At 52.3% G+C, this 72,089-nt stretch overlaps 1 protein-coding gene across 1 annotated transcript; it reads right to left on the reverse strand.

Annotated features, from left to right (window-relative positions):
• Positions 1 to 5,756: 5,756 nt before the first annotated feature.
• On the reverse strand, positions 5,757 to 55,674 carry LOC129706866 (ankyrin repeat and fibronectin type-III domain-containing protein 1-like). The gene is made up of 19 exons (XM_055651454.1): positions 55,541 to 55,674; positions 42,963 to 43,164; positions 39,649 to 39,859; positions 38,072 to 38,266; positions 36,658 to 36,771; positions 36,453 to 36,550; positions 35,641 to 35,731; positions 34,164 to 34,271; positions 33,873 to 33,972; positions 32,795 to 32,927; positions 31,821 to 31,940; positions 25,287 to 25,502; positions 23,427 to 23,593; positions 22,073 to 22,223; positions 21,426 to 21,591; positions 16,502 to 16,668; positions 12,253 to 12,469; positions 10,632 to 11,248; positions 5,757 to 9,887 (listed from the first exon to the last, which is right to left on the reverse strand). The coding sequence occupies exons 2-19, from the start codon at positions 43,146 to 43,148 to the stop codon at positions 9,600 to 9,602; spliced, it is 3,345 nt and encodes a 1,114-aa protein (XP_055507429.1). The 5' UTR covers positions 43,149 to 43,164; positions 55,541 to 55,674; the 3' UTR covers positions 5,757 to 9,599.
• Between the last annotated feature and the right edge of the window lie 16,415 nt (positions 55,675 to 72,089).

The following is a 72,089-nucleotide window of genomic DNA, read 5'->3' on the forward strand; positions in this document are numbered from 1 at the left end:
ACGACTAAACCTACGAGTAAAAAATGTATCGATTTTTCCATGGCGACCAAGTACTCGCGGGCATTTTTTAACATATTGAAAAATACGCCGCAAACTAGTTGAGGCCTCGAGTACACGGGGCCAACTTTCGAGCATGAAGGAGAGTTACAAAGACCTCCTACGACCTTGTGTCGATCATGCTGCGAGTATGAGTCTGGGGTGACCCGAACTGCACACAATACTCCAAATGTTATACAGCTGCATCATGACATCGACCAAATGCCTCGACCAAATACTGTACCCCTTATTTACCACCCCATCTACCTGTGTTACCATTCAGGGAGTTCTGGACATCAATGTTGTTAAGGGCCATACCGTTAACTGTATATTTTCCCTACATTTGCCCTCCCAAAGTGCTCCTTCACCTCACACTTGCTTGCAGTAAACCTCCTGCTGATGAACAAGGTCCCGCTGATACCGAGCTTGGGTTCCCTGCTGATCCCTTCCTGGTGCTGAACCCATGGGTGAGCGTTTGATCTGAGCCAGAGACTCTCTCCCCCTCCCAAACGCCCCCGTGGACAGCCTGGCTGCAGAACGGTGCAAGTGTGAGCATCGATGGGCAGAAGGTACGTTGGGTGCACTGACTCAGACCAGAGACCATTAGGCGGGGGGGGGGGGGGGGGGGGGGAGAGCAGAGGAGAAATGAGTGGAATGAGGAGGTTAAGGAGTGGGAACAGGGAGGGGGGGGGGGGGAGGAAGGGGAGTGACGGAAGGGGAGTCTGGGGAAGGGGTGTGAGGGGAGGGGACTGAAGGGGGTGTGAGGGGTGAGGGGACTGTAAGGGAGGGGAGGGCAGGGTTGAGGTGAAGGTGTGAGGGGAGTGAAGGGGAGGGGAGGGGAGGGGAGTGGAGAGGAGTGGAGGGGAGTGGAGAGGAGTGGAGGGGAGTGGAGAGGAGTGGAGGGGAGTGGAGAGGAGTGGAGAGGAGTGGAGGGGAGAGGAGCGGGGAGGTGGGGAGCGGATAGTTGGGGGGGGGGGGGGGTGGGGAGGGGAAGAGGGGGGAGGGATGAGCCCCCATCATCAGCGGGAGAGTGGCTCGGACACCGTGTGGCCCCTCTCCAGGGCTGGGTTGTGGGGAGGATGTCTCGCTGCCGAGCTCCCCGCTCAGTAACTGACAGCCTCGTGTGCAGATACTGGCAACGCACTCACTCTGACCTCATGAGAATCACAGAGAAGCTCTCAAACAAACCCTCCCGTCTCCAAGTGATGCTGGGATCGGGTAACGCCGCGACTCCACACATTATCCGCTCATTAGATTCAGGTCGAGTCATGCCTGGCACAGTGCGAGGGTGCGCTGACTACAGGGGGGGGGGGGGAGGAGGAGTGAGATGGGGAGGGATGGTGGGGAGCTGGGAAGGGAGGAGGGAATGGGATGGTGGGAAGGGAGGTGAGGGGAGGAGAGGGGAGAGGAGAGAGGAGGGAAGGGGAGAGGCAAGGGGAAGAGGCAAGCGGAGGGGAAGGAATGGGAGAAGAGGGGAAGGGATGGGAGGAGAGGGGAAGGGATGGGAGGAGAGGAGAAGGAGAGGGGAAGGGATGGGAGGAGAGAGGGGAAGGAATGGGAGGAGAGGGGAAGGGATGGGAGGAGGCGGAAGGTGTGGGGAGGAGAGGAAGATGAGTGGAGGGGAGGTGAAGAAGCAGTTTTGATGTTCACTCAAGGTTCTGATCGAAGCCATTTCTTCACCCTTCAACCTCAGCCTCTGACATATCCCAAGTCCCCATCCCCATCATCTCTCCACCCCCTGAAATTCCTGTTTCCCCAACTTTCTTCCTGGCAGCCTTGCCCTGGGACACTTTCTTCAGATGGCTCTTGCCTTTGATTAGCTGCAATGACACAGTTCAGGACAGGCCCCCATTAGCCCACGATGTCCATGGACCATGCCTACATGCAGTGTCTGCCCCTCACGTGTCCGTCTGTCTGTTGCTCTCCTACCTCCCTTGCCCACCACCATTGACAGCGTGTTCCAGGCACCCACACCCTGTGGCCCGCTTGGATGGGCATCTTGGTGGGCATGGATGAGTTGGGCTGAGCTGTGTAACTCCACGACACTAGATGATGACACATACTCACCCTTCACTCTGCATCGCTCAGTGTTACTCCAACTTTGTTTTGCACTACTCGGTTTTGGAGCTTCAGATCTGCACCATTCTGCTGCTTTACAAGGGTTGTTGTATTTATTGTAGTGCTTATCATTACTGTAGGTGTGCTGTTTACTCCGTGAGCTTCATGTGAACAAGAAACTTGTTGCACCTTGGTGTCAACCACAATAAACTGATCCGAATCTTAAAATCTAGCTCTCCAAAATAAATAATGCCACCGGTCAGAGAGCAAAGAAACAGTTTTGGGATGTCCCAGTATATATCCTGATGAAAAATATTACATATTCCTGATGCCCACTGCCAACACAGAACTTGGAGAACATGTATTTCCGAGACCCCACCTGTTTACAGTTCACTGTGCCCATGCACCCACACCCAACCTCACCAGGACCGCAGTCTCATCCATACAGCACAGCGCCTGTCCTCACAACAGATCGCCTGTCCTAATAAAGACCAGGCTCTTTTCACAAACCTGGATATTTAGCAGCCACCCGACTGAGGTGGATGAGGTTAAGGGTGTTTGTTCTGAGGACAGTGAAGTCTCTGGGCTGCTGTGACATGGATTATCTCAGGTGATGAGAATAACTACAAGGGGCAATTGCCTTGCCTCACATGGGGTCTCCAGTCGGCATCCAACCTATTCCAGACTCTGCCTGGGAGTGTGTGATGGGACAGTGTAGAGGGAGACGGGATGGAGCAGAGGGAGCTCCACTCCATTCCTGATTTGAGCTAAGCCTTGGAGCATTATTGAATTGAAGCACCTGTAATTGGAATCCCTCAACTGATCAGTTTAAGGAGTCGTGTGTGAATTGTCTGTCCTTTAGTCAGGTGCCTGTCCTGGGCCTGTTGTGACACATGCTAGAGGCGTGTTGTTACACACGCTAGAGGCATGTTGTTACACATATGCTGGGGGCGTGTTGTGGCACAAGCTGGGGGCATGTTGTGTCACATGCAGTAGGCATGTAGGCATGTTGTGACACATGCTAGGGGCGTGTTGTTACACATGCTGGGGGTGTGTTGTGACACACGCGGGAGGCATGTTGTGACACATGCTAGGGGCATGTTGTTACACACGCGGGAGGCATGTTGTGACACACTGGTGGCGTGTGTGCCTGTCCTGGCGTGTTGTGACAATTACTGAGAACCACACAACCATCAAACATCAAGCCCAGGTCAAACACAGAGCTGCTCTGGGCAGGTTCCTCGCCATCTCTACACGCATGTGTGGGCCTTGCCATGTGCAGTCATAGACATGTACTATCGAGCCGCAGCAGCAAACATGTGGGAGGCAGTACACAGGCTTCGTTCATGCCTGGTATCTGCATTCAGTCGCTGGCAGCTGGATCCTGTTATTCTGCGCTCTGTAACTTCAGTCCAGCTGTTTTATAAACAAGTTATACATGAAGGTGATTAAATGGTGCCCGCAGACAGCGTGAATTAACAAAGACTTTTAATCTGATCATTCTTTAGCACCTCACTGTATTGTAAACAATTTATTTGGTGGGAATGAACAGCGCTGGTTACTGTCAAATGGAGTGGCTCAGCCTCTGGGTTACCTGTTGCCCTGCGATCAGCTGCAGGTTCCAGTGATCCTTGCAGATTCACCGATCTATGTTCATACGTTATAGGACCAGGATTAGGCTGTTCAGCCAATCATGGCTGATTTATCTTTCCCTCTCAACTCCATTCTCCTGCCTTCTCTCCATGATCCCTGACACCTTTACTAATCAAGAATATATCAATCTCCACCATAAAAATATCTATTGACTTGGCCTCCACAGCCTTCTGTGGCAATGAATTCCACAGATTCACCACCTTCTCAATAAAGAAATTCCTCATCATCTCTTCTAAAGGTACATCATTTTATTCTGAGGCTTTGGCCTCTGGTCCTAGACTCTCCCACTAATGGAAACATCCTCTCCACAACTACTCTATCCAGGCCTTTCACTATTTGGTAAGTTCCAATGAGGTCCTTTCTCATCTTTCTAAACTCCAGCGGGTACAGGCCCAGTGCCATCAAATGCACATCATATGTTAACCCAATCATTCCTGGGATCATTCTCGTAAACCTCATCTGGACCCTCTCCAACGCCAGCACATCATTCCTTAGAAAAGGTGCCCAGAACTGGGGTGGAAGATTGCAACCTTCATTTGGTCCGCCCTGTTTCGACGAATGCAATCAACCCAGCATGCACAATCTAATAAGATCAAATAGAACAAGTTGTTCTACAACTTTAGCCGATGCACGCCATACACAAGAAGATGATGAAGTGCCAGAACTGCTCTGAATTCTCCAAATACCGTACAAAGACTCAGCTTTACATCCCTGTTTATGTATTCTAGTCCTCTTGAAATAAATGCTAGCATTGCATTTGCCTTCCTTACTACCAATTCGACTTGCAAATTAACTTTTCGGGAATCCTGCACCAACACTCCAAAGTTCCTTTGCACCTCCGATTTCTGAATTCACTCCTCATTTAGAAAATAGTCTACGCTTTTATTCCTACTACCAAAATACATCTCTACACTTGGCGACACTGTATTCCATCTGCTACTTCTTTGCCCGCTTACACTGGTCACACGAGTTTGACCATCTTCAGCCTAGCACCAGCCTCAGTCGGCCAACACTCACTCACGATCCCTCATCCATGATTCCAATCCTGCAGGAGGTTTGAAAGACTAATGCCTGTGCTCTCATTTCTGGGCATCGAGTACACATGCTCCTTAGCTCCCTGCACCATTCTCCTGCTTGTCCATCTATTCATTACCATCAATATTTGCCCTTCCCTTCCCTCCTGTCCCACCACTGTTCTGGGTCCCATCCCCTCCCCTCCTCACTATTTTGCACCCTCCCAATAGTTCCGGCAAAACTTCCCACCAGGATATGTTCCCCTGCAGTCCGTACCTCTTGTTCAGATCACTGAAGAGGTCCCAGAATGCTGGAAATGTTCAGTAGGTCACTCAGCACCTGTGGAGATTGAGTAGTGTGCAACAGAAACAGGAGCCCGCATGCAACAACAACTCTTCACTGTACCTCGGTACACACGACTATAAACTAAACACAAAGCCCATGCCTCTCTCTGGCACGGTGGCAGCACGGGGCTGCATTGCTGCCCGTACCCTGCAGGCAGCCAGCTGCACTTGTGCAGAGTTCTGACGGCCACAGTAATCAGCAGCAGCTGCAACCTCCCCTAGAGGGAGTAAGAGGAGCAGACACAGACCAGGTGAGCTGTGTGTCTCTGAACCTCTGCCCCAACTCCACAGCCCAGCCCAGCCCAGCCACCCCACCCCCCCCCCCCCCCCCCCGCGGCCAGGCAAATGCAGTCACCGCCCTGCCTTGCTCCCCTCCTGCAACAAACCCACAGCAGTCCGGTTAGCACATGGCAGGAAATCCTTATGGGAACAAGGAAGTGCAGATGCTGATTTACAAAATGAGGCACAAAATGCAGGAGTAACTCCATTGGTCATGCAGCAGCTATGGAGAACTAGGATAGGCGACCTTTCGGGTTTGGACCTTTCTTCAAACTTAACACAAGGAACTGTTTTAACTGTAGCTGTTGGTTTAAGTGCTGGAGTAACTCAGTGGGTCAGGCAGCATCTCTGGAGAGCATGGACAGATGACGTTTCAGGTCGGGACCGTTCTTCAGACTGGGCATTCCCCTGAAATTGCTTTCTCTTTCATTCTTCTTTGAACTTCGAGCTTGCCTCATCAGTGAGGGGTTGCTGTCAATGACAAGAAGACTTTGTGTTGGTGAGCAGAGGTACAAGTGCCCTCAGCTTTAGACACCTTCACCTAGTTCCCCGGAGGTTTCACCACCTCTTTTCGGAGTTGGGGAGTGGAGTCCGGGATGTGGAGTTGGCCGCTACTCTGTCCGATCCCCGTCCTGGTCTTGTTGAGCCGACAAGGCATTGAGGCCAACTTGCTCTCTGCAGCTGAAGCACAAATCCAGGCCTCTGGCTGTCAATCTCTCCAGACATCACTGGGGGATCGTCAATGCTTTAGACAATAGGTGCAGGAGTAGGCCATTCGGCCCTTCGAGCTTTCTGGGAATTCCTAGTTTATTCAAGATAAGGAGGTACTTTGTCTCCTGATCTCCATGCAGCCACGCATTGTCTGATGAAGATGAACACATTTTTGGCTTAGTGAGTGTTATCCAGGCTTACAGCAAGAATAGTCCACAACACAGCCACTGGTCTGGTTGTGGAGGGAGCTTCACTGTGTGTCTGAGCCTGATGGTGTGTAATGGGATAGTGTCGAGGGAGCTTCACTCTGGCATGTCGCTGAGGATGATTTCACTGGATAATAGGACTCCTGCTGTAACACTCAGCTGCTTCACTGTCAAAAGAAACAATGCTGAGAGAAATAGAGAATCACCTGGTCTCACAAAAATAATTTTTAATCAGCTGGAAGATTTGTAGCTTCATCGTCACCACACACAGTACAGTATTTCACACACAGCTCACAATATTGGATTCAGAAATTAATTCACTTGATTACATCAAATCACCCGTCAATGAGAGATCAGCATTAAATCTCAACTGCAGAGAGGAAGTTACAGCCGGAACTTTGCTTCTCATCGTGCAGGGCCCCGGGTGAGACGTAAAACCACGCTTTCTGTCTGGTAAGAACTGGCAACATTCTCAACTTTATAACATAAAACTTCTCAAGGATGGTGCAGCTCACTGGTGCTCTCCCTAAAGTGCACTGTTGCCTTTTCCCCACAGAATGCCTCATTTTGAATCTTCTAACCCTCAGCTGTAAGGTGCTGCCTTGTGCTGGTCCACACCGAGTCCTTGCCCCAAATGTGCACCCACCTGCCTCAACCACCGTTCACATGGTCAGTGGAGCGTACAGGCCCGGCAGAAGTCAATGCTTTGTCCTTTTCACTCAGACTGTTGGCTCTGTCCAGGGTGAGACGGGCACTCAACATTCGCTGCCTCCCAACATTCTTCACGTGATGAGTTTGCCAATTGGTCCCAAAGAGAATCCTCTCACAATACAAAACATCCCATGCAAGTGACAGAGCAAGAGCATGTGCAATGGTGTTAGGACCAGCACCCGGACTCATGCATCCGTATCTCAAAAGTGTGCGAGGGACGCTGTAGAGGGACCTAAACCATGCCCTGGGAATGTGTGATGGCTTGCTGTAGAGGGAGCTTCACTCCGTGTCTGACCCTTGGACTCTGTGTCTAGACTATGCACTGGAAGTGTGTGACAGGTCTGTCGAGGAAGCTTCTTGCTGTGTCTATCCAGTGCTGTCCCTGCCCTGGGAGAGTTTGAATTTGATGCAAGTTATAAGAAGGGATTGACAACTTTGAGCCTGTGGAATGTTGTGCATGGCGTCACACAATGTGTGCCAGGTTTTTCCCAGATTAAGGAGACCTACTGGAAGCAGTGAATGCACCACAACTGAAGAAACACGAGTCAATCATTGCTTCATGTGGAAGGACAGGTGGTGCCTCTCCTACAACGGGTGCCCTGGAATGTAGCAGGGTGTTGATGGATATGGGAGAGTGGTCTGTAGTATCTTGGAAGGAATATTTCTCTGGAATGATGAAACGGGAGGAGAGCGGAAGATATCACATGACGTCTGAAATTGATCACAACCTTTCTGACTGTATGATGTTGGGTGGGTCAGAGGAGGAAACATCATTTGGAATGATGTCATCATTTGGAATGGTGCACAAGTCCCCAACTTCCTGAAAGTAGCAACACAAATAGTGGTGAAGAAGGCGTATAGTAAATGCTTGCTTTCATAGGTTGGGTATGAGAGTCAGGAGTATCAGAGTGTGGAAATCATGATGCTGCTTTATAGGGCTTTGGTTAGGCTGCATTTGGAATTGTGCGTGCAGTCCTGGTTGCCTCAGTACAGGGAAGACGTGGAGGCTTTGGAAAGGGTGCAGAGGAGGTTTACCAGAATGCTGCCTGGATTAGAGGGTTCTAACTTCAGGGAGAGGTTGGACAGACTTGGATTGTTTTCTTTGGAAGTTGCAGGGAGACCTGATAGAGGTTTATAAAATTATGAAATGACAGACTCACAATCCCAGGATGGAAATGTCAAATACTAGAGGGCATAGGGGGGCTTTAAGGTGAGAGGGCCAACATTTAAAGGGGATGTGGGTGGTAAGTTTCTTTAACACATAGGGTGGTGGTTGCCCGGAACGCATTGTCAGGGATGGTGGTGGAGGCCGATACAATAGTGGCATTTAAGAGGATAATGTATAGACACATGGATATGCAAGGAATGGAGGGATATGGAGCATGTGCAGGCAGATAAGAGTTGGTCATGGCATCATGTTCGACACACAGACATTGTGGGCCGAAGGGCGTGTTGTGCTGTGCGGTTTTGTGACTAGCCCCATCACAGGAGGATTTGAGTGTGGCTCTGATAGAGCTCTGGGCTGAGACAAGAGATATCAAGTAACTCCTGTCTTTGTTCAGACTGGGGTGCCCCTGACGTTCACTGACTAAATGAGGAGAGAAGTACTGTGTTAACCCCAGAGCTCACTTTGCTCTGTGTTGCTCCTTCATTCTCCTTAGCTCACCTCCTGAGGGATATATAATGAGCTGCAGGAAGTTAGAGCAGGTGGGCGGCAGGCAGTCAGTCTGCAAGGAGAGAACATCAGTCAGGAGAGCCCCATTATACCACAGATAAATTGAACTAGTCCTCTCTCTGCCTTCTCCCCAACTCTGCTGCTCACAAGACACTGACGCACCAAAACCTGCTGCTCCTTCCTCCTTTCATGGTTCAATGACTGGCAAACATGGTGCCTGCTCCCGGGGCCATACATATACACACACTAATACCCCAGCCGAGATCGGCACCAGAGTGCAGCTGTAGTTTGCTGGAGATGAGCTGTTCTCCACTCTCCTCCTCTGCATGGATGCCCTCTAGGCCACGAGGAGAGAGAGGAAGCTGCAGATGGAGATCACAAGTTACTGCAAGGCCATGATCCCAATGAGTGCCAGTGTAGACAGGTGTGTGCACAGACACCACCACTCCCCAACACGAACAAAAAAACTGCCCCCTTCATATAAAATATAAATAGTATAGGTTAATGCCACTCTGGGCATTCAAAGTCCATTCAAAGAGATGATCATGCTTTCTGCTTTTGGGGTTGGATCATTAGTTGTGTGGGCTCAGTCCGCACAGACCCATGTTGGAGATATTCCACTGAGTGGATTCCTCACTCCAGGTTTGAAAAGGTCCACGGTGTTGATTAAAGTTTGAGGATGTACAGACCGACAACACTCTCCCCCCTTCCAGCTTCACCACAGAAACTCCCGGCACAAACCCCGGAAACAATCCGTGGCCCTCTCTTCACGCTGCAAGTTAGCACAGTCTCGCTCTTTGGTAATATCAGGGGGTTATGTTGCAGACGGGCCCTTAGCGTGTGTGAGCCGTGCTGACGGGGCTTTGGTTGCGGCCAGTGTGGGAGCAGAGTGGTGATGTGGCTCCCTCCGACTCACACAGTGGTTGCCTTCCCCTGCTGAGTGAGCAATGGGGAACAGTCCCTGATGCGGACACACAAACGCCCCTTGGTCCAGGGGTGGTGCAGGGTCAGGGGCACAAAGTCATCCCGCAGCCACTGGTCACAGTTGTCCATGGACAGGACCAGGCCAAAGTCTTGCACCTGGTCCTCTGGGTACAGCTGGGCCTCAGTCCTGCCACTCATTCTCCTCACAGCCTCGTTGGTTTTCCTGATCACCGATGCGACTATCTCTCGTGCACTTGTGCTGTCGCTCACACACAGCTGGAAGAGGAGAGAACACGGTGGTTACTCACGGGAGGGGCGGACGATGGACGAGGGGGGTCTCCGTTTGTTCAGGAAGGTCGGCACCGCTATACAAAGCCCAGGCATCCGAGCCCACCCCTCAACCCACAAACACTGGTGCACTGGCATCCGAGCCCACCCCTCAACCCACAAACACTGGTGCACTGGAATGCCCGGCTCAGACTCAGAGTGGCAAAGGTGACAGGTGAAAGGTTGGGACCAGAGGTACAGAGGTCAGGACCCTAGACACTGTGTCCGTGAGGTTAAAGTCACAGAACAGAGAGTCCACAGGAACTCAGTGCCAGCATTGAGGTAGGGTGTGTGGGTGCTGGGACTGTGAGTGGGTGAGGCAGGAATGGGGGGGGGGGGGGGGGGGGGGGGGGGGGGGGGGGGGGGGGGGGAGTGGGGGTGGACTGGAACTGGCAGGGGGTGACGCAGGGTGTGGGGTGGATTGAGGGAGGAGAGGGATTGAAGGTGTGCAATGGAGGAGATGGACTGAGGGTGGGGCCGCACCAGCTACTGACCACTCCCTGTATCCGGAACCGACAGATTCACCGACACACATCCCTGGACACACTTACTTGCACACTCACCTGCACACACCTGGACACTCATCAGCACACACTCACGTGGACACAGTCACCTGCAAACTCAATTGGACAGACTCACCTGGATGCACTAATCCACAGACTAACCTGCACACTCACAGGAACACACACTCACCTGCACACTCATCTCCTTGGACAGCCCCGTCTGGTACTGGGGATAAACGTTCAACCTGACAGAGTCCAGGCCTTGCTCCCGCGCCTCTTTCTCCAGTGGCGTGTCCGTCTGCCTGCTGGGGTCGGGTGTTTGGGCCGGAGAGCCGGGCGGGGGCGAGGTGCCCAGGCTGTGGGTTGTGTCCAGCCATCGCCTGCCCACTCCCAGGGCACTTGTTGACGGTTCTGCTGGGCACTCATGCAGGGATTCAGGGTGAGGGCAGCACTGTCTCTGGATGTGGAAGGATTGGGGTGGGATGTCGAGGCCACTGGTGCGGACACAGTAGGCCTGCCTCTTCTCTGTGATGTGCAGTAGCTCCAGTTGTCTACTGGGGAGAACAAAGTCGCTGTCGTAGAGCGGCTGGGGGGCAGGCCGCTGGTGCCCACTGCCCTGGCACTGCCCGCGGGCACCGAGAACATCAGGGGGACCCTCCTGCAGCTTGTGGCCGGGTCTCTGGCTGCCGGTACCAGTGGAGGAGGGGATGAGGTCCAACTCCTTGGGGCTCTGAGCTCTGCAATCACGGGCACTTGCCGTGGACACAAGTGCCTCTGACCAACCTTCATCACCGTCCACAGGCGAACCTGGAATGGAAGCAGATCCCTTCAACACTGCCGCGGCGAACAGGACGGGGGGCGGTTTAACTTAATTTCACATTGAGTTTATTATTATCATGTGTACCGATGTAAAGTGAAGAGCTTTCTTGTTTCGTGCTATCCAGTCTAAGAAACAACTATACACGATCACCATTAAGTTGTCCTCAGCGTTCAGATGCAGAATAAACGGTATGGTGGTTATTGTAAGATGATAAAGTCCGATCAAAGATAGTTCAAAGGTCTCCACTAGGGTAGATTGGAGGTCAGGACCGTGCTCCAGCTGGTGATAGGACGGTTTAATTGCAGGTACGGATGTTGTCCCGTCAACAAATGACACTGGAGCTCATGGAGCAGAGAGAGAGATTTTTGTGCTCACTACTCTGATAAAGTCAACTGCTGACTCTACAACTTGGAGAAACCTGGGTCATTCTGTAATGGCACCGATGGAGTTTAGTTTAAGGTAGACACAAAATGCTGGAGTAACTCAGCGGGGCAGGCTGGAGGGAAGGAATGGGTGACGTTTCAGGTCGAGACCCTTCTTCTGACTTTAGTTTAGTTTAGAGATACAGCGTGGAGACAGGCCCTTCGGCCCATCGTGTCTGAGCCAACCAACGATCACCCCGTACACTAGTTCTTTCCCATACACTAGGGACAATCTACAGTAGCCAATTGACTTATAAACCTGCACGTCTTTGGAGTTTGGGAGGAAACCGAACCCCCTGAGAAAACCCACGCTGTCACAGGGAGAACGTACAAACTCCGTACTGACAGCACCTGTAGTCGTAATCAAACCCGTGCCTCTGGCGCTGTGAGGCAGCAGCTCTACCCGCTGCATCACTGGGCCTTCCTCAGTGCAACAATTCCCTTCAGGACAGGGATCAGGGCAGGTTGGGGCGAATCATACCGCAGCAAGTAAACAGAGCTGCTGCTGTCCGCAGTGCTGATACGTAATGAAGGACAGACCCAGTGTCCGGGCTTGTGTTGCATCTTACCTGCCTGTGGACTGAGATGTCGGTGCCTGGTCTCTGGCGAGGGTCTTGGCGAGGGCAGGTAACCGGGGCTGGCCGGAGATCGCGGTTCCTCCTTCCCTCCATCACCGCTAAAATCCAGCAGCCATCGCAGCGGGACTCCCCCAGAGGGCTGCTTGTACCTGGCGTACTGCAGCACATCCATGATCCACCGCACCTCTCGCCAAACCTCCTCCATTCTCTGAAACATTGGAGACCATCAGGTAAGGAGGTGTTCTCTGAACAAAGATCATCCCATAACCTCCCCCCCCCCCCCCCTGGCCACGACCCCTCTCCCCAGCCGCCTGGAGTCAGATCACAGACCTGAGCAGTGCACAGGTAGGACAGCCCAGTTGGGGCCGTTGGTGCTGGCATGGAGTCACTCTTAGCTCAGGGCCCAGAGCACGCATGAACCAGTCTGTGATCAGGTAATCCGGGCTGAGACGTACCTTGTGTGGCTCACATACATGACCCACCACAGGACACGGATGTTACAGTGGGCATGGCCTACATACATGACCCACTACAGGACACGGATGTTACAGTGGACACGGGACTGAGCAGCACACATGGGTTTATTTGCTGGAACAGACGTGCTTGGGGAATGGCGGTCAGTTGCCAACTCTGGTGGGATGATGGACAGGCTGTGGCCACCGAGACAGTCCAAGCTCCTGTTACGACAGACTCTGGCATACAGGAGACAGAGGCGGCTTTCACCCAGCTCCTGGCCTTGCTCCTGTCACACACACCCTGTGGCCAGCACGGGGGGCTCCAGTAGGGGATGGGTCAGACAACCAGTCAGACCCAAGGCTGTGCAAGATGCGCTCTGGCTTTCTAAATCCTTGCTTCAAAGTGGCATAAGAAGTGTGGAATTTTCCCCTGTGGAATCCTCCGCCTTCAGAACTATAATAAACAAGGTCTTTTAAAAGTAAGCAGGGATTTGAAGGGTTGTGTCATCTCAGAATGTTACAATCTGTAAACAAAGTGCTGACTGAACGTGAATGAAGTTTAACAGCACTGGTCCATTGAGTGAAGTCTGGGCAGGTTCGATGCTGCTCCGATAGTTTAGAGATACAGCGCGGAAGCAGGCCCTTCGGCCCAGACGTGTATGTCTTTGGCGCCTGAGAGGAAATTGAAGATCTTGGAGAAAACCCGCACGGTCACGGGTTGAACGTACAAGCTGCATACAGACAGCACCCGTAGTCAGGGTCGCTGGTGCTGCAACAACTCTACCGCTGCACCACCGTGCCATCTCCTTTTACTTTAATAATTTAAATTAACTATTTACAAAAAACACACATCACCATAATACGAAATAAACAAATATTCTTAAATATTATATAACTATTTCCCCATCCATATTGAGGATACCCTCCACCACACGCATTGCCCAACTGTCCTGGACATCCCCCATGGATCCCGTGGACAGCGCGTAGTCCCTTTCCAAAACCACCCGGGCACGGATGTAACCCCGGAAAAGGGGCAGGCCGCTGGCTCGGGCTGAGCCCTCTTCCGCCTGGCACCAGCTTGGCCAGGGCCAGGCCTAGGAGCAACCCAACCAGGACATCTTCAGTCCCACCCTCTCCTCTACGCACAGGGTGTCCAAAGATGAGCATGGTGGGTGAGAAATTCAGCCAGAAAGCAAGGGGCAGCACCTTTAGATATTGGAACAGGGGCTGCAACCTCACACACTCCATATACACGTGGTACACAGACTCTTCCAGCCCGCAAAAGTGGCAGGCGGCTGGCGAGTCTATGAACCGCAAGAGTAACAGGTTGCAAGGGATTCCTCGGTGCAGTACCCTCCACCCCAGGTCTAGATGCAGGAAGATTGTTCCCGATGTTGGGGAAGTCCAGGACAAGGGGTCACAGCTTAAGGATACAGGGGAAATCCTTTAAGACCGAGATGAGAAAAACATTTTTCACACAGAGAGTGGTGAATCTCTGGAACTCACTGCCACAGAAGGTAGTTGAGGCCAGTTCATTGGCTATATTTAAGAGGGAGTTCGATGTGGCCCGTGTGGCTAAAGGGATTAGGGGGTATGGAGAGAAGGCAGGTACGGGATACTGAGTTGGATGATCAGCCATGATCATATTGAATGGCGGTGCAGGCTCGAAGGGCCGAATGGCCTATTCCTGCACCTATTTTCTATGTATGTATCTATGTCCCCGATGTAGAGGGGGAGAATCCCTGCGTAGAGGGACCCCCACTCGGGAGCCTTCTCACGACCAAAAGGCAACACTGACCGCAACTTATAGTCCGGATGGTGGATCAGGGTGAGGAAGTGCTGGGTGTGGATGTGGAGCCCGTACAGGAGACGCTTCCATGCGTCCTGGAGGGAGATGAAGGGTGTCGAGGAAAGGCGGCTCACGTTGTGCGGGATCGGCTCCCGAGAAGGATGACGGCACCTGGGTGCGACCAGTACTTCCAGCTGAGCGGGGACCGTGGCACTGTGGCGATTCCTCACCAACACGAGGAAACAGGAGGTACAGTGGGTCACTAGACACCCCCCCCCCCCAGCCTGTTCCAACATTCAATGTGGTCACGGTGATCAACGTGGCCTCAACTCCTCTCCATAACGCTTTTCTACACTTTAATTGTTCAGATGTTTATCCACCTCCATTTCAAACACTGCTAACAATTCTTGGAGCCCAGGAGGCTGAGGGGTGACCCTCCAGGGGGTTATAAATTCATGAGAGGCATTGATAAGGTGGATGATCACAGTCTTTTTCATTAAGTCTTTTCCAGTAAGTACATTTATATTACAATATACATACTAATCATCCCTCCTCCACCTTTGTCCGAATCATTGAACCATATCACAGAGGGCAGAGGTCCCAGCACTGATCCCCAATACTGTTCTCTGTCACAGACCACTTGTTTCAAAGAGCACATTTATCCCAACACTGTTTTCCATGAGACAACTAGTTCACAATCTCTATATAATTTCATACAAGACTCTGACCCTGTTCTAACAGATTCCCTCTGATACCAGCCTCTTATGTGGCACAATGCCTTTTGGAAATCTAAGTACACTACATCTGCAGTGTTCCCTCGACCAACTCTGCCTGTTGAATCCTTTGAGCAAAGTTGTCAAACATGATTCACCCTTCATAAAACCCCTTTGAGCAGATTGAAGTATCTCCAGCTTTATTTAACGATTGGCCTTTTCACCTTTGACTGTTGACGGCAGTGTCCATCCGACATCAGTGATACACTAACGGGCCCGGACTTCCTGCCTCAAATTGGCCGCTATCCATCTCCGGTTCCCTCCTGGACTTTGGTGAATTGTGGAAAATGTCAACAATGGGCCCACTATCTCTGCAGCCGCTTCGGTTCCAAACCTCGCCTGCAGTCCGTCGGGTGACTTGGCAACAGGTCCACCTCCAGTGCACTCCGTTTCTCCGATGCTGGGGATTTTTGTAAGTTCTACCACGCACGCTATGTGAAATTAGCCCCGTCTGATTTAGTTTAGTTTAGATACAGCGCGGAAACTGGCCCTTCTGCCCACCGAGTCTGTACTGACCAGCGATCCCCGCACACTAACACTATTCTACACACGCTAGGGACAATTTACACTTACACCAAGCCAATGATGATATCGAGGGATATTAGCAAACTCTTCCACCGTGACAACTGATACAAAAACATTATCTTTGTTATTAATTGCTCAGCCTGATTCTCTAGAGGACCTATGGTCACCACACTCACCCTCTTCCTATTTATATTCCCAAGGAACTTTTACTGTGTGATTTTACAGCATCAGTAAGTTTTCTCTCAAAGTTCATTAGTTTAGTTTAATTTAGAGAAACAGCCTAGAAACAGGCCCTTCGGCACACTGAATCTGCACCGACCAGCGATCCTCGCACATTAACACTATCCTACACACACTGGGGACAATTTACATTTATATCAAACCATTTACTGGGTAACCTACAAATCCGTCGTCTATAGAGTGTGTGAGGAAACCGAAGATCTTGGAGAAAACCCATGCAGGTCACGGGGAGAACGTAAAACTCTGTACAGACGAGTGGCCGTAGTCAGGATCGAACCCGGGTCCCTGGCGCTGGGAGGCAGTAGCTCTACCACTACACCACCATGCCGCCCTGTGAGCTTTGTAGTATTCAGCTGGTGGTTCAAACCAAGCTGCTGCCCTCTGACCCCCCCCAGCTCTGGCTACATTGTGCCCCCCCTGCCCACTCCAGCAGTATCACCTGTGGCCCAGTAGCTCACCTGGGTGAAATCCTGGACCTGCTGGTGCCTCTGCTTGGCTGCCACCACCTCGGAATCGGAGAAAGCCTCGCGGAGCGCCTGCTGGGACAACAGTAGATCCAGCTCCAGCAGAGCCGACAGCTGGCAGTATAGGCTGATGAACGGCTTGTCGTAGCTGAGGAAGTGAACTGAGGGAGGAAGAAGACACAGAATCACACATGGATCTGGGATCGGTCCCAGCAGCAACGCTGCATGTTGGTCACCACTCAAGTTGTCCTTGCTGTGGTTGTAAAAAAATCTTACAAATTGTCTTCAGACAAAAAAAAAAACCCAATAAGCACCTCTGCCATCGTCTTCTCAAAGTGTGGTCGATACAAGTTACAGGGTCTCAACAAAGTAAGCATGCAGGTACAGCAGACAGTGAAGAAAGCTGATGGCATGTTGGCCTTCATAACGAGAGGAGTTGAGTATAGGAGCAAAGAGGTCCTTCTGCAGTTGTATAGGGCCCTGGTGAGACCACACCTGGAGTAATGTGTGCAGTTTTGGTCTCCTAATTTGAGGAAGGACATTCTTGCTAATGAGGGAGTACAGCGTAGGTTCACAAGGCTAATTCCCGGAATGGCAGAAGTCATATGATGAAAGAATGGATCGACTGGGCTTGTATTCACTGGAATTTAGAAGGATGAGAGGGAATCTTATAGAAACATATTAAATTACTAGACTAAGTGGGACCTGTTGGGTCCCTGCATCACACGGGTCCCTCAACACAATATTCCACCTCTCCACCAATTCCAATATTGGCGGCCAGTGGGGAGGGGGGAGCGCTTTCTGGAGCGCTGGTATGGGTGTTGTGGGCTGATGGAACTGGTTTCCAGAGGGCTAGTATGGGCATTGTGGGCTGAATGGATTCTTGGGCTGGCGGCTCCGTCATCCAAGCCTGTTGTGCTGGCAGCTCACTCACTCATGGCTGGTGGGCTGGCAGTTGACTCGCGGCTATTCCTTGAAATTCTATTTCAAGCAGGGTGCAAGGCCATCAAATTTAAGTGCAGTTTCTTACCACTTCAAGCAGGGTGCAAGGCCACCAAATTCAAGTGCAGTTTCATACCATTTCAAGCAGGGTGCAAAGCCACTAAAGACAGCGAGTCGTGACCTCTCCCTCCCCCATCTTGCAGAGACTGAGCCACGCCCACACTTCTGGGTTTTATAGTCCCTCCCACCAGAAGGGGCATGGCCTTCATGGCGTGATTGACAAGAGAGAGAATCTCAACACTTTTTAAACACTGGTAACTCTTTTATTTTTCATCAATGGGAAAATTCCTCTTGTCCTGCGCAGCGGAGGGGGACTCTGAGTAAGATGGCCAAAAATCACAGCCGTAAGTGGCAGCGTGTTTTTCTAAAATCAATATACATAACAACAGGAAGTGGTCAAGATCAGACTTTTAGTAACATAGATTAAGGGATTGGACACGCTAGATGCAAGATGTTCCCGATGTTGGGGGAATCCAGAACCAGGGGCCACAGTTTAAGAATAAGGGGTAGGCCATTTAGAACTGAGAAGAGGAAACACTTTTTCACCCAGGGAGTTGTGAATTTGTCGAATGGCCTACTCCCGCTCCTATTTTCTATGTATCTATCGACAGAAATGCTATTTTCTTTAAATAAATTCCCACACTGACAAGGAAGGCCCAGGGGAGCAGAGCAAATGTACAGTTCCAAGCTGCAGTGCCTCGACTTTATCTCTGTGGCCCCTGGTGAAGGCCCAGTGCCGGGGATCCGTGACCACACGGCACGGAGTGATTTGTCAACACCAGGCGTGTACAAAACCACAGTGAGGGGAGGCCGCCCGGCCCATCGCCATCGATGCTGACCGGTTGAAAATAATCCCGAGCCCATCCTCATCGGTGGGTCCACAGTCTGCAACACATGGCTCTGGCCTGGCACTGACAGATGTGATGCAGGTTCTGCCCTCTCAGATCCTCAATCCATGGCTGTGAACACCTCCCTCACCATCCCTCCAATCCACTACCAATTACTTTTAGTGCCTCTCTGTCCACCTGCTTACACCCTGAAAGTGGCAACATAAGTAGATGGGGTGCTAAAGAAGGCCTTCGGCGGTCAGGGTAGTGAGTATGAGAATCAGGATGTCATGATGCAGCTGTACAGGACTTTGGTTAGGCTGCAGTCCTGGTTGCTCCAGTACAGGAAGGGTGTGGAGGCTTTGGAAAGGGAGCAGAGTGATGCCTGGATTAGGGGGTATTAACTGTGAGGAGAGAATGCACAGGCTTCGATTGTTTTCTCTCGAACGTTGGAGGTTGAGGAGAGACTTCATAGAAGATTATCAAATTAGCAGGCATAGATAGGGTAGACAGTCAGAGCTTTTTTACCCCAGAGTGGAAATGTCAAAGGCTATAGGTTGCCATCCCCTGCAGCAAAGAGTTTTGCTGTAGTTTGTGCTGAGATTGGCTGGCGTGGGAATGTCAGGCGGAGTTTTTAATACCAGGTGGCAGCAGAGGGGATGAGGAAGGCAGCAGCGGGTACGACACAGAGGGGTGGAAGGTCGGGATCAGAGGGCAGGGTGTCTCCGTGCATGGATCTGTGGAAAGGAGCAGGGAACGGCAGGAATGGTGCGTGAGTCCCAGCGGATCGAGGGGCCCAGGACTGTCTCCACACCATGGGGTACAGGAGCGAGGGAGTTCAGCCCAGCATGAGCAGGAGGAAGGGGAAGAGTGGATGGGATACTCGGAGAGGGAGATGGATGAAGCTGTTCCTGAGAGCAGGTCATTCAAGGCACTGGGCAAAAGCACCATCTCGAGCCCAGTTACTGTGGGGAGATGGAACCTGAGGGTACAAGGGCCCTAGACAGGAATGGTCACGGAGGGCCGGAGATGGGCAGTGGATGGAGGCTCAACATCCACTCCGCAATAACTGCACGGCTGCCCAGCCCCGCAGCAGCACTGCACATCACTCGATTCATCACTTATTGATCACAATAACTATTCACTAAACTATTTCCAGGAAGAGAGTTGTAATCAAGGCTTGGCAGACCCAGGCAATCCTGCTGGTGTTGTCAGTGAACATCAATGCATCCCACCGGAAACCCACACATACTTGTCTGTTGTGGTCGCTGGGCACGGATCAGACACCACTGGAATATTTTCCCTTTTCCTGTGCTGCCTCTGAACATTGAGGTGGGAGGGGAGTGGGAGTTTCGGGGCTCTGATGTACCTGGCCAGGATTCCCACTGACAACGGAGGCAGGCAGCAAGGCACTGGTCAACAGGCAGAGCACATCAAACAGTTTCAACAAGGATGGTGGTGCCAGGACTCGATGGCCCGAGTTATAGGGAGAGGTTGGGCAGGCTGGGCATGCAGATGGCTGAGGGGTGATTTATAAAGGTGATTAAAATCATGCGGAATCAGTCTTTTACGCAGAACAGTGGAATCAAGAACCAGAAGACATAGGTTTAAGATGAGAGGGGAAAGATTTAACAGGAACCTCAGGGGTAACATTTTCACACCGAAGGGGGGTGGGTATATGGAACGAGCTGCCAGAGGAGGTTGTTGAGGCAGGTACTGTAACAGCATTTAAAACACATTTGGACAGGTAATGGACATGAAAGGTTTAGAGGGATATGGGACAAATGGGACTAGCTTAATTGGAGCATCTTGGTCAGCAGGGACGTGTTGGGCTGAAGGGCCTGCATCTGTGCCCTGTTTGATACTCTCCGACTCTTTCCCAAAAGCAACTTAAAGGTGTTCTGTGTTCCTGAGAACACTACGTGAAAATGTTGGGAGAAGGAACAGCAGCTGAGCCCACTGTAAGGATCCCTCCTCACCAGCAACAACAGGGCAAAGTCCCAGCCGGCCGACCACTGGCCCACAGGGCTAGTGACCACGGGCAGCAAGGGGGCAGCACCGGAGCAGGGGGGGGGGCTGAGCCAGGCCCCTCTCCACAGGGTTGCGAGACGCAAGGCTTTCGTCCTCCCTGGTTGGAGCCAGCTTCTGTGGGACTGGATCCACAACACGGTGACTCAGAAGCCACAATGTTTATGACTAAACCAAGCTGACACTCATTACTGTCTGATGACTTTAGTGCTGCTTTGGCGCCTGAGGTTTTAAACTATTTCTCACAGCTAGCAGGGGCTGAGGGAGGTAGTCTCAGCTCCCTGCGGGGAAAAGCAAGGCACACGTCTGTACCAACCGCTGCCCCGTGAATAGCAGTGAACTGGACAGAGAAAGGGTGTCGCATGCTGGAAGCACTGGGGTGGCTGCAGTGTCCACAGCATCTGTGCCGAGAGTGAGCGGCACAGCAAGACTGTGAGAGCCCCTAGACTGGCAGGCACAGGGCGGAGGGCAGCTCCTGCCACTGCCAGCAAACTGACCCACAGCTCCAGTCACACGCCCCCAGACCACTAACCCACAACTCCGGCCACTGCCAGGCCACTGACCCACAGCTCCCCAGATCACTAACCCCAGACATCCACCACCCACTGACCCCGAACTCTGGCCACACCACGAGCAAGTTTGTAGGTGAGAGAGGGGAGATGGAGAGGCTGAGGTCGCCTCTGTGGGTGTTGCACGACAACCCGTACAGGGAGCACCCCATCGCTGCATGGTTGCTGTCGACGCACACGCACACACACTCGCACCCACACACATGGACATACATGGGCACACGACACACATACACACCACACATACACACACCACACATACTCCTACACAAACCACACACACACACCCTGCCTCCCTGCCTCCCCACCAACACACACACAGATTCATACAAGCACAAAGAAACACACACTCAGACTGACACACAGACCGACACACACAGACAAATACACACACTCACACACATATACACACGCACACTCTGACACACTTTGCGGGTCAGTATGGGGTGCAAGGGTCGGTGGGGTGGGAGTGTGTGGCTGCCGTTCACTCACCCAGCTCGAAGCTCTGCAGGGGCATGGTGAGCAGGCCCGAGCGGGGGCAGGGAGTGACCTGCCCTGGCGCCGTGCACACCTCCTCCGACGGGGGCAGCAGGAGGAGGAAGGACAGGTCATCCGCAAACTCCAGCACCTCCTGGCTGTACAGACGGTACTCCTTCACCTGAGGGAGGGACACAGTAGTCAGCTCACCCCCGCATACGGATCCAAGGGGGCAATGGGGTGCGCTGGGTCAATGGATAGCAGTGAGCCCATACCCGGCACTGGGCCCAGGCGAGATGCAGGGAGAGCACGGGCAACGGACTCCGGGGGCAATGTATCTGGGGGGTGGGAGGGGGAAAACGAGGATAGGTCGTTCACAAACCCCAGCACCTCCTGGCTGCACAGATGGAACTCCTTCACTGGGGAGGAGACTGAGTCGGTGGTGCCGGGTCAGGGGGCGGCAGGGTCAGGGGGCGGCAGGGTCAGGGGGCGGCAGGGTCAGGGGGCGGGGGTGGCAGAATGAAGGGGAGGCAGGGTCACTGGGTGGCAGGGTCAGTGGGTGGCGGGGTCAAGGTGTGATCGGGTCAGGGGGCACCAGGGTCGGGGGCAGCAGGGTCAGGGGTCGGCAGGGGTTGCTGCCGGTGCCATGATGTGCAAGCTACCTGTTGCAGGGGAACGGCGATGAGCTTCATCAGCTCCGGGATGGCGGCTCTGAGCTCCTTCTGGAACATTCCCTCGGGGCTCCCCTCGCACGGGTCGGCAAGCTCAGGCTCCTCTAGACTGGTCAGTCTCTGCAGCCACTCCCACTCCTCCCTGGGCAGAGAGGGCAACTCGTGAAATAGTCACAGGAGACACGTACAGGCGGACAGAGGGCTCAACCTGCCTGAATGTAGACATCCGGAGGGACAGGGGTTCCTCACCCACAGACCCTGCCTGCACCCTCTGCCCATTCCCCAGAGACCACCCCGCCCACCATTACATTGCCCAACCATTCAACCCCCTTCATGAAAATACTACATTGGACCCTTCCCCAAAATAATAAAGTAATCCTCGGCATAACGTTCCTTGGTCATCGTACAGACGTCCCGCAGAGCTGAGTGCGAGTCGTGACACTCACTGCGAGCAACAGGACTGGATATGGAGATTAAAACATTACAGCAGGAGATCGCTCCAACCTCACCATCCACCTCAGGCCATGATGGCCTTAGCCAAGGCAGACTGGCAGAGGGCAAGTCTGGGGAGAGGGAGAGCCGTTTGCCCGTGACCGCCCCCCTCTGTCCATCGGCCCAGACCTTGCCTAGCGTACAACGCCGTGTACAACCCACCGTCTCCTCTCCATGAGGGTCAACAACCCCGTGACCTGGTGATCGAGACACTGTTCAGAGGAAGCCCTAGAGGAGGTCGGGAGAGCAGATCCACAGCGCTCCAACGGGTCAACGGGCCCAACGAGAGATCTGTTCCCATCAGCAATACCTCGTGTGCGGCTGTTGGAACCAGGGGAGGTCTGGTGGACACGTGGCTGCTTCACCACAAGGGGGAGGTCCACAGGCAGCAGAACAGAAGGCGGAGGGTGAGGGGCCGGCCGATGGTGAGAGATGTAGAGACCACCCAAGGTCAATGGACAGGTGAAAGGTTGGATGTCATGGGCCAGGGGAAGGGACTGAGCAGAGTCCCTGACCATGCGAGGATGGGTGGGGGAGAAACAGCCATGGGCGACTCAGGAACAGAAGGTTTGGTCAGAACAGGTATGAGGTAGGAAACGTCAGGCCACAATCAGAGACCGAGACGGTCAGGGACCCAGACACTCAGGGACCCAGACACTCAGGGACCCAGACACTCAGGGACCCAAACACTCAGGGGCCCCCCCTTGCCGCCCCCGTGGCTCCCTGAGCACCCCCCCTCCCCCCCCCCCCCTCACCCCCCCCCCCACCGGGCTGCACCCCCCCCCCCCCAATCCGCCCCTCCCCCCCCCCCCCCCCCCCCCCCCCCCCCCCCCCCCGACGGTTTGGGGGTTACCTGCACACGTGCTGGTTGCTCCGAACCCTGACGTGACACAGGATGTTGGGGAGCTGTGAGGAGACCAGCACCCGGATCTGGTCCACAGAGCTGCACAGCTTCAGGTAGCCCAGGTAGAGTCCTGGCATCGGCACCGCCTGGCTCTGCCTGTGGTAGGTCAGCTTCTCCTGGGGGGACAGCACAGTGAGACGGGAGGGGCAGTGAGATGGACAGGGGTAGGGTGGGGAGTGCAGGGGGGGGGTAAGGAGAGGGCAGGGAGAAAGAGTGGGGGGGGGGGGGGGGGGGAGATACAGTTCACCCCAAGGCTCCCCCACTCCAACTCAGCCACCCGCTCCCTTCATGCTCCCTTCCTCACTCCAACTCCCCAAGACCACGGGCACACAGAGACCTTCACTTCCACTGTGTCGGCAGAGATATGGAACAAGGAACACAGAGAAGTGCAGCACAGGAACAGCCCCTTCAGCCTACAATGGTCTAATGTCCGTGACGACCATGAAGCCAAGCTCTACATCTGCCTGTACATGATCCATATCTCTCCATTATCTGCATATCCACATGTGTCCAAAAGCCTCTTAAACAATGCTACTGTTTCAGCCTCCACCCTTGGTACCCACCATCCTGTGTAAAAAAAAAATGTGTCCCCTCTCACCTTAAAGCTATGCTCTCTAGTCTTTGACATTTCCACCCTGGGAAAAAGTTTCTGACTGCGTTTAGAATATTGTGTGCAGTTCTGGTCGCCCTATTACAGGAAGGATGTGGAGGCTTTGGAAAGGATGCGGAGAAGGTTTACCAGAATGATGGGGGCATAGGTTGGACAGATTTGGATAGTTTTGTTTGGAAAGCTGGAGGTTGCAGGGAGACCTGATGGACATGTATAAAATTATGAGAGGCGTAGATAGGGAAGACAGTCACACCCTTTTTCCCTAGGGTGGAAAAAACAAATAGTAGAGGGCATTAGTTTAAGGTGAGAGGGTCAAAGTTTATACGAGATGTGTGGGGCAATTTATTTTTACACAGAAGGTAGCTATGAACTTGGACCCCACGATCTCTCTGGGCATCAGTGCACTATAGGTTATGCCATTTACTACGTTAACTCTCTGTGCTCTGTTTGAATACTCAATAACTGTAGCAAACATAGGGACTCAATGGGTCAGGCAGCATCTGTGTAGGGGGGATGGACAGGTTACGTTTCGGGCCGAGACCCCTCCGCTGGACTGGAATGCTTAATGTCAGATGAAACAACACAGGGGATGACTCCCTAGGGTGGGGGGGGGGGGGGGGCCTGGGAGAGGGGGACTCGTGGAGAAGGGGGGGGGGGGGGGGGGTAAACTCCTCTGCCCCAGCATCAGCCTCATGCTGTTCCAGACCCCTCTGCCTACACCGCTCCCACACCCATACATTTACCACATGGGTCCCTGCCTTGGCATTGCAGACACGTGTCCAGATGCCTCATCAATGCTGAGATTTGTTGCCCCCACCACCTTCTCAGACAGTGTTCCAGGGCTCCAACCACCCTCTGGTGAATAGATCCCCCCCACCCACTCACCCCTCTGCAACTCTCACCTTAACCCTCTCTCTCTCTCTCTCTCGTCTTCAACATTCCCACAACGGTAATGATTTCTATCGAACCACCTCCATCCACCCCCCTCCACCTCCTCCTCCTCCAGTGCAAGGTCCTCCTCCCAGTCTCCCTCACATGTCAAATGTTCTGACCCAGGCAATGCCCATCGTCTCTCCCTTCCATCCTGCGATGAACAGAACCGTGGAGACAGCACTACAACTGCGACTACAACTGTGGATTTACAGCATCACTGTTTTGTGCACTGCCGCATGGGCTCTTTCTCAGGGCCGTGAGCCTACGTGCATGGTGGACAGCAGCATGTCCAGGGCTGTGGGCTCATCTGCTGTGGTCAGGCACTTGCGCTGGCTCTGCACCCTGGCCAGAGGAATCCACCGGGCATTCTCCAGACTCTGGTATGAGCTCAGTTCCCTCAAGGTCACCATCAGAACATTGCCCAGCTTGTCCTTGATCGGTTCAAAGTAGAGTTGGCCCAGGTCCTGGGTTCCTAGTAGTCCCTGCAACATGAAGGCAGGAGGTCAGAGAGACATCGCTGTGAGAGAATTAAAGGAGGAGTCGGGATGTCACACCGGGGTAATCATTGGGTTTGGAAGGTTAGTGAGGATCTGGTGAATGGATGCTTCACTGGGTAATCTGGAACTAGGAGATACACCGGTAACATCAGACTCAGCATGAGCAGGAGCAAGTCCACTGTTTATTGTCTGTTGGACCTGCTCCAAAAATCAATTGATTCACAGTCAATAACATTTCCACCTGACCCCTGGAACCCACATAGAATCACAGACACATACAGCACGGAAACAGGCCCATCGGCCCAACTCCTCCATGCTGACCGAATTGTCTACTGAGGCACGGTTGATGGAATTTACCGCGATGCTGCCTTCAGGTCAGGTGACAGAGCTCTGTACAGGGCTGCTCGAGCCGATCTGAAAAGTGGTATTAAAAAAGCCAAGGCGGACCATAAGAGGAGCATAGAGTCCCACTTGTCCAGCAATAATACACGGGAGGTATGGCGGGGCATACAAGACATTACCAACTACAGAGGCTGTGCCACAAAGTCAGAAGACCTGAGTGCGCCGCTGGCAGAAAAGCTAAATTGCTTCTTCTCCCGCTTTGAATCATCACAACAGCAGCACTCACCTGCTACAGCCCTGTTTCCACCCTCACCTAGCTCCTGTACTACTCCACTCACTGTAATGGAGCACGATGTCAGACGGGTGCTCCTGGCAGTGAACCCCAAGAAGGCTACCGGCCCAGATGGAGTCCCTGGTAAGGTGCTCAAAGCGTGCGCCCACCAGCTCACTGCCATCTTCACCAGAATTTTCAACCTCTCCCTGGCCCAGGCAGTTATTCCGTCCTGCCTAAAATCAGCCACAATCGTCCCAGTGCCGAAGAAGTCTACCATCACCAGCCTTAATGACTACCGTCCTGTGGCCCTCACTCCGGTAATCACGAAGTGCTTCGAGAGGTTGGTCCTCCAGCACATCAAGGACTATCTACCACCAGACCTCGACCCCCACCAATTCGCCTATCGCCAAAACAGATCCACAGAAGACGCCATCACCGTAGCTCTCCACTCTGTGCTGAGCCATCTGGAGCAGGGGCAGAGCTACGTCCGGATGCTCTTTGTGGATTTTAGTTCAGCCTTTAATACAATCATTCCGGACATTCTCATAGGTAAACTGGTCACTCTCGGCCTCCCCACTGTCACATGTGCCTGGATAAAGGATTTCCTCACCAACCGGCCCCAGACTGTGAGACTCGGCCCCCACCTCTCCTCCACTCGCAGGTTGAGTACCGGTTCCCCACAGGGCTGTGTGCTAAGCCCCCTCTTATACTGTCTCTACACCTACGACTGTAGTCCGGCCCACAACAACAACCGCATCGTCAAATTTGCTGACGACACTACTGTGGTCGGACTTATTTCGAAGGGAGACGAGGCAGCCTACAGAGGAAGTCCTGAAGTTGACAACCTGGTGCTCTGAAAAAACAATCTGGCTCTGAACACCAGGAAAAAACAAAAGAGCTCATTGTCGACTTCAGGAGGCACAGCACCGACTTAGCCCCCCTACACATCAACGGCGAGTGTGTGGAGAGGGTCAACACCTTCCGGTTTCTCGGTGTCCATATCGCTGCTGACATCTCCTGGACGGACAACACGACAGCGGTCATCAAGAAGGCTCAGCAGCGGCTGCACTTCCTGAGGGTCCTCAGGAAGCACAACCTGGACTCTAACCTGCTGCTGACCTTCTACCGCTCGTCCATCGAGAGCCTGCTGACATACTGCATTACAGCATGGTATGGCAGCTGCACCATGGCAGACAGGGAGAGGCTTCAGAGGGTAACCAGGACAGCGCAGAGGATCATTGGCTGCCCTCTCCCCTCCCTGATGGACATCTACACCTCCCGCTGCCTTAGCAGGGCAAAGAAGATCATCAAAGACAGCTCCCATCCTGCGTTTGGACTGTTCGACCTGCTGCCCTCTGGAAGGCGCTATAGGTGCATCAAATCCAGGACAAACAGACTCAGGAATAGTTGCTTTCCGAGAATTATATCTACTATAAATTCAAATTCACACATGCACTGACTACACCGCCCAACACGGACTTCCTTCTGTATATATGTATATATGAATGTAGCGCCGCAGAATTTGTGCACCTATTCCCCCCCCCCCCCCCCATCTCCCTTCTGTTTTTTGTTTTCTGTCTCTTGTTTTTTGTGCTAAATTGTATGTATGCACTGAGTACGAGCAGCTTTCAGTTTCACTGTACATGTATAGTGACAATAAATGGCATATCTATATCTATCTATATATCTAATACAGAGAAATGTGAGGCATTCTGAGAGCACTAACCTACACAGTGAACGTTAAGAGCTCTGGAGAGTGTTGAAGAGCAGAGGGATCTAGCAGTACAGGTACATAGTTTGCTGAAAGTGGCATCACAGATAGGGTAGTCAAAAAGGCTTTTGGCACATTGGCCTTCATCAGTCCGTGTATTGAGTATAGAAGTTGGGAGGCCATGTTGCAGTTATATAAGACATTGGCAAAGCCACATTTAGACTATTGGCTTCACAGAAAGTGATGAGAAGATTTACGAGGATGTTGCCAGGACTAGGCGGCCTGAGCTACAGGGAGAGGTTGAGCAGGTTGGGTCTTTGTTCTCCAGACCACAGGAGGATGAGGGGTAATGTTATGGACGTATATAAAATCATGAGGAATAGATCGGGTAGACGCACAGGGACTCTTGCACAGAATAGGGGAATTGAGAACCAGAGGTTATAGGTTTAAGGTGAGGTGGGAAAGATTTAACAGGAACCTGTAATATTTTCACACAAAGGGTGGTGGTTGTATGGAACATGCTGTCAGAGGAGGTAGTGGAGACACGTAATATCGCAACGTTTAAAAAACATTTGGACAGGTACATGGATAGGACAGGATTAGAATTATATGGGTCCAAATGCACGCAGGTGGGACTTGTGTAGATGGAACATGATGGATGCTGTGGGCACGTTGGGCCTGTTTCCATGCTGTAAGACTATGACCTAACCTAGTAGTAATTGCCCATGTTTGGCCCACATACCCTCAACACATTCCCATCCACGAATCTGTCCAAATGTCTGAAAATTAATTGACCCCTCTACGACTTCCTCTGGCAACTCGTTCCATATACCCACTAACCTCTGTGTGAAAACATTGACCCTTGGGTCCCTTTCACATCTTTTCCCTCTAATCTTCAATCTATCCCCTGTAATTTGAGCCATCCCTACCCACGGAAAATGACTGCGACTATTTATGCTATTTTGTTTGAGGGTGCAAATGAACCAGCACGAAGCTCGATAAGGTCAATCTACTCCTCCTCTGTGCCTGGCAAATCATGTCCAACAAATGTGATATGAGTTTGAAGTGTACAAGATCACAAGGGGCTTGGAAAAAAGTGAACGTTCACAGTCTTTATCCCAAGGTTCCTGAGTGACTGAGCAGCCAGCCCACCAGGCCTGAGTGACTGAGCTGCCAGCCCACCAGCCCTGAGTGACTGAGCTGCCAGCCCACCAGGCCTGAGTGAATGAGCTGCCATCCCAAGAATCCATTCGGTCCACAATGTTCATACTAGCCCTCTGGAACCCAGTTCCTTTGTCTCACAACACCCATACTAGTGTTCCAGAAAGCCCCCCCGCCCCCTGGCCACCAATTTTGGAATTGGTGGAGAGATGGAATATTGCGTTGGGGGACCAGTCCTCCCGTGTGAACATGGGACCCAACGGGTCCCATTTAGTCTAGTGGGCTTATTAGACAAGACAAAAGACAATAGGTGCAGGAGTAGGCCATTTGGCCCATCGAGGACAGCCTTCCACAGCCTTCTGAGGCAGAGAATTCCACAGACACACAACTCTGTGTGAAAAAGTGTTTCCACATCTCCGTTCTAAATGGCTTACCCCTTATTCTTAAACTGTGGCCCCTGGTTCTGATCTCCCCCAACATCGAGAACATGTTTCCTGCCTCAAGCATGTCCAAGCCCTTAATAATCTTATACGTTTCAATAAGATCCCCTCTCATCCTAAATTCCAGAGTATACAAGCCCAGTCGCTCCATTCTCTCAGCATATGACAGTCCTGCCATCCCGGGAATTAACCTTGCGAACCTACGCTGCACTCCCTCAATAGCAATAATGTCCTTCCTCAAATTCGGAGACCAAAACTGCTAGGGTGAGAGGGAAGAAATTTAAGAGTGACTTCAGGAATTACTTTTTTGCTCATGGGGTAGTCCGTATCTGGAATGAGCTGCTGGAAGAAGCTATAAAAATGGATGCAATTACGACTTTCAAAGACATTTAGATGGATATGTGGATAGGAAGGGTTTAGAGAGGTACAGACCAGAAGAGGACAAATGGGACCAGCCCAGAATGTTAACCTGGTCAGCATGGACGAGTTGGGCTGAAGGTCCTGTTTCAATGCCGTACACATGTCTCCGTGTTAAGCACCATTGCAGTGGGGAAGGGAGATGAAGGTCATTGTCAACTGAGCCCCTGGGTAGCTGGGAGGATGCAGCATCACGTGTGTAACTGCGGGAGAGGGTCATCAGAGGTCGCAGTGAAGTCATCACATTTTGCAATTTCCCTATGCAGGCAGTGATCGACATGGGAGAATAAGGAGCGGTTGTCTGCCGTCATGTATGAACCCCCCCCACGGACTCCACACGGGCTGCGGGTACTCCCTGGAATTGTGAGGGTGTGTGGATACGGGGAGACCACGTACACCACTGTGGACCTCAGTCGACCCACTCCTGGTGAACAGTGGTGGGCAGCTGGTGAGGTAACAAACATCCGGGGCAGGGCTGGAAATGCAGCTTAAACCCTCAGGCCAGCCCCAGCAGCAGGGCGGCCAGCCAGTGGCACAATGTGGCGGAATTCACAGGGGCGGGGAGAGAGACTTAGCATTGAGGGAAGGTGCTGGAGAGCTGAAGCAATGGTTGATCACAATAGACCTGCATTGACCCAAGTCGTAGAGAACAGTGGGGTGTTCAGAGAATATTCGTAGGAACAGAAGACCCTCAGCAGGTCACAGCTCCACCGGCACAATTAGCCAGCCCGTGTACAATGGAGCCACAATGGTACAAAACCCGGCCGTGTGCAGCCCCTCCCTCAGCCCCTGCACAGTCAGCAGCTGTGACCAACACCGAGTGCCGTGTAATGCAATGTCCAGCACGGACACAAGAACGTCTTGGGCCAAGGTCAGGGACAGCACTGAGCAGCCACACAAAGCCCTGCGGCTGGATAGTGACGCCAGGACTCTGGCCCCGATCAGAACTAAACAGGTGAGGACAGTCATAGAGTCATACAACACGGAAACAGGCTCTTCGGCCCAACTGATCCATGATGCCCCATCTATGCTCGTCAACACTTGCCCGTATCTCTCTAACTATTTCCGATCCATCCAAATCTGTCCAAGTGTTTTTAAAATGTCATTATAGGACCTGCCTCAACTACCTCCTCTGGCAGCTCGTTCCATACACCCACCAGCCTCTGTGTGAAGAAGTTGCCCCTCAGGTTCCTATTAAATCTTTCCCCTCTCATCTTATAGCTATGTCCTCTGGTTCTTGATTCCCCAACCCTGGGTAAAAGATAGTGCCTTCGCCCCTTCTATCACCTCATGATTTTAAACAGCTTTGTAAGACTTTCAGAGAAATGTTAGATTAAAGTGCGGGATCAGAGAGTTCACGATCTCCTGTTTATCACAGCGTCAGAAAAGCATTCTACAAGTGAGCTGAATATAGAACATAGTACAGGCCAGGCACAGGCCTTTTGGCCCATCATGTCTGTGCTGACCATGATGCCAATCAAAACTATTCCCTTCAGCCTGCATGTGATGTGTGTCCCTCTGGCCCCTTGCCTGTCCATGGGTCTGTCTAAATGCCTCGTGAACGTGACAACGGTAAGGGTGAAGTAAGGGCTGATGTAGGAGGGATTGATTGAGATAGACTGTAATGCAGCAGGACAGCCAGCACCTCTGGAGAGAAGGAATGCGTGCCGTTTCAGGTCGACACCGTACTTCAGACTGAAACGTCACCCATTCCTTCTCTCCAGAGACTCTGCCTGTCCCAATGAGTTACTCCAGCATTTTGTGTCTACCTACGGTGCAAACCAGCACCTGCGGTTCCTTCCTGCACAGAGAGAGATTGAGAATGTTGAGGTGCTCCATCTGGGGACAGGCTAGACACCGGCACGGAGCGGGGGGGGGGGGGGGGGGGGGGGGGGGGGGGGGTGGTGAGTGCCTTGTGAGAGGTTAGCAGCACGGGGCTTGTTGTAGCTCAGCCTCACCTGTAGTTGGGCAACAGCCACCAGCATCTTATGGCGAGCCTGCAGCACCGAGGAGCAGGATGACGAGGAGGGGCTCATGCACTGTCCCAGCCACCGACTCTCCTCCCACATGTACGACACCTGTGTGTGAGAGAACACGCAGCTCACTGCACCATCCTGACAGCACACCACCCCCCCCACCGCTCCAAGCCCATGCCACAGTCCGCTGTCCGTGGTGACCCACCCCTCCTGCTGAATGTCTGGCACACTTGAGGTACGGTGGAAAGCTTTGTTTTGTAAGCTATCCAAACAGATCAATATACCATACATATATACAACCAATTCAAACTCAAGTGCTATAGATGGTGCAACGGGGAAGATACAGAGTGCAGAATATAGTTCTCAGCATTGTAACGCACCAGTGCCACAGGCTGATGCCCACGGTGCGAGGTACTATGGTGGCTGGTGTGACCCATGGTCATGTCAGCCCCACTCACCACCACCATCCATCCCACCTGCCTCTTACACAACTTAGCAAAGTGTGGTAACAAAGTGTTCCCACTCCCTGAACACCGATATTCCTGAGATCAGCTGGCAGGTGCCCCAGATACCCTGCTCCAGGGGATCAGATATTTATTCTGTCTCCTTCCACCTCCTCTGTCCTGTCCTGTGCTCATCTCCCTTTCATCTTTCCTTCCCACGTTTCTCCCCATCACTAAAGCATTTAATTTTGGTATAAACCAGCATCTGCACTTCCTTTGTTACTACGCCCTTTAAATATTTCTTTCCAATGTTTGACAGGTTTCTGAAGGTCAACCACTCACATGTGATGGACTGCAGGCATGTGCTTGTGTACATCCGTGTTTCTGCCAGGAAGCCTGGCTGGTATTTTGCTGCGACTGTGCAGAGTAGATGTGGCAGGCTGCCGTGTCTCCATTCTCCACAGAGCTACAGCGCGCCCGGTGCCAGCTTTAATCCACTCCCCCCTCCCTTACCTTCATGAACCAAAGGAAGTCTTGCATCAGTGAGCTGGAGTAGGAATCGTCCACATCGACCACGGGGATCTGCTCCTCATGCGTCACCACCACATCCTCGTCTTTGTAGAGAACCGCAGCCAGGTACAAGCCTCTGAAAGTCAGGACAACAGCTACTGTCTTCCTGAAGCAACCAGCACAACCCCGCTCTCAGTCGCAGAGTGGTACAGCAAGAAACAGGTCCATGCCAGCTACACCCATTTGCCTGCAGGTTAAATGCCACCTGCAGCTGACTGTGAGTGAGGAGCCTTCCCACTGTGCCTCTGCCACACCCAGCTTGACCTGCCTGGTTGAGATGATTTGTTACTGTGGGCTCAAGCACCAGAGACTGGAACGGGAAACTCCCAAAACATCCTCTACTTTCTATCAGAAAACTCACATTCAATGTTAGACATAGAAAATAAGTGCAGGAGAAGGCCATTCAGCTCCTTGAGCCAGCACCTTTCATTGTGATCATGGCTGATTGTCCCCAATCAATAACCCATAGAAACATAGAAATCTGTAGTATGCAGTGACGCGCGTGTGCGCGTGTGTGTGTGTCTCTGCATCTGTGTGTGATTACTGCATTGTGTGCATATCTGTGTTGTGCTTTTCATAGTCCCACCTACAGCGGGAAGAAGCAGCTCCTGGTGTTAGGTGCTGTCAAGCTCTCGTACCTCCTCTTACTGAAATACACTCACAGTTGCAGCACTCAGCCGGGTGATTGGAGGTGGTTTCTCCTGGCTCTGGAGTCTAGAAGCAGGAGTCATGGTCTCAGAATGAGGGGCTGGCCAACAGGGAATGAAACTTTGAGGAGCAGAGAGTGGTGAACCTTTGGGAACCTCCACCCTCGCTCACTCCATGAGTTCATTCACAATGGAGATTGAAGATATCTAGATTTAAAGGAACAAGGGGCAAGAGGCAAATGACCTCCCTCGTCTTGACGAATGGTGGGCCAGGTTCAAGGTGCAGAAAGTCCCATCCTGCCTCTCATTCTCTGTTTTATTGTGTCCCAATTCAGATTTCAGTGACAAAAGTGCCCACTCCTCTCACCACTCACCTTTTGAGATTTTTAACAAATTTGCTTGTGGGCTGAAACAAGTGTTTGATGCTCTTGGACATTGAGTGCTTCCGTCCCGGGAGGTGGACCTTTGCATTCTCTGGAAAAGCAAAGAAACACGTTTCATCCTGAGGAGTTGTGAAAGCAGCCTCCAGCAGACACAGGGTCCGTACAGCTTCACTACCAAGCCCGGCTGCGGAGGTGGACAGCAAGCTATATTACTGCTAAACGCCCCGTGGCAGTGTAGATGGGAGTGATGGCGGGCATGAGGAGGGTCATTGATGAACTCACCGTGACACAGACACTGCTGGTGGTGGGTCTTCACCTGCACCAACAGCTGTTCCAGGGCCTCTGGCCTCCCCTGTCGCCTCGCCTCCCTGCTATCCGCGTCTCTCCAGCCTGCGGTGGAAGGAAGACAGTGTGTCACTGACCGTGGGCACGTGGCTGAGGTCAGGCTGTCCGCACTGGCCTGGCAGAATGACCAGATCCCCCCTCCCACACCGGTGACTGGCACCCAGCCCATCTCCCAGGGCTCCAATGGTGAGGCTCCTCCCAACAAGGCCAAGACTAGCTGTGGCCCAAAGTGGCAAGAGTCGGCCTTAGTCAACGACCAACTGATGAGGTGGAGCCTCAGGGACTTGTTCATCCACCTTGGGTACTTCTCTTTCCACGGGCGCTGCCTGACCTGCTGGGTATCATAGAAACACAGAAAATAGGTGCAGGAGTAGGCCATTCGGCCCTTCGTGCCTGCACCGCCATTCAATATGATCATGGCTGATCATCCAACTCAGTATCCTGTACCTGCCTTCTCTCCATACCCCCTGATCCCATTAACCACAAGGGCCACATCTAACTCCCTCTTAAATATATGTTTCATGTTAATGAACATGTTGAATGTGGGATAGACATAGAAAGCTGGAGTAACTCAGCGGGTCAGGCAGCATCTGTGGAGAAAATAAATAGGCGACGTTTCAGGTCGAGACCCTTCTTCAGACGCCAGTCTCCAAAAAAAGTCCTCATTCTGAAGAACGGTCTCAAACCAAAATTTCCCCTATTGCTTTTCTCCACAGATGCTGCCTGACCTGCTCCAGATTTCTCCAGAATTTTGGATGTGGGCTTCACCGGCTCTGGGCTTCCACGCCCACCCCAGCACAAACTCACTGCCCCAACAGAGACCGGGACAGCCGCAGAAGGGCTGCAACCAGGGCAGAGCTGGGCTTAGCTGTCCCAGCACCTTGTGCTCTGGACTGCAGCTCCATCCTATACTCACTGGGGCAATGCCTGCCCCACAAATACCACTCGGGCATCCCATCCCAGGGCCATATCCCAGCACACTCCAGCCCTGGGTTAGGCCCATACACCCCACGCTGGGGTCAGACATGACATACCCCCACCCCCCCCCCCCCCCCCCCCCACACAAAGATTAGACACAACACAGATCACCCCATGGTTAGTCTCAAAACCCGCCCCACCTCCATGGGGTCACACATAATACACCCCCCGTTCCCCCCCCGTCCCCCCTCCCCAGGGTTAGACCCATGGGATGATCATCTCCTGATGAGATTGTTGCCCGGGGGATTGTTCAATGTGTTTTTCGTGCCTTTGATCAGTTGATTGTGTAGTGAAAGGAAAGGGTGACATTGACTGCAGCATGAGAAGGTGAGTGGGAGGGGGAGGGAGTGAGAGACAGTGAGTGAGAGAGGGAGGGAGGGGGGGTGGAGTGGGGAGAGAGGGTGGTAAAGGGTAGATAAGGTGCTGTCATACTTACTAGAGGGGGCTGCACAGGCCGGCACCGAGCTGCACGGGGGACCCCAGCCCTTCATGTTGTGGGCAGACACCCGCGCGTAGTACGGCTGCCCCTGTGGGAGAGCACAGACTCAGCCTCCAGCTACTCACAGCCATTGGGCCCCATCAGCTCAGCCTAACCCAGCCCCAATGAGCGATCTCACCTCACCCACTCCTCCTCCTCTCTGTCCCCAAAGCCCCACCAATCATTTTGGCCCCAGTGCCTGGTCCCCCTCCCCTCCATTCCATCCCATCCCCTCCACCCACCGGCAGTCAGTTCCAGATGGTCAGCAAAGGCATGGAGGGCCGAAGGGCCAGTTCTTGTGCTGTCTGTTCTACATTTAATGCTCTATTTTCAACCATCCACGCTGCATGATCTTCATTTCCACTCTTCGTCAAATGCTCAACTCTCTACGCTCTACACTCCATGCCCTATGCCGTACACTCTAGGGTCTGGGGTCAGGATCCAGTCAGGTCAAGGGTCAAGTCCAGGGTCATGGTCCAGACAGGTCCAGGGGTCAAGTCTAGGGTCAAGATCAGTCAGGGCCAGAGGTCGTCTAGGATCAGGATCCAATTAGGGTCAAGGTCAGAGTCCAGTTAGGATCAGGTCCAGGGTCAGGGTCCGGCTGGGGTCAGTGTGGGTGCTACAAGGCTCTGACCAGGTTGAGGATGTACAGAGGGGAGCGTTGTCTCTGTGGCTGCGGTCCGACACTGGTACCACCGTTCCATGAATCCCCACTCGTACTGTCTTCCACGTGCCTTCCATGCGCGCACACGGGGTGTCATACTCCTTACCGTGACCAGCCCCATCATGGTGGAGCTCAGAGCCTTCATCCCGTCCAGAACAGTCTCTCCCGTTAACGTGCTGAAGTCAGGAGATGTGCTCCATTCAACTGCAAGAACAACAGACAGAGTGAAGCTCCCTCTAAACCATCCCATGGCACATTCCCAGGGTCAGACATCGAGTGAAACTCCCTCTGCACCAGCCCACACGGCTTACCTTTGTACTTCGTGACCACGGCGGAATTGATGCTGAGAGGTTCCTGGAAGGTGACGAGTAGCGAGGTGCTGCCTGCCACGGACAGCCGCACCTGGGCTGGGGCATCGGGGACCTCTGTGGAGTGAGCACATACAGGTGAGGCCACATGCTGAGCTCGGAACCCCCTGGGTCTGAGGGAGGTGGGACCGCGAGAGGGAGGTGGGACAGAGAGAGTGAGGGCCAAGACTGAACAAGGCAGGGAGATCAGAGAGGCTGACTGAGCCGTGGGTCAGACTGATCACTCCATCAGAGGGAACAGAGAGCTGGAAACATTCTGCTGGTCAGGCAGCATCTGTGCAGAGAGTAACTGAATGAACACTGTCTACAGGACCTTTCATCAGAAGTGGCCAGTTCGGTCACAGGCTGGTCATCTGAAACCAATGAACATCGTGACCCAGGGGACCTGGATGGAAGATGGTCCTGAACCTATGTTGGCTTCAGAGTAGCAGTTGATGAGATGGTGCGGGGATGTGGGGGGGAGGGGATAGCTGGAGCGGCAGAGGTCGGTTGGCCCAGGGTTCCCTTGTGACTGTATACCCAACCCAAACCAGTGTTTGGTTTCTCTGCTGTGGAGGAGATCCCATCGTGAGCCTTGAATACACGGCACCAGATCGGAAGAAATGTTACCAATAATCCCCATGACAATGTGATTAATGTGGTTGGCAAGTTAGAGGTTGAGTCCAGAACTGGTTGGCCAGTGGACAGTGAAGAAGGTTATCAGAGGTTACAACAACATCTTGATATACTAGGGAAGTGGGCCAAGGGATGGCCAGTGGAATTTAACTGAGATAAGTGCAAGGTTTTGCATTTTGGCAAGTTTAACCAGGGGAAGGTCTGACATGGTAAATTGTAGGAGCCTGGAGATTGTTGACCCAACAGAGGTAAATAAAATCATGAAGGATGTGATTAAGATGGATTCACAATCTTTCTCCCAGTGTAGGGGAGTCTAATGTCAGAGGGCATAGGTTAAAGGTGAGAGGAGAAAGATTTAATAGGAACCCGAGAGGCAGCTTTTTCCATTCAGAGGGTGATGGGTGTATGGAATGAGCTGCCAGAGGAGGGAGTTGTGGCAGATACTATAACATTCTAAACATATTTGGACAGGTATATGGATATGAAAGGTTTAGAGGGATGTGGACCAAGGCCAGAAACGAGGGACTAGTGTAGATGGTGTGTGTGTGTATGTGTATATATATTTATGTGCGCATGTGGACACACATCGAGGCTGTTGACAGTCAGTTGGCCTGACTAGTGCCAGGAGAATGGCAGAAGGGGGGAGTGCAAGAGGGGGAAGTGGAGGAGGAGGGGAGGATGCTGGGGGAGAGGATGGAGCCGGTGCTGGGCAGGGAGCGGCCGCTGTGTAGGTGAGACTCACGGGCGTGCTCGAAGCCGGTCTTCATGCGTTTGAAGAGCCGGCTGTGCCAGTCCCAGGCCTTCAGCTGCTTCTCCTTCTCCGTGCAGTCGGGGCTGTGTGCCTGGTTCACCACCTGTGCCGCCAGCTCGCTCAGCCGCTGCTCCGAGTCCCGCACCAGCCTGGACAGGTGCATTGCCCGGCTCTCCAGGCTAACAACTGCATGGACAGCCTGTGTTAGTGCGGACAACTCGCCACGGCCAGGCCGAACGCAGCTCTCCCACTTAAACATCACCCAGACACAGTGAAACTCCATCCAACCTCCACACCATCCCAACACACACTCTCTGTGGCAAACTTCCCTCCCATATCGATTTACCTAGGCCAGGTCGGCTGGTAGAGGGGAACAGTGTTTTTTGGATTGCCAGTGAAGCTGACGTTTCTCGTTAGGAGCTGCAATGTCGACAGGCAAGATCGACATGGCCATTCGTTGTTTACCCGGAGAACGATACTTTTGTTGTTTTTTTGGACACTACCTATTTAGACCGTTCATTAAATGCTGGAGTACGCTGTTTGCAGCAGCAACAGCCATAAGATTTTGAATTATTAAGTACCGATAACTTTTGTCGAGCCACTCCTTAAAGATGACAGCCACTCAGAGCTACGCGGCCATTGAGCCTCGACCATTGTTTGAGTTGATGTCAGTTTTCACAGTAAAATCTGAACAGGTCGTGGCCCTAAGGGGACTGCTCCTCGTGTTTTGGCGGCATTTCAGCCCAACACTTGGCAGTTTTGATCTTTCCAGTACTTGTAACAGTGAGTATTTTAACAGATTGACGACTGTGATGTAACCATTCACAGTGACAGCGGTAAAATGTTGATTTATCAACTATTTGTTGAGCCGCTCTTGCTATTTGGCCACCCAGTACGGAGTGGGGAGGGACAGTCACTGGGGGGAGGTTTGCCTCTGGGACTGGCTGCAGTGGCCGTTCATGTGTCCAGGCAGCGGCCCAGTCGAGGGTCCTGCCCCTCTTCCGGGTCTGAAGCCCGTGCCCGCAGGTCCCTGGAGAAGGAGCACGAGGATTGTGGAGGCCTCCAGTGAACACTGGTCACCGCGGCCACCGGGGGGGAGCAGTACGTCGTGCTTATGGATGTACATAATTGATTGATTGGTGTTTGTAAACTGCTTACGAAGTAAAGTGAAATAAAGTACACTCACACTTGCAAAATAATACAGGTCAAACACAATCAGTCACACTTCCTCTTCGGGTGGAGATAGTGATGCCCTGTGAGGGGGGGGTAGGGGTGCAGGGCTGGAGATCACAGGGCAGGGGTGTGCGTATGTGAGGGAGCGGTGCTGGAGTGGGTGCAGGAGCGGAGGTCACGGGGGGGGGGGGGGGGGGGGGTGTATCTGAGAGACGGGTGTAGGAGCGGGCGAGGGGGGGCAGAGCAGGGGGGCTGGGAGGGAGGGGGGCAGAGCGGGGGGGTGGGCAGGGGCAGAGCAGGGGGGCTGGGAGGGAGGGGGCAGAGCGGGGCAAGGGGAGGGAGATGGGTGGGGGAAGGGGGCAGAGCGGGGGTGTGCCGCAGCGGAGGCCACTCACAGTGGGGGCTTTCCTTGGCGCCGGCCTGCAGCAGCAGCTTGGCCATGGGCACGCTGCTGGTCATGATGGCGACGTCGAGGGGTGTCAGGCCCTCGCTGTTGGGGGTGCTGAGGTCCAGCTCGTCAGGGGTGTACAGCTTCAGCAGCATCTGCACCGTGTCAAGATCCTGCTGCTCCACCGCCTCAAACACCGCCTCGCTGCCCTGGAGCTTCTGCAGGAGCAAGCACACGGTTCCCCTTCAGCCTCTCTCCGCATCAATGTTCCCGGCCCCACTACATTGCAACGTCCACTCCACTCCCCTCTAGTGCCGTCCCTGGTCTGGGAACCCTCATTCTGGACACAACCCATGATTTCCCTCACCCAGTCCCACCCCCAGTCCCACCCTGACCCTGTCCCACCCTTGACCCAGTCCCACCCTGGCCCAGTCCCACCCTGACCCTGCCCCTGGCCCAGTCCCACCCTGGCCCAGCAACATGCTGGTCAAATCTCCGCCATTGCTGCTGGGAAACCCATCACAAAGACTGGCAGCATGGAGAGGGAGGAACGTTGGCAAAGCAGCATCTAGACTTGTTGAAAATTTGAGCAGAGAATTTAATCCGAGCAAGTAAGAGGTATGCTCTTTGGGAGGTCAAATGTAAGGGGAAAGTATACAGTCAATGTCAAGACTCGTATAATTACATTGATTCAGAGAGGGGTCTTGGGGTCCAAATCCATAACTGCCTGAAAGTAGCAACACAAGTAAATAGAGTGGTAAAGAAGGCGTGTGGTATGCTTGCATTCATAGGTGAAGGTTTGAGACAGGATGTTATGATGCAGTTTTATAGGACTTTGGTCAGGCCACATTTAGAATATTGTGGGTACACAAAAATGCTGGAGAAGCTCAACGAGTGCAGCAGCATCTATGGAGCGAAGGAGATAGGCAACGTTTCGGGACAAAACCCTTCTTTAGACTGAGGGGAAAGTATCCTACTACTTTTTAGAATATTGTGTGCTGTTCTGGTCACCCCATTCCAGGAAGGATGTGGAGGCTTTGGAGAGGGTGCAGAAGGCGTTTTCCAGAATGCTGTCTGGATTAGTGGATATTAGCAACAGGGAGCGAATGGCCCATTCCCACCCTGATCCATTCCAGGCCATTCTCACCCTGGTCATTCACACTCTGGCCCAGTCCCACCCAAGCCCAGTCCCACCCTGGCCCATTCCCACCCTGGCCCAGTCCCACCCAAGCCCAGTCCCACCCTGGCCCCACCCTGGTCATTCACACCCTGGCCCAGTCCCACCCTGGCCCATTCCCACCTTGGCCATTCCAAGGCAGCCTTGGTACAGGCTCAGGCTCTGCCATTGGATCTGTGTTCCCCTGCCGATGCCGGTGGGCTAACTGCCTGCACATGGCCAGAATCTGCTCGGCAACCATGTACAGATGTGACCATTAATACACAACCAGCACTTCCAATCAGAATTTCTGCAGGTTTTCCAGTGGTTAACATTGTATATGGAACACAGTACATATATCACCAACTCCAACATCTCATCTAATAATCCCAGGGCAGGGACACCACAGGTCAGACACAGAATGAAGTTCCCTCCACTGTCCCATCACACACTTCCAGGGTCAGGAACGCTGTGTCTCAGTACAAAGCAGATCCCTTTGTCAGTTGTTTCCACGCCCCTGACTTTGGGTCTGTTCGTCAGTCCGTGTACCGCTGGTCAGTGGGTCAAGTAACTCAATTCAGCAGGACGGTCCCCTGGGGATGTTTACATGTCGTTTGTGGGGCCAGTGTGGCACGGTCTCTGTGGATGGCTGACCATCTAATCTGCTTTAGAGAAGAGAAGTGTTTCATGCCCTTTATCCTGGGATATTTTTTAAAGGGATTTGGGATTACTCCCAGATCAGCATTGTTCCAATGTTAGTAGTGTTGGCTTGTGACACAGTGAGTTCAGCAATCTATGGTTGCTGTGACTGTTCTGGGCAACTTTGTCCACGATGTTGAACAGGTTAGCGTACAGTCTATACTTTCTCCTAGTGGTACACAGAGTGCTGGAGTAGCTCAGCGGATCTGGCAGCATCTCTGGAGAACATGGAAAGGGGACGTGTCAGTTCCGCACCCTTCTTCGGACTGATTAGAGTGGGGCAGAGAAAGCTGGGACGGAGGTGGGGGTGGAACAAAGCCTGGCATGTGACAGTCAGGTACACTCTCTCAGACAGTGACAGACTGAGTGCTCTCACAGGCAGGCATTTACCAGCACTCAATTCCTCTGCAATACCTGATCCTGATCTTTGGCCTTCCTTGTGCTTTTGTATGGACGATTCAGTTTAGTTTAGTTTATTACTGTCATGTCACGTGTACCAAGATACAGGGAAAAGCTTTTTTTGTTGTGTGTTATCCAGTCAGCGAAAAGACTATATATGATTACAATCAATCCATTCACAGTGTACAGATACAGGATAAAGGGAATAACGTTTAGGGCAAGATAAAATCTAGTAATGTACGATGAAAGATAGTGCGAGGGTCCAAAGAACTTGTTATTTTAGCATGATAACACGCAAAACAGTGTTTCTCTGTATCTTGCAACATGTCCCGGCTGCGGCACTGAGGTGAAGTGCAGGAATTGCAGTGTTGCAGCTAGAATGCAGCTGCAGATAATGGTTGCAGTGTCACAGCTGCAGTGATGTAATTGCAGTGCTATAGTTAACAATACACCACAGGAACAGGCCATTTGGCCCACAATGTCTCTGCAGAGTTAATGCCAAGTTAACTAATCTCCACTGCCTGCATGTGATCCACTTCCCTCCATTCCCTGCATATCTATGTGCCTGTCTAAACGTTTCTAAAATGTCACCATCATATCTGCCTCCACCACCACCCCTGTGGAGTGTTCCACCCACCCACCACTCTGTGTAAAAACTTGTCCCACACATCTCCTTTAAACGTTTGCCCCTCCCACCCTAAAGCTATGCCCTCCAGTCTTTGACATTTCCACACAGGGAAATTAATGCTACATTTCTACCCTATCTATGCTTCTCATATCAGATCCCTAGACCTTCAACACTCGATGGAAACAATCCAAGTTGGTCCAACCTCTCTATAGTTAATACCCTTTAACCCAGGTAGCGTCTTGTAAACCTCTCCAAAGCCTCCACATCCAGTTGGAGTGTGTATGCAGAGAATGTTGCTGTGTTGGAGCTCCACTGCTGCTGTTGCAGTGTTGCAGTCAGGGTGCGGTTACTGAGGATGAGGTGCATTGATGCAGGACAGGGCATGCAGGGGTGTCCTGGGACAGAGCGGGTCGTTACGGAGACGTGGTTAGCTGCTTACCAAGCCAGACCTGCGTTGCTTGTTTTTCTCATTCCGTCCCATTAAGCTTGGCTCGTCGAAGGAGGTGTAATTGACCTTGAACTTGCCCGAGAGGTTCCTGTAGAGCCTCTTGGCCGCGCTGGGAGAGGCAGGAGACACCAGCCTCCTGCTGTGCGCCAGCTGGAGATCCCGCACCTGCTGATTCATCCTGGGCGATGAGGACCTGACGGGAGAGGACATGGTTACTGCTGCACACACTCACCGCCGACCCTCGCCAGGGCCCAGTCACCTCCCCACCATCGGCTCAGCCTCACCTCACCATGCCTGGGGGTTCTTGCCCCCCTCACAATTGCCACAGATTCGCACCAGACCGGCCGTTCTCCACAGCCTGCTGATCTGTGTGTAAACCCCTCCCTCTACACTAACCCCTCCGCTTGCCTGTACACTGTAATACCCCAGTAACACCATCTACACCAGAACCCCCTCCCTTCCACCCTGGGAAAAAAGTTCTAAATGTCTACCCTATCTATGCTTCTCATCATTTTATATACTCCTATCAGGTCCCTAGACTTCCAACGCTCCAGAGGAAACAAACCAAGTTGGTCCAACCTCTCCTTATAGCTTCTGCCCTTTAACCCAGGCAGCGTTCCTGCCTACACCGTAATAGCTTTGTACACGAAACTCATCCATACACTGTAACCCTCCATGTACAGTAATCCTTCCTCACACTATAACCCCCCCCGCACCTCCACCCCTCCCCGCACCTCCACCCTCCCCACACCTCCACCCTCCCCACACCTCCACCCTTCCACCCCTCCCCACACCCCCCCCCCCTCCCTACACCATAACCCCATCCGTACACCATAACCCTCTGTGTACACTGCACCATGTGTACACAGACGCCTCCATGTACAATAACCCCTGCCTACACCGTAACCTTTCACCATAACCCCTCTGTACACCGTAATGCCTTCATACACCGTAACCCATCCATACACTGTAACCCTTCCCTACACCATTTGAATTGAATACGTTATCATGTGTGACAAGTCACGATGACATTCTTTGCTTCCATACCCAAGGTGTGCAAATAGTCACCCACAAAGAGTGATTACAAAGTTACAAATCCCCCCCCCCCCCCCCCCCCAGCGCCAGTTCCCCCTTCATCACTGTAACCCATCCATTCACCACAACCAGAGGTGGCCATTTGGCCCACATCCCTGCTGGCCCGTTAAGATGGCAACTACTCTCCCACCTCAGCGCCATATCCCATCCAAGATTCCTCTGATGATCCGCAGACTGGGATGCCTGAGCCGTGGGGACCGGGCACTGGCGAGGGCTGGAGCTCCACAGCCCTGGGGTGATGCAGCAGCTGCCAGCTCGATCTCTTCCCAGCCTCCGTCCCCGCTGCATCTGCTGTCGATCTGCCCGACCTTCAGCGTTTCACCAAAGTCACATCCTCTACATTAAACTCATGTCCTGCGCTCTCTCCCAGTCCTGACGTAACCACAACCGCCCCTGGAACCAGACCAGCGACCCCCCCCCAGGCTACGGAGAGGAACAGTAGAGCATCTGGGTGCCAGGGCGGGGAGACTGGCAATGACAGTACGGCATGTTAATTATACATGGCTGTGGTCCTGACTCACTTAGTGCGTCAGCAGAGCCAGCTGTATATGTGCCATGCCCAACGCCCGCTCCCCCTCACAAAGGCAGTGACGTTCCACCACACCCACTTCACACAAAGCAGCACATGGTGATGACAAGGGAACCTCCAACAATCCCAGACCCAACTCTTCCCCTCCGTCCCCCCACATCAGACCCCTGCTCCAGACCCCAGATCAACGACTGATCTCCTAGCAGAGTGGGGAACCGGCCTGGACGTCAGGCAGCCTTTGACCAAGAGTGCCATCGAGGAACTGAGGTCCACGGGCATCGAGGAGGAACACTCTGCGGCCGGGGGCATATCTCATACACGGGGAAGTGGCTGCGGGAGATGGAGGCTGATCCAATCTTGCACATCCTTGATTGTGGGACACAGGTGGACAGGGTGGTGAAGAAGGCGTTTGGCACACTGACCATCAATGGTCACGGCAACGAGTACAGGGTTTAGTTTAGTTTAGTGATACAGCACAGAAGCAGGCCCTTCGGCCCACCGAGTCCGCGCTGCCCAGCGATCCTCAATAACACTATCCTACACACACTCGGGACAATTTACAATTTCACCAAGCCAATTAGCCTACAAACCTGTACGTCTTTGGAGTGTGGGAGGAGACAGGAGCTCCCGGAGAAAACCCATGCAGGTCATGGGGAGAATGTACAAACTCCATACAGACAACACCCATAGTCAGCATCGAACCTGTGTCTCTGGCGCTGCAAGGTGGTAACTCCACTGCTGCGCCACTGTGCTGCCCATTACACATTCCCTCTCCAGCCTACTTGTGCCCCTCTGATATTTCCCCCCTCACCTCCAGCACACTCCCACCCTCGTTGCCAGTGGCAGAGGTTGACCCTGACTCTGAGATGTTTATCAAACAGCAGAGTCCCAGCATCGACCCGGGAACACCGCAACGTTGCAATCTCAGCGTGAAGAAACCACGCTCTTTGCCATCCCAGCTCCCAGCCTGAGCCGGATTATCATCATTGCTGCTACCGACCCTGTGATCCCTGCATATGCCCATCCTGAGAGATCCATTAACCACTGGCATTTAGACGCGGAGCCATAGATTCACACAGCACGGAAATAGGACCTTCAGCCCAACCCCTCCACAACGATCAAAATGCCCCATCAACTGTACACTAATCTCCTGTTGCTGCATTTGGCCCATATCTCTCCTGTATCCTGTCCAAATGTCTATTTTATTGTAGAAAGTGTCTCTGACCCATTCATATAAAGAGTACGATTGCTCAATATATCCAAGCAAATTGCTCATTCACAGAACTCAAGCATCCCTGTCAATCACAGGTCAGGGTGATGTGAGGCTTGTTCTATCAGAGAGCCTACATCTCATCTGCAACTCCTCACGTCCCACATGGAATACAGCACAGGAACAGGCCCTTCAGACCACAATGTCTGTGCCGAACATAATATCAAAGGCGACCTTTATCTGTCTGCACATAATTCATATCTCTCCATTCCCTGCGTATCCATGTGCCTATCCAAAACTCTCTTAAATGCTGCTATCATATCTGCGTCCGCCCCCACCCACCCCCCCCCCCTCTCCGCAACACGTTCCAGACCCCCACCACTATCTGTGTAAAAAAACGTGCCCTGCACATCTCCTTTAAACTATGCCCCCTCACCTTAAAGCGATGCCCTCTAGTCTTTGACAATTCCACCCTGGGAAAAAGGCTCTACTCTTTCTATGCCTCTCATAGTTCTATATATTGGTTCTCAACACCAGTAACACCAAGGAACTGATTGTGGACTTTGGAAGGGGAAGGAGAGGGACCCACAATCCCGTTTATATCAATGGGAAGATGGTGGAAAGGGTCAGGAACTTCAAATTCCTGGGCGTGCATATTTCCGAAGATCTTTCCTGGACCCAGCACACTGATGCAATTATAAAGAAGGCACATCGGCGCCTCTATTTCCTGAGAAGATTATGGAGAGTCGGCATGTCAAGGAGGATTCTCCCGAACCTCTACAGGTGCATGGTAGAGAGCATGCTGACCAGTTGCATCATGGCTTGGTTCAGCAACTAGAACGTCCAGGAGCGGAAAAGACTGCAGAAAGTTGTGACCACTGCTCAGTCCATCATCGGCTCTGACCTCTGACCCACCATCGAAGAAGGGATCTATCGCAGTCGCTGCCTCAAAAAGGCTGCCAACATCATCAAAGACCCACACCATCCTTCAACACAGAGACAGATCTTCGGCCCACCATGTCCATGCTGGTTGAAATAGAGATTAATGGCCGATAATACCCAGAGCATGGAACATACTGAGTGAGATCCATTCAGACTGGAGTGGTTGGACATAGAACAGTACAGCACAGGATGGGCCCCTCAGCCCGCAATGTCAAGTTAAACAGATCTCCTCTGCTGCACATGATCCATATCCCTCCATTCCCAGCATATCCAAAAGCCTATTAAATGCCACTTTCGTATCTGCCTCCACCACCAGTGCATACCTTGTGGCTATGCCCTCTCGTGTTGGGCATTTCTACCCTGGGAAAAAGGTCTGACTGTCTACCCCAATTATGCCTCTCATAATTTAATATACTTCAATTGCATGTTTATGGTAACATTTATGTATTTATGTGTCTTGTTGCCTTTTTTCCCTATATGGCTGTATGGTAATTTGCGTATCACTGTACACGTGACAATAAAAGACCTTTGAAAACTTTGAAGTATCCCCTCAACCACTGATGTTCCAGATAAAACAATCCAAGTCTATCCAACCTCTCCACGTAGCTGAAAGTCACCTATCCAGGCAGCATTCTAGTAAATCAAAGCCCTTCCCAAAGCCTCCATATCCTTCCTGTAATCGGGCGACCAGAACTTCATGCAATACTCAAAATGCAGGCTAACCAAAGTCCTATAGAGCTGCACATGACTTTCAGACTCTTATATTCAATGCACTTAGCAATAAATGCAAGCACCTTCTTTGCCACTTTCTCTCCTTGTGCTGCCATCTTCAGTGATCTATGAACTGGATTCCATGATCCCACTTCATTGCTGTTAAGAGTCTTGTGCAGTTACAGCTCACCTAACAGACTTGACTCCAGCTGACTGTTCGATGGTAGCTGCTCCCAGTCACTTGTGCACCACATTTGTGACACCACACCTTGTGTCTGGGATGCAACACAGCGTGAGTTTTGCCCGCGTGGACTTGAAGACAAAGAGCAAAGACATGTGATTTAGCTTCCACTGGTCTCCTGGTTCAGATGCTTATGGGTCATGAACATCAACATTGGTCTCTCGAGGCTCAGTCCTGCTCCACCATTCGGAACGGCCCACTCCTTGTATACAGTTAAAGAGGCGGACAGCACACAACAGGGCCTTTGCTCGCCACATCCATGCCGACCATTGTATCCATTTACACTAATTCCAAGTGACTATTAACAAGTAACTAGGATTTGTGACTGGTGATTGATGGTCGGTGTAGGCTCGGTGGGACGAAGGTCCTGTTTCTATGCTTCTTCTCTAAACTAAACTAAAACTAGGGGGAGCAAAGAAAAGACAAGAAGTGGCAGCCGTGGGCAAGGCTAAGGAGCATTTGATGTCAATAAGAGGAGTGAGGAGTGCCCATCAGGGACCAAAGTGTGTGGTTGGAGGAGGTAGATGAGGTCTGAATGGACAAAGGACATTGTCGGTGAGACAGGAAACTGCAGATGCTGGAATCTCGAGCAAAACACAAACCGTTAGAGGTTCAGCGGCATCTGTGGAGCGGATGGACAATTGACATTTCATGTTGGGACCCTGAATATAGACTGAAAGGACATTGTCGGGTATCTAAGACCAAAGGCACTGATTTAAGGTGAGGTGTAAGAGGTTTAAATGGATTCTGAGGAAGTGCTTTTTCACCCAGAGGGTGGTTGGAGTCTAGACATTGCCTGAGGGGATGGTGGAGACAGAGACCCTCACTATGACTAAGAGGCTTGAATCGTAAGGCATAGTAGAATGCACACCATACACTTATATGGACCAAATACTTTTTTCTTTGGAGCGTAGGGGACCTTATTGAGGTGCATGAGATTATGAGGGGCATGGATAAAGTGAACACTCACAGCCTTAGGTTAGAGGATTCTAAATCTAGAGGGCACAGACGTTAGGTGAAAGGGGAGATATTTAAGTGGGTCCCCAGGGCAACGTTCACTCAGAGGATAGTCCCTATCTGGAATGAGCTGCCAGAGGAAGTGATAGAATGGGATAGTATTATGACTTTTAAAAGACATTTAGATAGATGTATGGATAGGACGGGTTTAGAAGGACATTGGCCAAATCCAGGCAAATGGGACAAGCCCAGTATGCCAACTTGGCCAGTATAAATGAAGTGGGCCGAAAGGCCAGTTTCTTGGCTGTACAGCTTCTGAATCATTGACAGAGAAGGCTACAGATCCAGCACTGGTGAATGGGATAGATGTAGATGGGTCAGCATGGATAGGATGGGCTGAAGGGCTGAGTTCTCTAACTATAACACTTGATGACTCTATCTACAGGACAGGGTCCCTCCATCCATCAAGCCAACCGCAGAACAGCCTCTTGCTTTGACCCAACTCAGCTACTGAAATATCGCTGCAGGGAGAGACCGGAGTGCAATCATGTTTGAACTTCACTTTTATTTATTCGTTGGCTGAGGTTTTGTAATCTGTTGTTTAAAGGGTTCAATTAACAGCGTCTGCCTGCATGTGCGATTCATTTGTTGGCTGCCACGCAGCTGTGAAATTTTACTGACTTCATAAAAGGAGAGAATAGCGTTGAGCGCCCCACACACGTTCTGTGGACAGCCAGAGCCACATCTGCAACCACTTCCACCGTAAACACCCCTCATGGCCCAGCAATGATCCCTGCACCTCTGCCTGTGGCTGCGGAGAACCCACCTTGACCTGCTCTACCCCCATTCCCCGGGCTGCCGCTCAGCCGGACACAGCCAGGGAGGAGGATCTCGTCTGCTGTTCCCTGGGCAACACCTCTGGGCCCTGGGGGATCAGTCTGCTCCCATCACAGATGCAACTGGACGAATCCCCCTGCTGAGTATGAAGCTCGACGATGCTGCAGTCAGCAAACCTCGCGTGGCGGCTAGGCGCGGTGTGCTGCAGTCGCAGGAGATGCAACGCCTGCCCTTCCCCCCCACAACCCCGGGACACAAACCATCCCACCAGCCGAAGCTGCAATTCATAGAGTTCATAGATGCACGGTAACAGGCCCTTCGGCCCAATTCCTCCATGCCAACCATAATGCCCAGCTAAGCAAGTTGCATTTGCCCGCGTCTGACCCATATCCCTGTGAACCTTGCCTATCCATGTACCTGTCCAAGTGCCTATTTTACTTTGGAGTCACATGAGTGACTACGTGAAGACCCCGCAAGCACGCATGCGCGACATAGAGTCTCACGCAGTGCAACAGCGACGGGCAGGGGAAGAGCTCTCCTGCGGCAAAGTTTAAAACGGGACCTGCAGGTAAGTTAATCTTATTCTGACGTCGTATATTCTGAACCCTTGCTGTGTTCTCTGTTTCAGCAAACATGGACAAGGGAAGAAAAGTAAAGAAGGTCGCATCCCGTACGACTGTGGTGGACCAGGAAGGTTCCAGCAGTGGGGGGGGCAACCGACGGCACCGGGACCGCCTACCCTGCGGTCCACAGTCACCGACTTAAACACTGCCCTGCCAAGCCCAACTCCGCAAGCTGCCCAGCTTGAAACAACGCAGCGGGCTGGAGGCAAGGTGAAGCAGAAGTCGGACCGGCCGATAGACTCAGACGAGTCCGGTCAGGAGGACGCGCTGCCCAAGAGCAGCAAAGGTGACCGTCTATCCCGCATGGAGCGGTTGATGGAGCAGATGCTCCAGCGAGACTTGATCCGGGAGATGGAGCAAGCTCGCCATGGGAGTGCTCGCACACCCACAACAGCACCGTATTTGGCGCTGTCCATCGCATCTCCCTCGACAGAGGGGAGCGTTGGGGGCCAGGGCTGGGCTGGCCTGGAAGAGGGGCTCGTGGCTGAAGATACCAGCAGTGTGCTGGGGGTGCAGGGCCATGAAGAACTGCTGGGAGTGGTCAACAAGTTTGTGGTACCACCGCGAGCGGGACAGCCATTGCAGGCCAAACTGGCGGCCAGTGTAGACTACCTGTCCTTCCACCCTCTGCAGGAACAGGTAGTCAATGAAACAATGGACAAATATATACCTTCGGAGAACTGCATCTCGCTAAATGTACCCGCCGTCAACAGCCAAATCTGGAGGTACATTGGGCTGGGCATAAGGGCCCAGGAGGTGAAGCTCCAGAAAGTATTAAAACTTCTGACTTCAGCCATAACGTCCTACGCCCGTTCCGTTGATGGGGTCGAAATGACGGATAACCAACAGGACACACTGGCCCTACTGTGTAACACACAGTATGAAATAAACTGCCTACGGAAGAACGCCATCAAACCTGCCCTCAACCCCAAATTCGCAGGGTTGTGCAAAACTGCAACTGCACAGCCACAGATACTGCTGTTGGAAAAGACTTGTCCAAGCAAGTAAAAGAACTGGATGAAGAGTCTAAAGCCGTTGGGCTTATGAGGGCAGCTGCAGGAACGAGCAAAACCACACACCCCAGGCGGCAGCACCCCTATGCATCCACCAGCAAGTATCAACACCAGGGTGCTGGTGAAAGCATGAGGGCCGCACATCAACCACGAAGGTCTTTATTAGGCCATGGCCCAGAGCGGCCCTCATGGAAGATGCGCCAACCCCACACTCCGGCGCCTCAACCAGTGAAGAAACAGAGGTCGAAGAAATGAACATACTACCGGTAACCATAGAGGTAGGTGGGTCTGGTTCCTTCCAGAACATAAAAGGTGTAGGTCCTGTACTAACAGGGGGAAGGTTACACTTGTTTTTGGAAGGATTATTACATCAGATAAATATATGCTACAAAGTATTCAAGGACACAAAATTGATTTCATCCAAAAAGGTATGCCACCAGTTCAACATGTACCTGACAGGGAGTTTGTACTCTCACAATGGGAGAAATTCGAAGGACATGCAGAACTGGTGAGGTTACATGCTAAAGGAATTATAGAGAGAACGGAGCATGACTCTCTGGAATTTGTATCGAACATTTTTACCAAAACCAAGAAAGATGGTGGATGTCGCATCATCATAGACTTAACTAGACTGAATACTTTTGTTAAGTATATACATTTCAAAATGGAAACATTTGTTACTGCCAAACAATTAGTTTCCGAAGGATACTTCATGGCATGCATTGACTTAAAAGATGCATACTATTCAGTACCCATTCATAAGGATCATTGTAGATACCTAAAATTTAACTGGATGGGGCAACTATGGCAGCATAAATCATTGCCTAATGAGTTAACATCAGCCCCAAGACTATTTACCAAGATATTGAAACCTGCCTTGGCAATACTAAGGAAACAAAAACATATTGTTATGGCATATCTTGATGATATTTTGATTGTGGGGAAAACACTGGAATTAGCTAAATCAGTGGTTTTAGCTACCAAACATCTGTTTGAAACACTGGGGTTTATCATCCAGATAAATTTAAGTTGACACCATCCACAACTATGGACTATCTGGGATTTACAATTAACTCTGTCCATATGTCTGTAATGTTGCCAAAGGACAAAGCAGCAGATTTGGTGGAAGCCTGCAACAAATTGATTGTTACTAATCAACCATCTATTCGACAGGTGGCAAAAGTAATTGGGAAATTAGTAGCAGCATTTCCAGCTGCTCAGTTTGGACCTTTGCATTATCAAAATTTACAAAGGGCAAAGGTGCAAGCGATAAAACAACATACAGGCCATTTAGATCGACCTATGCAATTACCAGCCAAAGCAATTTTGGAGTTACAATGGTGGAAAGAAAATATTTGGCATAGTTCCAGCCCCATCGTTATCAGTAACCCATCACTCACATTACAAACGGATGCAAGTGCTCGGGGCTGGGGAGCAACTAACACTATATCTAGTACTGGTGGTAGATGGGACATACAGGAATCATCACTACTACAGACACTGGGTATAAATTACTTAGAAATGTTGGGTGCGTTTTATGGGCTAAAAGCTTACTATTCAACTATGCACCATTTGCATGGCCGCCTACAAATTGATAATACCACGGTGGTGGCTTATATTAATCATATGGGTGGAATAAATCGATAATGTGTAAACAAAGAAAATAATGCTTCCTCGGGCTAAATTATATTGCAGAACTTAAAATTCTTTCTGCAAACACTGCAGGTTTGGCGATCGGCTTATTATAAAATATTTGGAAAGTCTTTTCCGTAGACCATCCTGCTGTCGCCAGAATATGGTCCATTGTGTGATCCATACTCCAAGCAAGATCTCACCAACTGCAACATAACGTCCAAAACGTCTGTACTCAATACCCTGGCTGATGAAGGCCAGCGGACTGGAAGCCTCCTGTACCACCCAAGATTCACCTGTATTTCTTCTAATTGGTTTATCCTTAATCTGTGCTTTGTCCAGTCCACGTACATACTCAAATCTCGGAGTCATTCTCACAACAACCTCGAACCCCTTGAGTTGTACCATGCCTTGCACCCCCACGGTTTGGTTGTACAAGCCCATCTATTCTTCCCACATAGTTTCTCGATTCCACCGAACTTGACCCCACGTGACCTTTTGAGCTGGGGGTCTCTATCCAATTCCTTGGTGTCAAAGCTGACTGCCTTGTTTCCATTTTGCCCACTTCCCCTAAATGTTAATTATTCTGCAATAATTCATTGCTGACCTTTGCAGTCACAACTCTGTAACAGCTATCACAATACACTCATCAAGTTCTATCTATGCTGTTAATTCACTTATTTTGTTCTAAATGCTGTGAGGATTCAAACAGTCTTGTTGACAATTCTCCATTCTTGCACCAAATCGGTGGCAATAAAACTCACACTAACTTGCATTGGTCTAACTGGTATTAAAGTGGAAAGTGCTGGAAATATCCATCAAGTCGGGCAGTATCCGTGGAGATGGGACATTTTCCTCCCATGTCATCAGGTGCTATGATGTGGCTACTTTCTCACACAGATTATCTCACACCTCACACCTTCATCTCTCTGCCCCCGTGGCTCTCTGCATTCTAGGTGAGCATTCTACCCCATGTAGCAGAGCCCAGTGTTGAAGGAGTGCAGCACTCCCCTCAAACACCCAGAGCTCCCCCCAAACTCCCGCAACAGACGGTGACACCTCACTGATGTGGAACCTTGTTGAGTGTCAATATCCCCCAGTTTTGCCCACATTCCACCCGCGCCTACACTTCACACCGCCAAGACTGAGGCAGGCATTGCAGCAACATGCAAGGTGCAACAGGAATTTAAACTCTAAGCTAGAATTTAGACGATTGAGAGGGGATCTTATAGAAACTTACAAAATTCTTAAGGGGTTGGACAGGCTAGATGCAGGAAGATTGTTCCCGATGTTGGGGAAGTCCAGAACAAGGGGTCACAGTTTAAGGATAAGGGGGAAATCTTTTAGGACCGAGATGAGAAAAACTTTTTTCACACAGAGAGTGGTGAATCTCTGGAATTCTCTCCCGCAGAAGGTAGTTGAGGCCAGTTCATTGGCTATATTTAAGAGGGAGTTAGATGTGGCCCTTGTGGCTATAGGGATCAGGGGGTATGGAGAGAAGGCAGGTACAGGATACTGAGTTGGATGATCAGCCATGATCATATTGAATGGTGGTGCAGGCTCGAAGGGCTGAATGGCCTACTCCTGCACCTATTTTCTATGTTTCTATGTAAACCAGTGCTCTGTTCATTTTCAAGAGTTCCTGATTTAGCACCAACATCCATAACTGTGAGAACAAATAATGTCTGTGCCGAATATGATGCCATGTTAAACTAATCTCTGCCTGCACCTGACCCATATTAATATTCAGGAATGTTTCATTGTCATATATACCGAAGCAGAACAATGAAATTATTACTTGTAGTGACATAACAGGTTTGTAAACACAGTATCCCTCCAGTCCCTATATATGCATGTGCTAATCTAAAAGCCTCTGAAACACCACTATTGTATCTGCCTTCATCACCACCCCTGGCAGCAAGTACCAGCCCCCTACCACCCCCTGTGTAATAAAACTGCCCTGCACACCTCCTTTAAACTTTGCCCCTTTCTTTAGCGTCAACTTCCATAATCCTTGCAACATAGAAGAGTAAAGCAGAGGAACAGGCCCTTCGGCCCACGATGTTTGCTGTAGGTCATGCTGTACTCTTGGTGACTGTATCCTATCTGGGTGTGTCCAGTCCCGTCAGTCTCCCAAGGCCCCTGAGCTCTCCACACTTGGCCAAGAGCAACAAAACCAATGTCATGAACACCCCCAGCCACCGATGTACAGCAGCACACCAGCCTCACCCCTTATTGGCGCAGCACACTGCTCTCACCCTCACCCTCACCCTCACCCACTGGCCTCACCCTCACACACTGGCCTCACCCTCACCAACACACACTGGCCTCACCCTCACCCTCACCCACTGGCCTCACCCTCACCCTCACCCTCACCCTCACCCTCACCCTCACCCTCACCCACTGGCCTCACCCTCACCAACACACACTGCACACCGACCTCACACCTCACCGACACACAGGGCACAGTAGCCTCTCCCTTCCCTCTGAACCTGCCCACCCTCTCCCCACCCACGCCGAGATTGCCAAGGAGAGGTGAGAGCTCAGGGTTGGCAAGTGTTACTAGAACAGCAGGAAGGATCGGGGTTAATGGGGAGAAGGTTCAGAGGCAGGGGGGAGTGAAGCCGGGGAGAGTCAGGAGGCGAGGGGAGGAGTGAGTTAGAGCAGTGGTCAGGGGAGGAGTGAGTACGTGGGGACCTGGAGAGGTAGTGCCTGAGGGGAGGAGCTGTGCAGAGAGGGTTGGCAGTGTGAGGGGAAGGGTGAGTGGGATCACACTTACCAGTCCAAGCTGAGCGAACGGGGGCGGGGACGGGGGCGGGAGCGGGGGAGGGGTTCCACACTCACTGCAGACCCGGCGCCATTCACTCTGTCCTTGCGGCTGAGCGGCAGAACCAATCTCAGCTTACTGCTCTCCAGCCTGGGCAGGGAGAAGAAGTCATGGTTAAACTCAGAGCGTCCAACGTTGGCGGGGGCGGGCTGGGGAGGGGGGGTACCCCAGCCAGTGAATGCAGGCGGCTGTCCTGGGCTGCAACTGGTTCCCATGGCACTGAGGTCCAAACATCTCCAACCCATCATCTCCAGCCCAATATCTCAAGCCCAAGGACACAGGCAGTGTATGTAGTTCCATCCCCGGTTTGGACACACCGAAACGACACGCCTGTTGCAGTCTCGGTGTGAACACGCATTGACCACATGCCTGTTGCACCCCTGGTGTGGACACTCACAGACTGCATGCCTGCCATATATCATTCCCCAACACCCCCATCAACTGCACTGCTACAACTGCGGTGTCAAACTGAGGAACTGCACAACTGCCCAGTGTGGGATTGAACCAGGAATCACAATGTTAGTTCCCATTCTTTAGTGAGTGATAGGTTAGAGTGTGTTGTGATAGAACGTAGAACACAGAACAGTGCAGCACAGGAACAGGCCCTTCGGCCCACAATGTCCATGCCGAACATGATGGCAGGTTAAACTAATCTCTGCCTGAGCGTGATCCATATCCCTCCATTCCCTGCTTATCCATGTACCTATCTAAAAGCTTAAACACCACTGTCTACTCTGCCCCCACCACCACCTCCGGCAGTGTATTCCAGGTCCCACCACCCACGTGTAAAAAAACTTGCCTGCACATCCTCTTTAAACTTTCCCCTCTCAAATTAAAGCTATTCCCTTTCGTCCTGCCAATACCACACTGAGAAAAGACTCTGACTGCCCTATTTTATTATCATATGTGTAGTTGAGTTCTGGAATGAAAGGGCAGGGGGTCGACAGCAGCCGGGGGTGTGGGCACACACCTCTTGGGAGGGAAAAGATTTGAAGAAAATTTGGAGAAAACCTCTGATGAAAGTTATGCAGGATAAAGATGGTCTGTACGGACCTTTCAGTCTGAATTTTCCGGCCATTTGCTGTTCGCTGGGCTGCTCAACCGGAAGAAGTTGTTCATTAACTCAGCGGCGCTGCCTGACCAGGAACAAAAACCCTCACAGCACCTGGCCATACCTGCCCCACACTGACACCCCCATTACCCACTCATCCTCCCCTCATTACCCCCATCCTCACATTACCCTCACCCTCCCCCCACATTGCCTGTTCACCTCTCCCATTACCCCCTACTCTCCCCTCACCCTCTCCTTCCCTCCTCCCCTCATTACCCCACCCTCCCCTCATTACCCCCATCCTCACATTACCCTCACCCTCCCCCCACTTTGCCTGTTCACCACTCCCATTACCCCCTACCCTCCCCTCATTACCCCATCCTCCCCTCGTTACCCCATTCTCCCCTCGCCAGAGGTATCCTCACTCCTGCTCTCGTTCCCTACCCTTTAACTCCAGAACTCCACCACTCTTGTAATAATAAAACCACGTGAGGCATTGATGGGGTAGACAGTCACACCCTTTTCCCAGGATAGAAACTTCAACGACTAGAGGGCATAGCTATAAGGTGAGAGGGGGAAAGTTTAAAGGAGATGTGCGGGGCAGGTTTTATACACAGAGAGTGGTGGGTGCCTGGAACGTGCTGCCGGGGATGGTCTGTGCTGAAGGGAAACGCTGACCACTGGTCAGTGGTCACATTCCTGACGACAGGAGAGAATGGCAGGAACATCTGTCCACAGCTGGTTGTGTCCACAAACTTGTATTGTCAACATGAGCCTCTCTTTTCAAAGGAAGCATTTCAATTGGTGTCTTTGAACCCGCAGCTGCGAGCCAGTATTAGGGGGCAAGCCGGCCCCCCACCATCCACAGCTCCTCACACAGTGTCCACCCTCCACCCCCACACACTGTCCACCCTCCATCCCCACACGGCCACCACTGACCATCTCCAGCCACAGACCGAGGTTCCACAAGCTGTCAGGCCCTCGGGCCAGAGTCTGACCTACAAGAGTGCGACGAGGTACCTGACCCCGGTTTCACCCCCACCCTCACCACCCCGCCCCGGGCATCTCCCCACACCTGCCCCTCACTCGCCTGACGCCCACACTCCTGTCTCCCTGCACCGCGAGCCTGCACTTGCTTTAGAGTTCCCTCTCCCTGAGGCCGAGGCGAGAGTGAGCACGAGTGACTGGCCGGGCCTCAGCCTCACCGGCACTGTGCCTCTCTGGGACACTCTGTGTCCGGGACTCTATGACACCGGGGTCTGTGTGTCGCCAGGACTGTGTATCAGCAGCACCGTGCTTCTCACCGGACTGTGTCTCGCCGACACCCTGCCTTGCCGGGACTGTGTCTCACCTGACAGTGCTCCTCAGCGGGACAATCTCTCACCGGGACAGTGCCTCACCGGACTGGGCTCCTCACTTGACTGGGCTCCTCACTTGACTGGGCTCCTCGACAGGACTATCTGTCACCGGGACTGTGCCCCACTGGAATGTGTGCCCGTTGGCGCTGTGTACCTCTCCGGGACTGTGTCTCTCTGGGACTGTGCTCCCTGTGAGACTCTCTCCTGTGGCACACCACAAGCACTCGTTGTATATTTTATTTCTTTTCAAAGCTTGCTCCCATGGTGATGAGATTAGTCAAAAAAGCAGCGGTCACGTGACCCGAATTCCTCCGGTGGGGAAGAGTCAGCCAGCTTCTTTACATAATGACTCAGTATTGTTCTGCCACACTCACTCACTCACACTCACACACACACACACTCACAAACACACACACACACACAGTCCCTCCGACTGAACAACCCAACAACAGTCATCTCCACAACACACGGGAAGAGAGAAGGGACCGTGTGCCGGAGTACGGGGACGGTAGTGTTTTGGGGGGTTCACAAATGTAGTCACCCCCCACCCACTGAGAATCCATCACTAACAGCACCGGCCCCCTCCCCCCGACCCACACCCCCTCCCCCCCCATCCACACCCCCCCCCCACCCCCCCCCCCCTCCACACCCCCCTCCCCCCCCCGAACTCCCTCCCCCACCCACACCCCACCCCCCACCCCCACCCACACCCACCTCCCCCACCCACAGCACACACCCGCCCGTCCCCCCCATCCCACACCCCCCTCCCCGACCCCTCTCCCCCACCCACAATCCACTCCCCCACCCACAACCCCCTCCCTGAACACACCCCCCTCCTTCATCCACAGCCCTGACCCACAGCCCCCTCCCACCTCAACCCTCTCCAAAGCGACCAGAATCTGCCCTTGCTCACCCCCCAACCCTCAGCTGAGAGGCCGGGAAGGGAATCCGGCCTGGGATTTTCCTGGGATTAACCTGGGACTGGCCTGGAAGTGGCCTGGAAGCAGCCTGAGACTGGTCTGGGACTGGTTTCATACCCCAGACTTGCATCTCTGTTACTGCCACTGTTACTGCCACTGTTACTGCCACCATTACTGCCACTGTTACTGCCACTGTTACTGCCACTGTTACTGCCACTGTTACTGCCACCGTTACTGCCACCGTTACTGCCACCGTTACTGCCACCGTTACTGCCACCGTTACTGCCACCGTTACTGCCACTGTTACTGCCACTATTACTGCCACTGTTACTGCCACTGTTACTGCCACCGTTACTGCCACTGTTACTGCCACCGTTACTGCCACCGTTACTGCCACCGTTACTGCCACCGTTACTGCCACCCTTACTGCCACCGTTACTGCTACCGTTACTGCCACCATTACTGCCACTATTACTGCCACCTTTACTGCCACTGTTACTGCCACTGTTACTGCCACCGTTACTGCCACCGTTACTGCCACCGTTACTGCCACTGTTACTGCCACTGTTACTGCCACTGTTACTGCCACTGTTACTGCCACTGTTACTGCCACTGTTACTGCCACTGTTACTGCCACTGTTACTGCCACTGTTACTGTTACTGCCACTGTTACTGCCACTGTTACTGTTACTGCCACTGTTACTGCCACTGTTACTGCCACTATTACTGCCACTGTTACTGCCACTGTTACTGCCACCGTTACTGCCACTGTTACTGCCACTGTTACTGCCACTGTTACTGCCACTGCCACTGTTACTGCCACTGTTACTGCCACTGTTACTGCCACTGTTACTGCCACTGTTACTGCCACTGTTACTGCCACTGTTACTGCCACCGTTACTGCCATCATTACAATTCTGCCGGGATGAATTGGGTTTTGAAGTGGGAAGGTGGATGGAGTTGTGAATGGCAGTCCTTGGTGGGGGGGTGGGGATTTGGGGTGTTACCCCCTCACACCGCGGATCACTGATCTCAGTCTCTGTCATGCCCCCTTACTGTGCAGACACTCAGGGAATTTCCCCCCCTTAGCCCCTCCTCCACTCCCAGTCTGTGAAACAAATTCCCAAACATTCCAGAAACCCGGCACCATTCTCTGGAACAATTAAAGTCGTGTCGCCATCTGCTTGCAATTTACTGACGAGTGTGACAAACACGGAAACTGGCGCAGAAAATCCCAACCAACCTGTCTTCCTCCACCCCTCACCTCCACCTCCCCATGCCCGAGAGGGGCAGATTAAACGTTCTCTTCGCCCCCCCCCGAGACCACACTGCGGGGCAAACAGCGGCCGTTACTTGTCAGGCCCATGTTCCAACTCCTCGAGGATCGGGCACTGCTCTGGCAAGGGTGGAAAATGAAACAACCTGTGCCCACTGCCCAGCACCACTGGATCACCACCCATTAACAGACAGCATGGTAGAGGTACACCCCACGTCAGGCCAGCGAGAAGGGACTGCTCTCTGGGTGAGGGACACTTTCCCAGCCAGGCCACCTGCCTCTCTGCTGGTGAAGTAGCTGCGTCTGGGATTAGTTCACTCTTTAGTGTGGGCACCAGCATGTACTGCCCATCCCACTGCCCACACCTGTATCCACCTATCACTCGTCATGATTTGTCCTCCCCAATTTCAATTTCAGCTTCATCCACTACAATCAGCCTGAACAAGGGTCCCGACACAAAACATCACCCATCCACATTCTCCAGAGATGCTGCCTGACCTGCTGAGTCAATCCAGCACTTTGTGTCTTTTTTTGTAAGCCACTATCTGCAGTTCCTTGTTTCTACAAAATCCTCTCCCCACCAATTTGTGGGAGGAGTTTCACATTTCACACATAGCCGGGATTCAGCTAAATCAGCACCAAAACTCTAACTTGGTAACGGCCAGATTTAAAGCTCAGGGTTCCCCGCAGAGAACTGAAGGATGAGTTTACCAACCTGTACAGGCAGCCACTGCTAAAACCACCCTGGGGGGGGGGGGGGGGGGGGGGGGGGGGGCTCTGGGGGAGGGGGGGTGGGGGGCAGGCAAATGATCCACAGCGACTTTGTTCAGTATGGGAAGAACAAACACAGTGGGTGAGAGAAAGCAGTGAATCTGGTCCGGCTTGGCCCGGCCTGGCTCAGGTCAGTGTGGACCCAGCAGGCGGGGGGGAGAGGGTGGGTGGGGGGAGGGCAGCCCCTCACTGCAGACAGAGCGGACAAGAGGAGGAGGCAACAAGTGTGTTAGGGGGGGGGGTGCAGGGGGCCGCCTAGACTCCAGTGCCCCAGAGCAGAGACCAAGGTGCACCTCACATGGGCAGAGCTCCTGCACTCCCTCTCTACCTCTCTCGCCCCTCTGCACCCGCACCCTGATCCCTCTCCCCCCTCCCTGCCTCTCTCCCTCTCTACTCCCTCTCTCTCTGACCCCCCTTCCCTGACCCTCCCCCCCTCCCTGCCTCCTCTCCCCCCCCCCCCCCCCCCCCCCCCCCCCCCCCCCCCCCCCCCAGCTCCTCTTCCCCCTCCCCCCCCCACACCCACCGTCCTGTCCCTCTGTGGGGAATGAACATGCCACCACCTTCAGCCCCGCAGGAGACGGTGGGTCCCAGATGTCTTTCCCCATCTCGTTGCCCTGGGAGCTCTGGGCCTGAATCATTCCCAACCAGTATTTCACAGATCTTCATGAATGGGCTCACTGGGACCACACGTGGACAGTTTGCACGCTGGCCAGCAGTGTGTAGTTGGCGGTCGGCTGTTGTTTACTGGGCTTGGTCTCTGCATCCGCTTGTCCACCGTGCGTCCGAAACAGCTGCCACCAACATCCAGAGCCCGGCCCAGCCCGAGTCAGTGCTGACCACATCTGACATGTCACAGGCACGCAGCACAGAAACAGACCCTTACTGACCAAGATGCCCCATCTTCTCTAGTCCCACTTGCCAGCATTTGCCCCAAATCCCTCTAAAGCTTTCCTATCCATGTACCTGGCCTAATGTATTTTAATTGGTTTGATAGTACCTGCGTCAACTACCTCCTCTGGCAGCTCGTTCCATATACCTCCCACCTTCGGTGTGAAAAAGTTCCCATTAAATCTTTCCCCTAACCTTAAATCTATGTCCTTTGGTTCTTAATTCCCCTTCTCTGGGTAAAAGGCTCTGTACATTTGCCCTATCAACCTATGCCCTCCAAGGAATAAAGTCCTCGGCTCCCCAACCTCTCCCAGTAGCTCAGGGATCCTGGCAAAATCTTTGTAAATCTTCTCTGCACCAGCTTAATGACATCCTTCCTATAGCAGGTGACCAAACTGGAACACAATACTCCAAATGAGGCCTCACCAATGTCTGATAAAGCTGCAAAACTCAATACCGTAGGTTACTTTACCACCATGTCTACTTTCGTTGCCACTTTTGGGGAGTTGTGGGCTTGGAAGCCAGGATGCCTCTGTACATCAATGTCTTTAAGGGTGCTGCCATTGATTGTACATTTTCCCCTTACATTTGCCCTCCTAAAGTGCAACACCTCACACTCGCTTGGACAAATTGAAGTGCTGAGGGGAAGATGCGGTGTCACCTGGCTGCGCCGTGGTCCGCAACTTAGCACGGGGTGCTGCTCACACCAGCGATCGCCTGAAATCAGTCGCCTCGACCAAAACACGGGCCCATGAGATGAACATGGAAAGTGGATCGTATGTCCGACCACTTGGATCTCAAACGGTGTCACAGAGGGTGTTACTTCATAACTTTGCTCAGTACGTTGCTGGGCCCGATCAATAACTGCTGCGCAGTGTAATGGCAGTGAACAGGTTTATGCAGATCATACTGATTGTCCTTGAATGCAGGCAACACATTAGGAATCTATACCAGTGCAGGTGGATTTTTTCAGCAGTGCTGTGAGATGCAGACAGCCACTGTCCATGGATTGGACCCCAACCGTAACCCTAATGAAGGCACCTCCCTGTCAGCGGCTAACGGCAAGATGTGTAGAAACCCCTGTGACCATTGTGGGCATGAGATCCGTGCTCTGAGGCAATAGTATCTGGAGATACACATCCCTTCTATCTGGGGAGGCAATGTAACACAAGTCCTAGATTTCTGAGAATGCAGGCGAGTGTTTTAATTAATTATACGTCTCATATATTGACCTGCTCCTCTGGCATTGTGTCTGGGCCACTGCGAATGTTTGGAATGTACCTAAACAAAGTTAGGCAATGCCCCTTTTCAAACTTTGTAAAAACATGGCTAATATTATAATCCTAAACAAGGCGCAACAGAGCTGTCGAATTCTATTGGAGCAGCCATTCCCTATGTATCGAGACTGATGTAAGGCGAGCCATTAGCCATTAAAGCTGTGCCCGTGAAAGAGCGGAGCCTCTGCCACACAGCTCCTCGACCTAGGATCCATCCTGATGATGAATCGTCCTCTCACCAACTAGACAGCGCTCCTGATCTCCCATCTACCTCATTGGAGACCCTCGGACAACTCTTTAATTGGACTTTACTGGACTTTACCTTGCACTAAGCGTCATTCCCTTTATCCTGTATCTGTACACTGTGGACAGCTTGATTGTAACTATGTATGAGGAATGGTCTTGACCCGAAACGTCGCCCATTCCTTCTCTCCAGAGATGCTGCCTGTCCCGCTGAGTTACCCCAGCATTATGTGTCTACCTTCGATTTAAACCAGCATCGGCAGATCTTTCCCACACATTGTAACCATGTATAGTCTTCCAGTGCACAATGCCGTTAAGCTGCCTGTCCGATCAAGATTCCCTACTCCAGCTCGAGTCAGCGAGTGAGCAGGAAGAGCTGGCGAGTTGTTCTGCTGAAATTCATCACTTCCAGGTAAGTGCCAGAGAGACATACGGCATGGAATCTCAGCACTAAACAAAACTGAAGCCCTCACTCTAACCTCCACGATGATCACACCGGCAAACTCAGCCCTGTCACACACAGGGTGACCTGCTCCACAGCTGGCACAACTGGCCACATCTGGCCACACACATGCTCAATGTGTGCACTGGCCCCTTATCCCACCCATGGTGGGCCACAGCTGGATGGTCATTGCCAGCTGTGGACAGGGGTCAGTCACACACAATGCCTCACCAACACCTCTCACACACGCCACAAACATGCTCCTCCTCGGAGCACCGCAGCTCAATGGCCACACCCGCCTGTGGGTGAAACAGGCGTGATCACGGTCACGGGCTTGTCATGTCACGTACACACACCACGGTCATGTCACAATCACGCCATGGGTATGTCACGGTCACTTCATAGACATGCCACGGACTCATCACGGACATGCCACAAACATGACACGGTCAAGTCAATCATGTCACGCACACGTCACAATCACACGGGGCCAGGTTGGTCACCTCACCTTTTCTGCAATGATTCCTTCCTGTCCGCGGACCCCAAACTCTGTAAAAGACAAAGGAGACCCTGGTCAATGAAACACGTTATGGGCACCATGCAACATGGGATGGGCACCACATAACACAGGATAGGCACTATGCAACACGGGATAGGCACTATGCAACACGCGACTGGCACTGCTTAACATGTGATAGGCACTGCGTAACATAGGACGGGCACCATGCAACATTGGATGGGCAACTTGCCACATGGGACGGGCACCCCATAAGACGGCCCAGTGAGAATGGCGGGTTGTGTGTGTAGGTGACACAGACCCACACCACCCCAGAGGAGGGGGCACCAGGAGATGCAGGTGGGGTGAGTGGACCTCCACACAGGCACGCAGCCTCTGACAACCAGCACCCTGCACACAGTCCCGTCCGTTGAGTGCATGTCTGTACATCTATGTTCATGTGTGTACATGCGTGTTTCACTTGTAGATGGTACATTTGTCAGGCTATCTATAGTAACCAGTAACACACACACAAACATACATAGGCACAGACGCACACGCAGACATATAGACATACACACACACACAGTCACACACATACACACACATACAACCACACTATCACTCACCTCCCTGGGGAACTGTTCTGTAGTGCTGGCAGTGATAAGGTTAACACCAGGTGTGCTGGCAGTGAGAGGGTTAAGGCCAGGTGTGCTGGGGGAAGGAGGGTTAACAACAAGTTTGCTGGCAGTGAGAGCGTTATGACCAGGTTGCTGGGAGTGAGAGGGTTAACACCAGCTGTGCTGGCAGTGAGAGAGTTAATGCCTGGTGTGCTGGTGTGCAGGCAGATGGACAGGCGAACCAGCTCACAGGTGGTGCATACAGTGTCCAGCACACAGTGTGCACACAGTCCATGCACAGGCAGTGTGTACAGAGTCTATACACAGGCAGTGTGTACACTGATGCCGGTCACTCACACACACACTCCGTGTCCCTCAGGGTTGCTCCCTGGCTCCTACCCCTCCCGCGGGGCTGAGTTCCGTTCCTCTCCTTACCCTCCGTGCCAGTGGGAGCAGCTCCAGTTGCTCTGAGGGATTTCCGGGACCGCTGGGCACCGCGAGGCATTGAATGCATCCTCAATAAGGATTGTCATATAGTTGTATAGCACTTTATTTAGTATATTTTTGTTGGTCTTGTGTTATGGTGGTGGGTTTTGTATGGTTTATTTTGTGCTGTCAATATTATTGTAAATAATTGATTAAATCATTTTTGGTGAAAAAATAGTGGGAGCAGCTCGTCAGCGGTTGGAGGGTTGGGGGAGTGTTGGAGGAGCTCTGTCTCCCAGAGCGGGGAGAGGACGGGGAGTGTGAGCCCGAGCCCTGTCTTCCTGCACCCTGTGGCCTGGCCTCAGCGTGGGAGGGTTCTGGCTGCCCGATGACACGGCACGGGCACTGGGGCGGTGCCTGGCATCGCTGAGCCTCACCGCACCGCACCTGGCTCACAGCCATCGGCAGCACACTGCTCTGCTGCAGGAGAGGGAACGTCACTCTGGGGAGAAGGAGTGGAAGGGAGGGCGAGGGGAGGGAAGGGGAGGGGGAAGGGGAGGGCGGAGAAGGGAAGATTAGACGGGGGGGGGGGAAATGGGGGGGGATGGGGGGAGGTTATGGGCAGGGAGGGGAGGGCGAGGGGAGGGGAGGGTGAGGGGATGGGAGGGGAGGGTGAGAAGGGGAAAGGAGGGCAGAGGAAGGGAAGGGAGGACGAGGGCGAGGGTGAGGGCAAGAGGAGGAAGGGAGGGGAAGGGAGGGCGAGGGAGGGGAGGGCGATGGGAGCTGTGCCACACACCACCCACAAGCAGCCCCACACCTATCAGCACATGGGACAGCTCACGACCAGCTGTTGGCAGCTGGCTCCCTACCAGCCACACAGCTGTTGCAGTCACCCGCTGTGGACAGACCACACCCCCACCTTCCCCTCCCCTCCACCTCCCTTCTGCTTTCCCTCTCTATCCCCTACCCCTTCCCAGTTCTCCCTCTAGTCTTAAGGGGCTGCCCCACTTGGGCAACCTAATTGGCGAGTTTAGAAGAGTTTAGGAGAGTTTGAAAAAATGTCATGTTGAAGACCTCCTTCGGCTATGTTGAAGACCTGCTTCGACCAGTTGTGACTGACCGGGAAAATTGGACACCGAATAGTGGAGAGTTAAGATGACCTCCTTCAACCTCCCATCGACTATGATGAAGACTATCTACGACTACTTTCGACTGCCCTCGATTACCTACGACTAACATGCCGATCTACTACGACCTACTACAACTAAATCTACGGGTAAAAAAAGTATCGATTTTTTCCATGGCGACCTTTTTTTACCCACGGGCATTTTTCAACATGTTGCAAAATACTCTGCGACCTAGCTGGGGCCTCGAGTACAAGGGGACAACTCTCGAGCATGAAGGAGAGTTACAAAGACCTCGACTCGTACTCAGCGAGTATGAGTCGAGGGCAAATTCGCCAGAACTCGCAGATTAGGTCGCCCAAGTTAACCAGAGTCCAATAAAACTACATCATGACTTCCTGATTCTTGTACTCAATGCTGATGCCAAGCATATCCAAAGGCCACAATCAGTTCCTTGGTTTTGCTGGTGTTGAGGGCCAGGTTATTATGCTGGCACCATTTGGTCAGTCGGTCGATCTCTCTTCTATACTCTGACTCGTCCCCATCAGTGATACGTTCCACAACAGTGGTGTCGTCAGCGAACTTGATGACGGAGTTCGCACTATGACCGGCTACGCAGTCATGAGTATAGAGTGAGTACAGCAGGGGGCTGAGCACGCAGCCTTGAGGTGCTCCCGTGCTGATTGTTATCGAGGCTGACACATTTCCACCAATACGAACAGTCATAGAAACATAGAAACATAGAAATTAGGTGCAGGAGTAGGCCATTCGGCCCTTCGAGCCTGCACCGCCATTCAATATGATCATGGCTGATCATCCAACTCAGTATCCCGTACCTGCCTTCTCTCTATACCCTCTGATCCCCTTAGCCACAAGGGCCACATCTAACTCCCTCTTAAATATAGCCAATGAACTGGCCTCGACTATGGCAGAGAGTTCCAGAGATTCACCACTCTCTGTGTGAAAAAAGTTCTTCTCATCTCGGTTTTAAAGGATTTCCCCCTTATCCTTAAGCTGTGACCCCTTGTCCTGGACTTCCCCAACATCAGGAGCAATCTTCCTGCATCTAGCCTGTCCAACCCCTTAAGAATTTTGTAAGTTTCTATAAGACCCCCTCTCAATCTCCTAAATTCTAGAGAGTATAAACCAAGTCTATCCAGTCTTTCTTCATAAGACAGTCCTGACATCCCAGGAATCAGTCTGGTGAACCTTCTCTGCACTCCCTCTATGGCAATAATGTCCTTCCTCAGATTTGGAGACCAAAACTGTACGCAATACTCCAGGTGTGGTCTGTGGTCTGTGGTTTGTGAATGAGGAAGTTGAGGATCCAATTGCAGAGGGATGCGCAGAGACCCAGTTCTGCGAGTTTGGTAACCAGCTTTACCGCTCTATCTGCTTGTGTTGCCACGTTCAGTGAGTTGTAGACTTGGACCCTCAGATCCCTCTGTACATCAATGCTGTTAATCATGCCATTAACTATATATTTTCTCCTCTAACATTCAACCTCCCAAAGTAACACAGGAAATTAATGCCCAGATTAACCTGCCATTTCAGTGCTCCATTCTGCATTTGATCAATATCCTGGTGTACACTTTGAACAGGTGCAGAGAAGATTCAAAAGAGATCCGTGGCACAAGGTCACAAACGACATAGCTCCCTCTCTACACCGTCCCATCAAACGGGTGTTACCATGACTGAAGGGATTGAATTATAAGGAGAGGCTAGAGAGCTGGAGCATAGGAAGGTGAGGGGTGACCTTGTAAAGGTTTATAATGTCATGAGATAAGGTGAATGGGCAGCGGGGTCACAAACTAGAGGGTGTAGGCTTAAAGTGAGAGGGGTAAGGTTTAAAAGGGACCTGAAAGGCAACTTCTTCATACAGAGGGTGGTGGGTAGATAGAACAAGCTGCCAGAGGAGATATTGGAAGAGATATAAAGGTATATTGATTGGAAAGGTTCAGAGGGATATGGGCCAAATGCAGGTATTGAGTTGTCCATTTTGGCCAACTCGCTTTTCCTTCTCTCTGTGTCCGAGCCGGCCTGACAACATTGCAGCTCAGTCTTTCTGTTTCTGTTCTTGTGCCACAGCCTTGTGAATAGCAACACGTTAGTTACCCCCCACAAGGAAACAGGACGTGCTTGACTTTCCCATTGATCTACCTGGTCCCCCTCCACCAGATGTTCCGCTCTCTCTCCTCCCGTCCTCCGTCCCTCCGCCACCATCTCCCCCACATTAGCCCCTCTCTCTCTTGGTTCTGACAAGCGTGTCATACGTGAGGTGCAACTCTTCCCCCTTCTGCCTGACGTTACGTGAGGATGGTGTTGGGCTGGGAAACCAGTCCCCCCCCCCCCCCACCACAACCCATAACATGCTCCCCCGGGTGGGGGAGACAGGGGTGGGTCTGTTGCAGCCGCTGGAATCCCATCGCAAGGCCAAGGGAAGGAGAAGCAGCAGCTGGCCTGGTGCCGGCTCCACCTCTCGATGAGACAGTGGGACGTGTTGGCCACTGACCCCATGTGGAGTCTCAGCGTGAGCTCACACTCTCCCCGGTGCCTGTCCTGAGCTTGAGTAGCAGAGCGCAACTCTGGGGGGAGATCAGTGCCCCCCACCCCTGCTGGCGGGTGGGGAGAGGTTGGTAAATCCGCACGTATATCGGGGTGCCCATGTTTATCTGCTGTCTGCACACGATCACCAAACACACGCAATCCTTCTGAGAGGCGGTTACTCAGAAAACATCGCGTCAGGCTCTGTGCAAAGTTTATACAGGACGGTACAATATCTCCGAAATATTTAGCCCAGAAACCAAAAGTAAATCCATTAGTTGAGCCGCGTCACCAGAATACGTTCAGAATTTTAAAAAACGGAATATACACAGGCCACGTAAGTGTTTGGACAATTACTGGTGGGGAGGGAGCTTGTGTATCGTTAGCCACGTGTCCAGGGCTGGCACCACACCAGCTACTCTGCCCGAGAACGGCGTCCCCCTGAGTCCCACCCCACACCCGAACAGTCCCTTCGGCCCACAATGTGTGTGCAGAGATAAACTGATCTCCTCTCTCTACACGTGATCTATATCCCGCCATTCCCTGCATATCCATGTGCCCATCTTAAAGCTGCTTTTTGACACAGACGCAGTGTGCCAAACATTCTCTCTGCCCGAGTATGTTTGGCACCTTCCGTGTGTGTACCTCTGCCTCCACTACCATCCCTGGCAGCACATTCCAGTCCCCCACCACGTCTGTGTAAAGAAATTGCTCCACACATCTTTAAACTTTGCCCATCTCACCTTGAAGCTATGCCCTCCAGCCTTTGACATTTCCAACCTGAGAAAAAGGTTCTGACTGTTTAACTCGTCTATGCCTCTCATAATTGTCTATACTTGTGCCAGGTCTCCTTGCCGTTAATGGGCAGCCATCCAGGGAGCAGAGACGCAGTGCGGGAGAATAAGTGTTCATTCCTGTGTTTTGTGAATCCGGCATTCTAGCATCTGATGCCTACCTTGAACAACCCCCCACCCACACGGTGTTTAGTTTGCTCCACGTCTCAGGGGCTGATTCAGAAATACGTCTTATTATAGAGCGGGGGGCCTGTCACCAGGAGCTGGTCTCCGCACGCTCGCTCGCTCGCTCCCTCGCTGCCAGTCTCACAGGCTGCCACCTCAGCCAGGCACGATGACCTGCCTGCAACATCTTACTGCTTTGAAAAGCCACACTGAAACCTGCTGCAAAAACATTTATGACCAAATTAATAGTCTGGCAATAACAATTGGAAGTCGCAGTGATTATTTTCCACACAAGAGATCAAAGGAAGGAGGCACCAGAACTAATGACACTGGGAGCAGTGAGGAGAAGGGGGTCGGGGTGTCTGCGGACATTAGGAGTCTCACTCAGACATCACAGAGGCTGCCGGTGATCACACGGTGCCCAAGGCATCCTGGGGTGGCAGTCACGGCAACCTAATTCTACCAGCACTCACGGCACGAGGTCACGTGCGACATGGCTCCCTCTACACTGTCCCATCACACACGCCCGGTGTTAGGCACATATTCTACAGAGTCCTGTCAGCCACAGTGACAGGTTGGTGCCTCTCTCTGCCCCAGTATGTTCGGCACCTTTCGTGTGTGTACCTAACCCCAAGAATGTGTGATGGGATGACGTAGTGGGAACTTCACCCTGTGTCTGTCCCTGGGGGAAGATCCCAGAGTACTGGAGAGTTGCTAATGTAATCCCTTTGTTTAAGAAGGGAAAAATAAATATTCCAGGACATTATGTGGCAGTGAAACTCACATCAGTGGTAGGGAAGCTATTGGTGAGGATTCGTAGGGTTAAGACAGCAGGTGGCTTATGTGGAGGGGTAATCTTCACCCACTCTTGGTTCTGGTACTTCTGCCCTGTACTTCTTGCTGGTGGTTGTAAGATGCTTCCTGGGCAGGTGCCCACTGGTGCCCCTGCTGCCAGCCGTGGGTGAGGTGCTGATGGGCTGTCTGCTTGGTGCAGCTCTAACATCGCTGATGAAGCCAGCCTCGTCGGACAAGGGCTGTAATGTAGCCTCTTCTCCGGCGGATCCTTGGCATCCTGCTCCGGGAAACCGGCCCACATCATCCGGTGAACCAATCCTCAAAGCTGCTTCTGGACAATCAGTCCCCGGGATCACATTTCCCCCAGTTATTGCGTTACCCTTGCTGCAGTCAGTGTCTTCTTCATTCCAGCCACAGACTCTCTCCAAAGTGTCACTGCTATTGTGGGGGTGGTACAGGGGAGGGGAGGGGCTGTAAACCAGCCCACAGTCTGGAGTTGACAGTTCCTCTCAACCACTCATATCATCATCCTGTGCTAACATCGTGGTTAAGGGGAGAAGAAATGATAATGAGTTGAGAGGGAAAGATAGATGGTTGTTGCCACATAGACTCGCTGGGCTGAATGGCCTCATTCTGCTCCTGTAACATATATGAACATGAACTCCCCCCCAACTTACCCCATTCCCCACCTCCCCGCTCACCCACCTAACCTCTCATTCCTCACTCCACTCTAGGCACCAGGTCCACAGCTCACCATCTTTCCAGGTCTCTACTATCCTCAAATGGACACAAGGTTCTGGAGTAAATCAGCAGGTCAGGCAGCGTCTCAGGAGCAAAAGGATGGGTGATGTATGGGTTGAGACTCTTCTTCAGACTCCTTCAGAGTCGGGTCCTGACCTGAAACGTCACTCATCCTTTTTTCTCCAGAGACGCTGCCTGACCCGCTGAGTTACTCCAGCACTTTGTTTCTCTCTGCTGGGATCATTATTTCAAAGCATTTGTCAGAACATCTAATTGTTGTGACAGACTCAAACATTCCGATACGAGGCTTTAATTTTTCATGTTGACTCCTTCTGCCTGAATTGACTTTGTGCATCTATTAACATTAAACCCCTCTGTCCTCTCTTCTCACCACTACGGAAAGGCTGCCCCACCTGGACCCCCTCAGACAGCTCGTTCACCTGATCGACCATCACGCCTGTGTGACCGGGTCTCTCCGAGCCATCTGTTCCCAGTCTCTGGCAAGGTCCCACAAAGGACAGTGTGCAATCACCACCCTGTGCTCTACTTCCTTCCTTCCCTGAAGAGCAG

Source organism: Leucoraja erinacea, chromosome 20, assembly GCF_028641065.1.
Source record: "Leucoraja erinacea ecotype New England chromosome 20, Leri_hhj_1, whole genome shotgun sequence".
NCBI lineage: Eukaryota > Metazoa > Chordata > Chondrichthyes > Rajiformes > Rajidae > Leucoraja > Leucoraja erinaceus.

Coding starts and splice junctions, on each gene's coding strand:
- LOC129706866 (XM_055651454.1), bottom strand. CDS start 43,148: ATGAATCAGCAGGTGCGGGATCTCCAGCTGGCGCACAGCAGGAGGCTG. Junction 34,272..35,640: donor GGCCTGTGCAGCCCCCTCTA/GTAAGTATGACA, acceptor CTTCCACCGCAG/GCTGGAGAGACGCGGATAGC. Junction 32,928..33,872: donor TTTGTTAAAAATCTCAAAAG/GTGAGTGGTGAG, acceptor CCTGACTTTCAG/AGGCTTGTACCTGGCTGCGG.